The sequence below is a fragment of the Metopolophium dirhodum genome, chromosome 1 (assembly GCF_019925205.1).
Source record: "Metopolophium dirhodum isolate CAU chromosome 1, ASM1992520v1, whole genome shotgun sequence".
NCBI lineage: Eukaryota > Metazoa > Arthropoda > Insecta > Hemiptera > Aphididae > Metopolophium > Metopolophium dirhodum.
In genome coordinates, this window is record NC_083560.1 from 58,070,371 (window position 1) to 58,142,459 (window position 72,089).

At 28.4% G+C, this 72,089-nt stretch overlaps 4 protein-coding genes across 13 annotated transcripts in view; 2 read left to right on the forward strand and 2 right to left on the reverse strand.

Annotated features, from left to right (window-relative positions):
• Positions 1-714: 714 nt before the first annotated feature.
• On the reverse strand, positions 715-25,150 carry LOC132933997 (retinoic acid receptor RXR-alpha-B-like). Its single transcript, XM_061000278.1, has 8 exons — positions 24,646-25,150; positions 9,623-9,749; positions 5,600-5,752; positions 5,357-5,522; positions 3,801-3,953; positions 3,574-3,706; positions 3,277-3,501; positions 715-3,178 (listed from the first exon to the last, which is right to left on the reverse strand). The coding sequence occupies exons 1-8, from the start codon at positions 24,722-24,724 to the stop codon at positions 2,913-2,915; spliced, it is 1,302 nt and encodes a 433-aa protein (XP_060856261.1). The 5' UTR covers positions 24,725-25,150; the 3' UTR covers positions 715-2,912.
• Positions 25,151-32,661: 7,511 nt separating this feature from the next.
• Positions 32,662-42,787, forward strand: LOC132933996 (SET and MYND domain-containing protein 4-like). Its single transcript, XM_061000277.1, has 6 exons — positions 32,662-33,036; positions 36,325-37,262; positions 38,793-38,911; positions 39,210-39,866; positions 40,807-40,964; positions 41,042-42,787. The coding sequence occupies exons 2-6, from the start codon at positions 36,491-36,493 to the stop codon at positions 41,268-41,270; spliced, it is 1,935 nt and encodes a 644-aa protein (XP_060856260.1). The 5' UTR covers positions 32,662-33,036; positions 36,325-36,490; the 3' UTR covers positions 41,271-42,787.
• Positions 42,788-43,281: 494 nt separating this feature from the next.
• LOC132935042 (EH domain-binding protein 1) lies at positions 43,282-59,544 on the reverse strand. Of its 3 annotated transcripts, XM_061001482.1 has the most exons (23): positions 59,082-59,544; positions 54,671-54,807; positions 53,573-53,780; positions 51,647-51,828; positions 51,135-51,226; positions 50,931-51,035; positions 50,747-50,864; positions 50,501-50,570; positions 49,562-49,740; positions 48,782-48,957; positions 48,552-48,723; positions 48,330-48,477; positions 48,182-48,252; positions 48,057-48,117; positions 47,910-47,996; positions 47,180-47,287; positions 46,811-46,993; positions 46,638-46,745; positions 46,451-46,571; positions 46,263-46,362; positions 44,460-44,533; positions 44,281-44,395; positions 43,283-44,201 (listed from the first exon to the last, which is right to left on the reverse strand). In XM_061001482.1, the coding sequence occupies exons 2-23, from the start codon at positions 54,772-54,774 to the stop codon at positions 44,120-44,122; spliced, it is 2,664 nt and encodes an 887-aa protein (XP_060857465.1). In that variant the 5' UTR covers positions 54,775-54,807; positions 59,082-59,544; the 3' UTR covers positions 43,283-44,119. The 3 variants fall into 3 exon arrangements, with proteins under 3 accessions (XP_060857466.1, XP_060857465.1, XP_060857464.1); XM_061001481.1 differs by lacking the exon at positions 59,082-59,544 and having other exon boundaries at positions 54,671-55,130; XM_061001483.1 differs by lacking the exons at positions 47,180-47,287; positions 59,082-59,544 and having other exon boundaries at positions 43,282-44,201; positions 54,671-55,132.
• A 5,882-nt stretch (positions 59,545-65,426) lies between these two features.
• Positions 65,427-72,089, forward strand: part of LOC132935043 (uncharacterized) — a 17,475-nt gene continuing 10,812 nt past the window's right edge. The window contains exons 1-2 of one of the 8 annotated variants that reach the window (XM_061001487.1): positions 65,427-65,569; positions 69,700-69,767. In XM_061001487.1, coding sequence (XP_060857470.1) covers positions 65,465-65,569; positions 69,700-69,767 — 173 coding nt within the window. In that variant the 5' untranslated portion in view covers positions 65,427-65,464. The remainder of the gene's footprint in view (positions 65,570-69,699; positions 69,768-72,089) is intronic. The other 7 variants (XM_061001485.1, XM_061001484.1, XR_009663141.1 and 4 more) reach the window with 7 other exon arrangements.

Below are 72,089 nucleotides of genomic sequence, written 5' to 3' on the forward strand. Positions count from 1 at the left end.
ATAATATAATAATGTGATTATGACATTTCACTTGTAATGAGTAATATTATTAGTATAACCCACTTATGAGAAATCTGGTTTTACATTTCCAATGCTTACCTATAAAAATTGCACATTTTATACATTTTTAACCAAAAAAAGATTTGCAAATGTTCGAGATATTGACCAATTTTGTAAAAATCTGTACTTAAAATGCTTACAAAAAAAAAAAATAATCATACATAATGTATCTTTATTATTTCAAAATTGCTATTATAAAAACTTATGACTTATGAGAAACCTTGTATTAATAAATTGTTCAAGATTTTAGACCCGGCAAAAATTGTTTGCTCAATAATAAAACATTTTTTTTTCTTCAAAATTTCAAATGTCTATAGGTACTTACAGACAATTGTAATATTTTATTATCGTTATATTTATTGTACAGAATTACTATGTTACATTAAGCCCATTAAGGCACATAATATATAGTGTTCTATTAGTAACTTTATGTAATAATATTACACAAGGTATTCTGATCTTTTATTTTTTAACCCTTGTAATTGCAATGGATAAAAATATTCATCTGACATACTTAAACTTTCATAATACTAAATGTGTAATATAGTGTAAAGATAAGTTGATTTCTATAACCTTCAATGATATACCAACCGCAACTACTCATCTTATTTACAAATATCCAATAGCAATCTAAAAACCAATAACAAATTGATATTATGATATTTAATATGGTATATACTCTTGTTGCCAATCCCAAAGCCCACATTACATGTGAAAAGTATTTTCTTTTTCTTTTTTATATAAAACTAATATACATTTATTTAACTTATAGTGTAACTCTTTATTTTCAAAATGTAACATTTTTATATGAATAAAATGTCAGTAACTTGAGATAAAATTAAAAATACTTACATTAAAAAAATATATTCTTAAAAAAAAAATATCCTTAAAATAAAATAAACAATAAGAAGACAATTCACATAAAAAATACTAGGAACCTAAAACTCTATTATCTAACGTAATTTTCATACATATTTTAATACCGTAACCATCTTAATAATTAATAACTTACAGTGCCGTATTATAATGATTAGTTATTTATTAAAAATAATAGTAAATACAATAATAAGTTAAAAAAAAATAAAATTGTTTACATTTAAAATTGAATAATAATAATAATAATAATAAAAAACCACAGTTCATTTTTCATCGAATTTTAAATTAAATTCCTAATCATAATGAGGTATAAAATTAAGATAGGTAGTATAATTTTGAAAATAATCACATGGAACAATCACTCAACATTTTTTGTTTTTTTTTTATAACTAATAGGTCGATCTTTTGGGTTAATAATGTAACAAAACTTATTATTGGCATTTAATATGAATAGTAATTGATACATAAAACTAACACAGTGTATGCAATTTTTAAATTTAGAAGTACCATTATTGAATTTATCAAAACTAAATTAGATATGCATTAGGTTTATACAGGAAAAATTGTTCATCACATATATTTTTCGTTTTCAAATCAGTGGTAATTTGTAACATGTTTAGGTTGTCAGCAGTTTAAAAAATTAATCTTTCCATTCTTTAATATTATTACAAAATAAATCATAGAAATAAATAATAATAATTTAGTTTAAAAATTAAACATTTGTCGGTAAGTAGTTGGTTAAAACATTAATAATTTATATATTTATATTTCATTAGGATTGAAGTTTATTTAAGTAGTATTTTTTTTTAGCTAAGACAATATAAATTTAATAGCTATTTAAAATAATTATCATAGTTTATTTATAATAGTTTGATTAAAAAATGTTTGTAGTTGGTACTTGGTATGTATATAATAACAAAGTACACAAATCATTGAAATTAATACAATACATATTATAACTATGTACTTAAATTTCAAGTAAAACAATAAGCTAATCAAGTTTAAATTCTAATAGTAATTTGAAATTAAACCTGATTACAAATAATACTGAAAATTGAGTTAGAAAACAAACAACTGCTTTAAAAACTATTTTTATGTTTTCCTACAAACCTAATTGAATATGTTATTATTCAAAACAATGTATCTTAAAAATAATGAAAACATCAAAAATAAATACATTTATGAATACATAACATAATTGTGACAAAGCTCCGTGTTTGGACAATTTTTTTTAAAGACAATCGTGATATTCATATTAGAAATTAATTACTGTTATAGTTAAGAAATAGTATAATAAAACAAATTATTAGGTTTTTGACCAGATATAAGTAATAAATGTTACAACACTATTTTATTTTCAGTGAATAGTGCATAGGTAGTACATATACTACAGGTAATAACAGGTTTAATTGGAATAATTTATATGTGATAATGAAATTACATGGCCTCGTGAAAATGAAAAAACAATTTTTGTTCGTTTTTGGAAACAATAGTTTTATGTGAATTTTATCAATTGTGAAGTTACCAAAATCAGACATCTAATTATAATTTTTAACAAATTATAAGAAAAATGTAATTCTTTGGAACAACAAATTTTATTTATTAAGCTACTTAAAATTGATTAAGAAATAACAGTATTTTAAGATAAAAATAAACTTGTTTAAAATAAAATAATAAATCAATTATCAAAATAAAAAGTTTATAATAATATAATTATTATCTTTTAATAAATCATTGTTTTTCAAACACGCGCTTAAATCATTAATTTATAACATTAATAGTTATAAACTTCTAAATTGGTTAAGTGATCAATCTATAACCATGTAAAATATAAATTCATAAATGTGAAGAAAATTATCTACAAACAATTTTGTATAATATGTTGAATAATATGTTTTTAATCTAATCATTAATATATAAATGTATAACCATTAGATTTAAGCAATGGTATTATTAACTAGCAAAATTTCTAGAAATCATGTAGCTACTTGAACGTCATGTGAAGATGATTCAAGAACTTCCATTAAAAATGTATCAATTGGTGAATCTCCAATAAGTTTATAAAAGAATAAATGTTCCAGACATTTTAAACCAATTGAACGTAATGAAGGAAGCCGAAGAAGTAGTTTGGCAAATCGTCCAGGTTCTTCTGGATGTGTTGTACGACAATATTCTTCTAACGCAACATAAACCTTATCACGTAGTACTTCTACTTCATTCACAGACTGCAAACCTTTTGAACCTAATACAAAAATAAAGTATTAGTTGTATGAATAAAGAAGCATAATATATTCTTTATATCAAGTACTTGATATTTATAATTAACTATAAGAACATTACCTGGATTAAAAAGAATAATAGTACGTAAACAGCCAAGCTCTGTTCTATCCATACCCATATCTCTCATTTTAGCAACGAGTTCAGTGAGTACACGATCAAATATAGCTTCAACACCAGCTTGGTGAGCTGAATCTCTGTCAACAGTAAGTCCAGTAGCTAAGACTATACCATCTTTTACACTGATTGATCTATGGGAAAATGCTGCAATCATCAACTCATTCCAACCTATAAATAAAAAATAAATTAAATAAAAATGTTGTATGCTATAGACAATTTGGGATTTATATATTCACTTACCAGCTCTCAATAACAAAACTTGATCGCCTAGAGGTAAATTTTTAAAATGCGGTATATGCTTGGCCCACTCTACAAGTTGTATTAGCTGCTTGTCAGTTGCTTGACAAATAGCACCAACAGTATGTTGAGGATGCTGAAAAAAATTAATTTTTTTAGTTAAGTACACTTTGTTGTTTACATTATCAAATATAATTAATTCAGTCATTTTTGTGCAAAAAAAACCTCACTTGTTGCTCTATATACTGTTGTTCAGTCTTTATAGCATCAGCTTTATTCTCAGCCCTTAATATAAGTTCCACTGGCATATCAGTATTAGAACTGCTTGTGGGTTCAACTTCTATGTTATTATGATCTCGTTCTTTTGTACGTTGCCTTTCCTCCTATAATTTATTGAAACTCATATTATTATCTATAATATTATTCAAAATATGCGCTTTTTTGAGCTTTTTATTATTAATGGTACTTTAACCAATATTCTTACATATTATGAGTAGAACAAATTATATTTAAATCAAATTAGTATTCAACAAACAATTAATTTTTACCTACACCTGTCTTGTACCTTAATAATAAAGCTACACATATTTCAAAGGGAAATTTATTTTATATAACTAAAAAGTTAAACAATTGTAAATTAATTTTATATATATTTTTGTATTATTAATATTATTTTTTAAAAATCAAACAGTCCTTTTTGTATGATGCCATTACAAAAGTTATTTCACAAACAAGATTATGGGAAATAATTTAAAATATGCAGTACAATCACTAAACATTTCGTAAAATTGCATAACCGATTGTAATTTATATTGATGACTTTGTGTCGAATCAGATTCTGAATACACAGTTTTTTTTAAGTACCAAATATACAAATATATCAAGTTCCGAAAATGAATTTAGTTAATATACATTTTGTTTGTAATGAAAAATCTGGAGTCACCTTAATAACTCAGATAATGAGTAACCTACTGGAAGTCAGGTTTAGAAAATATCATACAATAATATATTATAACATGAAAAAACCAATCTTTAAAAATTAATTGATATTTATAATTATTATTTCTTTACTAGGCCATAATATGGTGGCGCACAAATCCTAACGAATGTCAAATTATTTTACGAACCAAACCATTTCCAGCAGACATTTTTAAACCTACGAATTTCTTATGTATTGGTATGACTATGTTATTAACTTATTACGTATTTATGGTTTTATAAAAATATCACGAACATCTCGAACACCCTTCTGGAACGCCCGTGTTTTAAATAGGCGTCATAATCGCGACCGGAAGCGCCAATGTCATTTGAAGCGCCCGTGACATAATTATTTTTAAAGCTCAGGTAAGCACACACCCACCCATAAGCAAGACCGGATTAAGGGGGGAAGGACATGGCCCCGGGTCCACAACGGTTATCGAAGAATAGTGGACCCCTGGCGGGTAGTACATTTCCTATACCTAATATATGAATAATGGATACAATATTATTACTATTTGGCCCCGGGCCCAAAATTATCTTAATCCGGGCTTGGCCGTAAGTACTGAAAAAAATTCTTTAACTATTAATCGTATTTGTCATACGCAAGACCAACCTACATCGACGCCTCCGATCGCGACACATCTATGGAAGCTAGAAATATGGAATGTACCTATATATTTGGCTACATGAGTACCCCACTAATGTTATTAATATTATTAGTTTCTTATTATGCCATAAACGGTAAAAGTACAAAAACGTCTAAAGCTGCCTGTAAATAAAGGCAGACGACGACAATATAACGCACCTGCACGGCTTCTCTTTTCATGCCCATGGTCAAACATTTTTGATACCTGCAGTACTGGCACCGATTTCGTTGGCGCTTGTCGATGATGCATTTGTTTTCTTCGCGACACGCATAAGACAAATTCTTCCTCACGGTGCGTTTGAAAAACCCTTTGCACCCCTCGCAGCTATATGGATGTACACATACGTAATTACGATAAATTGACTATTTACGAATGGAAAATAAGAAAAACGCGGACGTTACCTGTACACTCCGTAATGTTTTCCACTGGCGCGATCGCCGCATATGGAGCACAGATGCTTCGAACCGCTGAGCGGATGGTTGGGCGGGTAATTCGGAGAGTCTTGTACGTTGCAAGAATTATTCATCATACTGTTCCGGTCGACGCTGTATAATCTATAAAAACCAGAAAAACGTAATTTAAATTTACTACGACTCTAGTCATTAACATTTTTGTGTTTAATATTATTATATATTTCTTAAATTATTGATTAGGAAGCATTTGAGTTCACAAAACAACATGATATTATTTTTAAAACTTCTAATAAATTTTATAAATTATTACTTTTTGGTACTTTCTGAAATAATAGTTATGTTATTAAATAATTATATTTTATGCAATGTAAATTGATGCTTTGATACTTATGTGTTAACGCGTCAATAGGTCAACATTTATACAAATCAATGATTGAATAATAATAAATAAATGTATGCACATAAAATATATATAATTCATTATGAATTCATGATTCAACGGGAAATATTTCATACAGCATATGTTCTACTAAAATTAATTTGCACATTTAGTAACAATTTTCATCTATTCTGGAAAATTGATTGGAACTCACCTATTTTATGTATACACTCTTTTATTATCAATAGGCTTTACCAAAATTGTATTACGGGTAACAATATTTTCTATTGTATATTACCAATAGAAAATGTAATGAAACTATATACCTAAGTATAAGACTTTTAATCCAAAAACTAAACTTATATTTCAGACATCTAGGCCATCTAGCTTGCTAATATCATTGATTATAATAAATATAATAGATACTACAATTTAATTCTATTCAATTAGTACAGCCAACATTTAAATTAGATAACGTTACAATTGATTTACAACAAACTTTAAAATGAAAATATTAATAATAGGTACATAAATAGTGGGCTATTTAACTTTTTATACTTTTAACATTATAATTACAAAAAAAAGGATAACTGACTGAACTATACTAGGTATAATAGGTACTCTATATGATATGGCTGTATGAGTATTAAATGTCTGTCATTGCCAACTTATATAGCCTTTTTAAAAATGTATATAAAAACATGTTCTATATTAGAAAAATGTGGACTTACCAAAAATTAAGTTTACCACAATATGTCTGCCAAAAGCTAAAGTTTATACATTAAAAATGTTATAATTTTACATAAAAGCAATTGTATTATATAATCGAATTGCAAAAAAACAAATGTATACTTATGAATTATGTAAAATCATATAATTACAGTACTACACTTTTTAAATATAATACATCAACCATATTTTAAACTCCTATACTAAGGAAAAAAAATTCTCAGCATCAGGAAATTTTATTTAAAATTTAAAAAGTCACAATTGTACATGTATAGAAATACTAAATTATAGTTGACTCTGCAATAGCAATGATATTTGAAATCTAAACATACAGACATTTTTACTTATAAAAATCAATCACATCATACTGACAAGTATGTACATTCTATTATGTATTTATAGTAAATTTATAACCTAACCTATAGTTCTATTTAATAATTATTTTACTATAGTCTATACTATATGTTAAACATTCTTATACACTTGAATGGTATAAGTAACTACTAATGAATCACAATGGAATTGTTTAAGAAGAGGAACAGTAACTATTTATTAAGTACTGATAAAAGCTTTTTACTTTTTACATTTTTTCTATAATATAATTTTATTTCACAAATAAAATACACATACCACAATTTATCACTTGTTTATGGTTTAAAATTATAATAGTCAAGTGATAAAATTGAAATGAAATAGGTAGTTGACAGGCTATAACGCTAATACAATAGAATAAATACTATACAATAAAGAATAAGTGTACTAAAAAAAAATTACCTAGTTTCTAATAGTCATTACACATATTTAAAAAAAAAATTATGGTTGAAGTTAAAACGCATTAGGTATTTCTTTCAAAAAGTTATTATCAGAGTACATAAATCTTGCAATAAACGTCATAATTGGAACCTCACGAGGTATTTCATACTTCACACATGATTTCACAACACTACAAACAATTAAGAAGATTTTTTACAAATTTACAGTTTTTCTTCAACCACACTGTATACGCCTCTACATATAATATTATATTTATCGATTTTGATATTGCAGTGCTAGCATAACCTCTGTAACTTCTAAATCTCAGTCACGCCGATAGAAATACCTATAGAGCGCTTAGTAATAACGTATTTTTATTAAAAACGATAAACAAATATAAAAGAATACTTTCATATACGTTCCGTCCAATGTTCAAGTTTCAAACAAAGTGTTAACCCAAACCATCATTAAAATTTACCTGTCACTTGAATACATGGTGTACGAGTTGGAATACATTTTAAACGTCTTCGAAAACTCTTCAGTTTAACGTAAAAATAATAATAATCGTTGAAAGACACTATTTGGACCGAACATCGAGTAGGTATAACAACACCGAAGACTAAACACACTATTAAAATAATATGTACATAGTACAATACAAATACTATTATGATAAACGAGCACAAAATATATTTTGTTAGCCAAAATAAATGTTTGTCTTTGATTTACTGTGATATACACTACGTACACTGAAATATGTACCTACTATGCAAAAAATAATTTACAACTGAGACGTGCACACTGCGAGAGCATTGCGAAATATAACGGAATGAAATAATTGATGAATACGGCTTGTTAGTGAAAAAAAAAATCGTATAAACACAACAATGACGATTATATTGGTTGTAATATTAGGTCACTTATGTTTGTTACACGTCGGCGGCGCATTATTGATAATGTTAATAATATGTACATCGACTTCAGTGGAATATTAGATAATGTTATGGTATTCAATATTTACACTATAATAATATAGTAGGACGGATTTTCACGGAAAAATAAGACTATATTATTTAATTAAATGTAAATGTATACGTGTGTACCTATATTGTTGTATACACATTATACATTTTAAAATACCAACGCATACGCATCGAATCAAACGAATTTAATTAAAAAGTTTGATAATGAGAATATTATATCGGAATGAACAATTATCAGTTTTTTATCGACCGGTTTTATGATTAGATAGGTATACTGTATACACATATTATACCTAAATTTATGTTAATATTATTCATGTTTGAGGTACCTATATATATCAGTAGATAAATAACGCAAGAATCCGGATTTTTATGGAAAAAAAAACGTTTCATATAAAAGCCTATTACTCTTATACTCCACGTGAAAAAAAAAATAATTTGAGTTTCAGAACCAGTAGAATCTGTATGCACACGATTTTATTTTGTATATAGATGCATAATAATATAGTATAATATGGTAATAATATTTCCAAAAAAACCGGACATTACGAAATAAGAAATGTTTGGTTTATTACAAGATTTTTTTTTTTTGAATAAATTTTGTCAGGTTAAATAAGGATTTTTATGGAGAAAAAAAACGTTTTATAAGCCTATTATGTTTTTTATACTCTCCACGTGGATAAAAAATATTTGAATTCCAGAACCAGTAGAATCTACACCACTATACGCACATGATTTTATATCGTACATATAGATGCATACTATAGGTAGTATACTATTGTAGGATTCCTATTATGGCCAATCGGAATACCTATAGGTGGTAGGTGCAATGAAATAAGAGATGTTTGGTTTATTACAAGTTTATTCCTTTTGAAATAAATGCTTTCAGATTACATCAGGTTGAGAGTTCATGTTGGGACAAGTAAAAATAATTGCACAATTATTACTAATGTAATGAGTAATAACTATCGTAATTAATACAAATAATAAAGCAATAACCATAAATAATTTAGTTTAATCTGTTTTTAATATTTGTAATCAAAATATAATATAACCACCACGGTACCACATTTCCACTATTAATCCACAGGTAAACCGAAATAAATGTTGAATAATGAATACGATAACCTACAGTCGAATTATTTACTGAAAATGAACTATGCTTACCCTGCAGGACTTAGAGGAGCTCCCGGAGGGCTGAAATTAACCATTAGAGTTGCTGTGTCGGGTTTGAGGTCTAGAGGTGACTGAGGACCCATTGAACCCAGTGACATATTATTGTCCAATCTTAAACCTGTAATCAAACGAATATAATATTAGACGTTAAGTATAAATACATTTAAGAAATATACAGCTTAAATGTAGGAAAATATGATTCTTATATCTAAATCGTTATATCGATATTATGTTAATTCAGGAGTTTAGCTGAATAATATATACACACATATTATACATAGTTATGTAATATTACATAATTATTAATTACGGTTTGTCCAGTTTATGAAAAGGAAGGGCGCAGCGAGGGAAGACCTCAACTACCCGCCATGGCATAAATTATAAAAATTACAATCTCATTACATTATGTATACATATTACATGTACACAATGTATGATGTACATATATGGTTCATAATGCGCGTATGCTATTGTACCTATATAATATACATTTTACACCTTGTGACAATTCGATCGAGCAATGGAAAAAATACGATCGAATTTCTACTTACAGGTTGTTGTGCACGAATGTGGTATGTGTTATTGAGTTATTGTATATATTTGTAATATTATATGTTTTTATTTATCTAGGTATTTCATATGTATGTACCAACTTACTATATGTTGTCATTCGTAAGGGAAAAACCTCTTTTTTTCCCCAAAATATGTGGTATCGTTACGACTTCAAATTATATTAAAAAATAAATATTTTCAAATTTGAAGAAGTTAAATATTTATTTCGACGTAATGAATCGAATAAATCGTATTCATAAGCAAAATATATATGCAATAAAATCAAGGAAAAGTACTATGTGGAAATATGTATCAGTGTATATAGTGAAGTCCGACAGACGAATTTTTTCCTATGTTAATACATAGGAAATGTATACGCTTATAAATTGGGACCAGCCTGTTTGAGTCCAATAGGCGAAAAAGTCAATTATTAATTGTGAGTCTGATAAGCGGCGACTACTGTTGTATGTACTTTTGATTTTTCACCGGAGATACAAATACGGCGGCAACGCGGACTGCATATGGATTGCTGCGACTATACTCGACTGTAGTATAACATTATGTGATGAAAAAATAAACTAGAATCGAGACATATTCGATGTATGTTAAAATCAAACTCTATATTATTGTTATATTTATCTCCTTTAAATCTTTTCTTGACAAATTACCGTATAAAATATAGGAGGTACGAGTGACAAAGATAATCGGCGTGCGATTTTTTTTTTATGCATTAATGCACGACGACCATTTCACGTACATATACGACACACGTTACAGCAAATACCACAGCTATGAGCGATATTTTTCGAAAATAGCAACGATATAATGCTATATACATGTGTACTCGTATAATATGCATAATATTATATTATACATTATACACACACACACACTCACATATATTATATTATACATTGCGTTACTGTGAAATCGTGGAACGGTGGAACTATAGAGTAACATTGTACATATATGATATATCGATATAATGTATGTATACATATTATACTGAACTATGTACATGATGCATATTATATACCTACCTATAGTATTGACGCATAAATTGAAATATCCACATGATAAAGTATATACACTAATATATAGTAACCTCGAGAGGAACTATACAAAACGTAGGTAATAATAATATAATATAATTATAGATTAAAAATGTACACCTATGTAATATTATTTATGTCGTGGATGTGCACGTTAATAACTGCAGGTAATAAAAAATATTCTATTAACACATTAACACACTATTCGTGCAGTCGAAACTATGCGTAATATATCAACTGAATTTTTTTGGTCATGGTGTTGTGAATGTAGATTAACTACAATAATACACATTCATTTGTGGTGTATAAACACACACGGCACAAGCTAATGCAAGCTGAGAACGCATGCGTGTGGTATCAAGTTTGTAGACCTGAAAATAGTAGAAGCAAATAGCAATAATGACTAGTTACCTATGTACTACTTTTAAAGGGTATACATATACTGAAATTTTAAATGACTTAAACTTTGCAGTCCATTTTTAGCCTTGCCAAACGCGCTTATCGATATTGGTTAGTACCTATTATTATTATGTCACATATTTTGTGTCACTCTGTTTTACCGAGTAAGTACATAATATTGAGAGCGAAAACTCTCCTCGACCTTCACCTCTACAAATTTAATGTAAAAAAATACACAGGTAAGTAGCATAATGATACGACCTTGAATACTTTTATTCACTGCATAATAGGTATCCTCTTTTCAACCGTTGACTTGTATGCCCTTGATTTGGTATACATATAGTTAACAATAAAAAATACGTTGAAAGAAAAATGAATAAAAACAAATTTTAATCTATATTATCGCATATTATACTCATTATTGTATTTTCTGTGTTGTATATTCACAAACAATAATTCAACAGCCTATATATATATACTAAAAAGCATATTTTGTTTCAGGCAATGAAGCGTACGTACACACTGAAAATATAGTGTTCATTAATACGATGTCCAAAATTAAGGTTTCAATAAGTTCAAAATGATTACCTAATATCATCATTAATAACAGGACGTCTGCAATAATGTTTTTATACGCATAGGATTACACTAATTGTTAAGTGTTTCTGGGAGGCGAGAATATTAGGTGGGTATAGGTACTACTGGTACTTATATTATATGAGTATATGTGAATAAAGTTAAATACACGGTATTCGATAATAAGGTTGTTATATTCATTGTTCACATATTAAAATCGGATAAGCCGGGTAAGCTGTATTATAAAATTGCACAATTTTACATAAATTTATGTTTTGTCGAAATAAGTAAAGTTAAAACTATTCTAAAAACCTATATACAAACCGACTAATTTTTAAGTAAATTTCAGAGTTTGTTTATAGAGAATTTAGAAAGGTTTAGAGAGTAATATTTGAACCATGTGGATTGCCCATCTCGGTCGGATGAGCTATATGTACACCGACACCGATTTGCCCGAGAACTGTGGTACACTCAATTTGAGATATACACCTATACATAGCACAGTACTTTATATTTATTCATTTTTTTCCGGGGTGAAGTCGTTTTATACAGCTAGTATTATATAAAATTGTATTATAAATATTATGCATTATTGTTATTGTTAACTTATAGGTAGTAGGTATAGAGTATGTCCACACGCAAAACTAGAAAATTGTATTATAGGACCAGCCAAATGATAAATATGAAAAAAATTATAATTACATATTAAGTTTTTAATTTTAAATTAATTAATTATTAATTAAGTCAGTAGGTATTCAGGCAAGCCATGATCTGACATGTGGTTTCACCTATGGGTATGTTAATTGTCAATACCGACGCTGTACCGTAGAATAGTGTAAAATGTGAATATAGGTTCATGGTTTAAAATTTAATTAGCTTAAAATTAGGGTAAACATTTGAAAATGCCTAAGTCTTTTTAACATTATAATTTAAGTAATAGTGGAATGTTATAAGTTTCTACGATTTGTATTTTTTTTTTAATTATATCGGACTTTAAACGATTATATAAACACCAAAGCAGCCCTAAAAATATTAGCAATTTAAATTGATAAAAAACCAAATAGTAGAATATTTCAACTGTTAATATAAATAGCATAAACATAGGCAAAATATTCTTAAACTATATCCCACCTAGGAAATGCTAACATAAATATTTGCCGACAATTTGAAGTATTTACGGAATATTGCAGCAGGTGTGATAAGTAATTTCCATTTTTTCGGCATTTAAATATTATATTTTTGAAAAAGATTGGAAATTGTTCACCTCAAAAAAGTACCAACCAGAACTTATTTAAAACCCTTCGAACCTTTGAAGATTGAAACTTTTTACTGATCCAAGAGATGACGCGAACAAAAAAAAACCACACGCCATTGACTACTGAACAACCAATACAATACCGCTAGCTCCGCTCAGAAATAAAAGGAAGGTTGTACAATAAATTAGAGGACACTGGTAAGGCTAGGTACGTTTACATTAAGGATACGTAACAGTGTGGTAGAATCATTCATTATCGCCGTCTTTACGCAAACACATAATATAGGTAGACTAAATAATATATATTCCACATTTCCAATCTACCTAATATCCTACAAAAATATTATCTATAATCTCTCATAGGTTTTTTTTCGATATTATAGTTTTAAAGTGATGAGTAAATAGAATAAACAAATAAAAAGTAGGTATACCTACTTATAGTTCACTTTAAAATGTTATAGTTTTTAAATTTTTCATATGGTAAACTTATATACGTTAATTCGAAAAAAATAAAAAAAAAAAATTGTAAACACTAAACGTTGGTATATTGTAACATATTACGTTAGTATAATATTTGACTTATGTGAGGGAATAAGACATATAGATAAGGGATGCGTCATGTGTGCGTGTATAAAACGTAAAATGTATAATTATATATTATAGTTTGTGTTCGATCCACGTAAAATGTTCACATATAAAATAATATTATATTCAATTGGAATATAATATCTTATAGGTACATTATAACTGCATATATAATCGAACTGTTAGGTTGCGATAGTTATGTGCAATTTAAGAGATGTTAATAATTATAATATACAGCAACATTTTGACCTGTGGTTTAGTTGGGAGATGGTGAACTGGTCTCTGCTCGGGTGTCATTTGATCCCCCCCCCCCCTAAAGATATTTTGAGAGAATATAGTGTTACAGTCAACTAAATAGGTAAAGTGTTCTATTTGCATTCGGGCATACTATTAATATTAGAATATTACCCGCACACTTCTTCAAATTATATAAAATATACTGCAAGTGTAATATAAATTTGATTTGGCCGATTGAAATACACATCATACACCGTTTACCCGCGTATACCTACGTAATAAACGTATTATATACCTAAATGCATAGTGTATAATAATGAATACATCCACGGTTTGTGAACCATTGGCGGTAGAACACCACACATACACGTATGATAAAAAAAACACACGTAGGCACATCCAAATGAAATTTTCACGTATGGGGGTAACCCAATCAAATCAATTGCGAGGATCGGCCTTGACATTTTGACAACGTCTAATAATGGAACGAGCGGACGAGAGCTTTATATATATGTATAATAAACGCTATAGGTACACGGCTATACACGCTCTCGTACGTACACGTGTTACGTGTAAGTATAAGTTAATTATTTACGAAATGCAGCAAACTAACTGCAGCACCCGGGCGGAATCGGGTGGGAGATTTCAATGCAGTTATAAGCATGCACATGCGCACGAGCGCACTACAAAAATGCACATCGAGCGTTCATTTTATCGAATTTGTACAAGGTTGGTGTTCGCGCGACGATATTGGACGGCATGCCGCATTTCAAATTCGAATACAATACTAATTAGGTGATCTGTATCTGCAGAATTGAAACGATACGTACTAATATATTATTATTGTATGTCGTCGTATAATATTATTGTACATATCATACTATATAGCCATATAGGTATTTAATAAATAAATAATAAATTAAAGAAAACAATATGGATATCTCATCTACGCCCCGCGCCGTCCACGACAGACGTTGACGCACGTACATATTGGGTCATCGGGTAGTCATCGGGTAGTCGCGGTATATGGTATACACTATACACACAGATTGCTAAATAGACGTAATATTATTATACGACGTAGGTATTACGATTGGGTTACACAGAGCATTCAGGGTCAAAACCACATTTCCGCTTCAGGTATATATCTGCCTTAAAGCATTCCGTTTCTGATTTACTAATTCTAGGCATGCGGCATAGGTACGATCCTTTTTTTTTAAGTACATAAACATAATATATTATGGGCATGATGATGTATTCGACGTCAAATCGGGCGTTTTTAATTAAAAATAAAAAATTATTGAAACAAAAACGAGAGTATTAGAGTATTTAAGTTGATACCAAACTAATATATTAATATAATACATAAGGTAAGAGATAAAAATAGAAAATAAACGTTTGCAAGTTCAAACTCAATACTAATATATACTATAGAGTATAGGTACTATAATGTACTATGCGTATTGTATACACCAGAGATGGGAAACGAATTTGATGGTGAAATAGAAATACCATTTTGTTCAAAGAAAGTGATAAACATAAATGTAATTCGAATACAATTCATAGTCCAGGCGGCTGGACTTGAGCTTAGAAAGTTTTTAAAATTGATCTCTTTGGTAATAGTTTGTGTTGTTCAAAAGTGGTACCAAATACAAATAACTAACGTTTTTATAATTTTTTATTTTTTAATAATTCAACACAATACAATATTATGCATTTATGCAGTTACATAGTGCATATAATGTCAAACGCAAAGGTAATAATATTATACATATAAACAATTTATATTGTATTTTAACTGAATGACGCAATTGATTTTAGCATCAGATTATAATTTTTTGTTGTGTATTGTAACGTTGTACGTCTTAACATCAAATTTCCATTGTTGTCCTCAGTTTTTTTTAAACTAAAAATGAATACCTAGGATTTCGTAATATAACACCACTTATAAATAATAATGTACAGATGTTTCAGATTTCAAAGGCCCCAAAAAATGTCCTCCAAAAATCAAAATTTAAATATTCTGATTTTAACGAACGATAATAAGCACAAAACAAGTGCTGCAGCCTGGACTCTCCGGACTTGACAACCCATAGTTATATTATATTTCATTACAATGACCAAGATTCACGCCTTATTTCAAAATAAGAATGTTTAAATATCTCAACTGTAGATTACAATACACAAATAGTATTAATTCATATAATACTATGAATTCATTTTGAAAGTCTTAGAATTTATTTAAACAAGATAAAATATAATCGGTATAACCAGGACGGCGCGGCAGTATGAGGAATGAAAACAGACACTCCAAAATATGTAAATTGTATGTACAAATTAAATACCATAAATGTAACAGGTATAATATTAGTATATAGTAATCGAATGGGATTTCAGAGTTGTTAGACGTAAAATATTTGACCCACTACACCTGCATAGGCATTAATATGCATAGAAACCACAGTGTATTATCTAGACACCTACTATATATTTATAATTTATTACTTGGTATTTACTACCGATAGCTGCATATTTAATCATTATATTATTATAATACTTTATACAATAGATCTGAAAATATTTATGCTGATATTCAATTGAAGTCTGGAAATGTACCTATAGTCAAATAACAAATTTTGTATACATAAAACTAGGGGGACTGGATGATTTTAGAATGTATATAGCCCAGTCCTCGAAAAATCAGGAATATATTATATCTATTATTTTGTAACGGGATTAAATGTTGCTTTGGAAAGTGATGTAATATTTCAAAAATGTCTATTTAATATTTGTATATAAAGATTTATATAGTTATTCAACTTGTAACTGATGTTGTTAAGGGCATTACAAATCTTTAATTTTTAAGAAGACGTTATACTTATGCTGTCTACTCCGTCTTATTAACGCCTGACATATCAAATTATACGCTAAGAATAATTAATTTTGCTCAGTAATTTTTAATATTAGAGTGATTTGACCTATAATACAATATTTAAATGTAATAATATTATCTTTAAGGAGACCTCTCAGTTTTTTTTATTGATATTTGAATTTTGAAGCAATTTAAAATGTTATGATGTTTATCACTTGCGTTAAAATTAGTACTAAAAAAGCCTACACGTGGCCTTAGATAATATTTTTACATTTCCTTTAAATTTGAAAATAGGGCGATTCACTCTAATATTAAAAATGACAACAATAACAATAACAATATTTATCATGTTATGCGTTAGTAAGACGGAGATACCACAGGCGGGTACGATGTCCTCTTTATAAGGAGTTTAATATAGGCAATATGAAGAATATTCGTGCCGTCCGGTTAAGTGTGTAGTAAATAATCATTAGTGTGCGTCCGTTTATAGTGTACACCTATCATAACGTTTAACTTCCACACGAACATGCACATTCCAATACCATATTGTAGATGGTGAGGATGTTACTTTTCTGCTAGTACTTTTTGCCCATCATAGATGATAGATTTATCGGATAAGACTTCTAAAAGCAGGTATGAATTTGTCAATAACTTACATTACCTATATGGAATTTTTTATTTTTCAAATTGTTACTCTTATTTATCGGAAAAATATATTTATTAAATCGTTATTTTGTATTTTAAAAAATTTCAATTTTAAATACATTAATATAAAATATAAATTGTATAAAATCTTGTGTTCCTATGGTTATTTCTATTTTCAATTAATACCCCTCCACCAGTCAGGCTTATTTTTTTCTCTGATTATTCAATACTCTGGATCTTGATACATTACAATTAAATCTTGATTATGGCTGTAATACAATATACTCTAAGGGTTTTTTCCCCATATTTTGGAGTATTACAGAATACAGGTTGAAATGAATGTTGTTGAAAAATATTCAAAAGTATTTAACTAATAAGAGACAACTATATTTTGCATTTGAGTAACTAGTAATTAATAATATATTGTAATTAACTGACATTTTATAAACAAATATGTAGTAATATTTTTACGATAATTTCAATGATATATTATAGAAACAGGGCGATCAACCGGTATATTATATATTTTTACTGACGGAAGAATAATAATATTATTATGTCTCAAACCCTTCTTAAATGTTCTCGCATAACTATAATAGAGTGGCAATGTAGCATTGAACATATGATTCATTTATAGTAATTAGTAACTAACCATGCGATCATCAAGATGTCTATCACGATTTAATGCGTACAAAGTCTACAAGTGACAAAACTAGAATGCACAGCAGCAGTTGAATATACTGCTAGACGGCACCAGAGGAGACCAATTATATTAGCAGCATTAAGCCGGTTTTTGTGTCGTGTCGGTTACAAAATGTCGGTAACGCATTATCGGCATGTTGAATATAATAAATAATAATATAATATACAATTCTACATGACACAGCGTGCGCACTGGGTAATTACTAATCAAAGTACGTTGTTGACTACTCTGCAGCAGTGAACTTTATTTGGTTAAATGTACACAATAAATTATCTATTTTATAGGTAATATAATATTGTATTAGGTGTAAATACTTACGTATAATAATAATAATAATAATAATAAAGGTGCTATAGGCATATTCTAAATAGTACCTATAATATTCTAAATAAACTGTTAACGTGGATTTGGAAATAATATAGGTCATCAATTATAAATTATAATTTATCTTAGATATAGCCGTAAAAGTGTGTGACTAGTGAGTATTTCTACTACTAATTACTTGCTGTAGCGTAGTGTTTGTTTATAATTGTAAATAATACTTAAGATTATATTTTTTTTAATGTGATATATTGTAGTAACCATATGATTAGGTATCCTACGCGGTTAATATTATGTGCGTTTAGTAATAAGATTCAATTCAAATTTCCACTAGGTACCACAGTGGTTAAAAAATGTTACCGAACCCTCATATATTAACAATTGCTTGAACAGAAACAAGAAAATCATACGCATAAAATTAGATAAAAAAATGTAATTTCAATTGCCACAAATGTAAAACTAACGTCAATATATAATTGACCAAATTCTAATAAGTCGACTTTCAGAGTCAATGTTTTTAAATGTATGCATAATATATAACCTATACTCAATAATCAGCATCTGGTATGGTAATGGAATTAAGAATCGTGTACAAATTTGCATATTTACAATGTTTCTAAAATTATCTTTTATGATATAAAACTACCAAAACGTTTATGATTCAATCTGTACGAGTAAAAATAAAATGTAAAAAATAAATAAGGCATTACTTTAGGCAATTAAATTGTCATGTCAACGGTGATATTTTGGAAGCTAGCTGAGACAGAAATATTGAAACAGAAAAAAGGAATGTAAACCATTACATTTGAAGTGTTTGCCAAGGATGGAATTACTGCTACGGTGCCCGTAAAATGAAAAAAAAACAAACATTATAACAGTGAACGAAAAACCACTCGCAGTTCGTGAGTATTAAATATTTACATATGTCAACGTCACATCACTGTATGATACGAAATTACTGGAAAAATTACAAAAAACAAGGGGGGGGAGAAGAAGATGACGATATAAAATATATATCAATACGGTAAAATGTAAAATATAACACAGTCTCGCGTCGACAGCGACTAAAAATAAGTTCACGTTTATAAAGTGCATAGAAAAACAGTCGGACGAAATACGATCAGGTATATCGTACACGTGCGCGTGTACCTATGTAACTTTGACACGACAAATCTGTTGGCGGAAAACTCGACACAGAAAATAACTGCTAAACTCCATAACCGTCCGTTTCTCGATCACCACGACGTATTTTCTACGATATTGCAGTAAAAGTATAATATTTTATCACGCCCACGGAGAAAGTTTAATTTTCGACGCCGGTTGTGAAAATTTACTATTTTTCGTCCGGTAGACAGTAATCGTAGCCCGGTAGGCGGAAATATCACTGTCCAAATCAGTTTAATATTAGTATCGATACGTTATGTCTAATATAATGTATCAAATACATGGATGGTTTTTGGTGTAGGGTGGGTTACTCCCGCACTGTTCTAAAAATGGAACAGTTAGGCGACTCTAAATACAGAAAACGGTAAGAACAGTTCTTTCATATGAATTGTTGTAATATTGATAGAGGGCAAGAGGAGTTTTATTTTAGGTTTACACCAAGCCAACAAAACAGTAACAAACTGTGAAAGTAAATTTGTAAATTTTGTGACAGACAAGAAATAGCGACTAAGCAGCAATTTAAAATGGAAACTTTTCAAGACAAATTGTTTATGTTTTGTTTTTCATTTGTTGTTCACATCGCATTGCAGACAAAACTGCAGAAACAAAAAACCGTGATTTTAATACAATTTTTGGGATGATGTGTCAACACATGTTTGCACCAAAGAAACAATTAATGTTGCCAAAAACAGAACAGAACCCTTTTGAAGTTTAACTGCTTTTGAGCGGACACAAAAATGTCTCCAGAAACACGAACATTGTGTTGTCATCAGAATGGAATATGTCGTAGAATGTAACCTATATATACTTTGTCTCCGAATTGTTCAGAAACAAAAAGCACTGCTGCTTAATCGGCTTAATGTAAACCGAGCATTAATTGCATTTTGTATTACAATAGTCAATATCGTGATGTTGTGTGAAAATAGCGGGAAGTGACCTATTTCAGTTGCGAGCAACGCGTGCGAGGGCTGCATTTCACCTAACACTGAAATACTTTTTTGAAATACTTATTCGTCCCCGATCAAAATTGTGTGTGCGGCCACATACTCCTCGGCATTCTCAGTGTTCTCTTCAAACCATTTCATATGGAACAGCATGGGAGTAACCCACCTATGACCTATACCTGCAGCAGTTATAAGTATTTGATATTTTAGACAAAACGTATCGTTACGTTCACGTGTAATAATAATCCGAATTAGACAGTAACTTCTCCACCTATACTGAGCTATAAAAAGCATATTTTACTGTTCACTCGATGGAAAAACGCTAATTTTTTCAACGTTTCAACCGAAATCAAAAACTAAACTTTCTATATGTAGGCAGTAGGCGTGACAAAAAAATAAATATAATTTAACCGTTTCTACTGCGACCCCCCCGGCCGACCGCATTGGTTATCGACATCGTCTATACGACTACTTCCGCCGGTCTAAGGGTCGCGACTCGCGGGGGACATGACTTTTCCCACGGCGTTCGATCGATTAAAAGTAATATTTCACAGGTCCTTCGTCCGGAAGCTCAAAGGCCGCAACCGTCGTCGGAACAACGGCGCGTGTAAGCGGAAAGCGCATCACGCGCTCTTAGGTCGGTCGTGTTACGAAACGTTGTAATTTATAAACATACATATTAACAATAACATACAATTGTATAATGATAGTTATAGGTATCTTCGGACGGGTGGGGCGCGCGCGCATATTACGACACAGCGGTGTACTCGAGTACGGAGCGTCTGTGCCGTCGTGTCGTCATCGCGCGCGCCGTACCTATACCGGAGGAGTCGGGTGCCGCGAGTTTTCCCGGCTGCACGCGCAAACACGTATGTGTACAACTACAAATGCAGCAGGCCTGGTGCGTCCCGCGCGAGATATGACGACCTTGAGGTGCGAAATAGGAAGCTCCCGGTAGGTCAGCGGGGCGGTGAGGACGGGGGAGGGGGGCACGGCGACGACGACCTTGAAGGTGGCAACGCGCGCGCGCCGCCGCTAACGACCGTATCGTTGTCGTCGTCGTCAATCATTTTTCACTTCGTTCCCGCGCCACTCTTTTCCACCACAGCGAAGACACGTCGTCGTCGGATATTATTATTATTATCGTCACGATACATATTATTATTATTATTAATATTATTATAGGTACGTCAGGTACGATATACGTCACATGCACGGGAATTGCAACGATAATGTGACAACTGCGGACGACGATATTATATTATTATAAATTATTATGATCGTCGTCGATCATATTATTATTATTACTATTGTGTGGACGACTGTATGAATAATAATATTCTATAAAGATCAGATGTACCTATATATGTAGAACACACGTGAGCGGCGAGCAAGCCTGTTTATTGTTATTTACGATATAGTATTATAATGTAGGTAGGTATATAAATTGTAAATAAATAAGAACGAACCAAACAGAATAGCAGTGAAATATTATAATCTTGACGACGACATGGACGGTGATCGATTTTACTATTAATTTTTTTCTGACAACCTCGAGAAATACAAGGTGCCTACGACGGTTGTGGTTACGTACATATTATTATACATAATATTATTATTTATTATATTATTACTACGATTTTGAAACGGACGCGTTCAACTCGAATGTGAATAAAAAATAAATACGTCCAAACCCCGACATCTGCATTTGACACGCGCGAGTATCGACTCGAGTTTTCCCGGTTATAAATTAACATATTATTTTGTGGTTATAGAGTTTTAGACTATACAACAGCACTTCAGCAGCAATGGTTAATAACAACTAGGTATATACGATTATGATAAACGATTTCAAATAGCTTATATTATAAAACATTAGGTATCGGAGTTTAATTTTTTATGACATTAATTCTAATACCGCAGATTTCACTGGTATTTATCCCGCATCAAATGAATATCAAATCAAATTCATATTACAAACAATATAGTTTTATCTAAACATATGCAGTCGCATGCAGCAGTGATTGAAACGAATGAAACGGTTTCATAACATTGATTATTCCGTTTCTTTTTATCACGACTGATTTATTCAGCGATATGTATATACAGTTTATGATGAATAAAATATACATTGAATTAAATTAACTATAATGTTCAGCAATCTAAAATTCTTATAGGTACGCGAGTTTTACAATATAGATGACCCAAGTGAACAAAAATACGTATTGTGTATACATGAAAAGAACTCTCACAAATACATTATAATTATTATTATTGTGTTATACTACTGTTGCAAGTATCGATTTCAGCCATTTAAACTGTGTAAACTATTGTACTCAGCTACAAAATGAGAATTATTAAAGTTCCAATATAACTGAAGGTTCAGCGTTTGAGATATTTTTTAAGACTCAACAGGCAATGCAATTATGTATATTAATTTGTTATTACTTATTTTTTTTACAAAATAATATGCTTCAGCAAAAAACAGTTATTATTAGACGGTTGTATACCTACATTTGAAATCTAAAAACCAAAAACTTTCGATAGGTTGCTTTCTATTTTATTGATAGATACCTTATGTATATATATATTTGGTTTGCCAATTAAGTTATTTTTTATAAAAATAATCATTCAACTTACAATGAGCTGAACGATATGTAACCCGGGTCGCCTGGACGACCAACGACATTACGGCAATAATCCTGGTCATTATACATCATTGACGAAATACTCCTGTCTATTTAGTATGTAATATTATGTTCGAACGTTAATTATTCTATTTAAAACCCCATCATTGCTGAGTTTCCGTTTAACAAATCACTCCCGGACAAACAATATATGTAATTTGCGTAGTCCCCAAAAAAATTACGATTTAAAGACAATCAAGGACTACAAACAGCGAGTGGAACGCCGGAAAACCCGCCTCAAACGGTTAGATAGATAAAATCGGGTCTCACATATTATTATATAATATTATTGTACAAAACAGTAACTTTCGTGGGCATAAAGGAAATCGACGTGGGAGAGAAACGGAAAAATGCGTCATCCTATTCGGAAGAATTTTTGTCATATTGGTGTGAAATTATATCGAACCACATCGAACGATTTCGTTGCACGTCAGAATATTATTCTCGTCTTGCCTCACACACATGTGGCGATAAATAAATACGTAGGTTTTTTTACCCACTTAAAACCGACAAGGGGGGCTCCCCGTTCGACCGTTAATCGTTATACAACTATACTGCGCGAAATATATTCTATAAATTCGTTCGTTTAATCCGGAACACACCAATAATAATACCCGCGAAATCTCCTATAGTTGATATCGGTAGGTATATATATAATGTACATCCAGACATTTTTTAACTTTGCGGTACAAAATGTCAAATTTTTTTTGTAAATAACGTAAACGTTACTATAGTCAGGTATAAATTATATTTTATAGAATTAATAATTATATAAGTTGTGGTAATATGAAATAGGGGAAGAATATATTAATATATTATAATATTACGAGGGTTAAACATTTACAAGCATTTTGAACCGGTATCACAAACAAAATATGTCTTTTATTTTATATAGTACGGTGTTCGTTTTAAGGGGAAATCTATACACCGGATTAAACAAACGCATTTCTAGATTATTATGCCTAATAATAATATTATAATACATAATAGTGTAATGCGACGCCGCGTTTCCTATGTTTTACCTCTGCCCCAGTGGTGATGCGCCGCCCTGCTCTGTATGATGGCCGACACGGACATCATGGGTTTTTCTTTCTTGAACATGTTCAAGTACTCGACCCGGCCGGTGTCCCGGTCCCGGTGGTGGCCGGAGCACGGCTAACGACGGAGACTCACGCGCGAACGACGCGACAATAATATTTGGAATCGACGGAAAATATAATATAATAACGACTGCGATACACGCGCGGGCGACAAAATCTCCTATAGGCCGGTGCTGTGCTGCGCCTGTTCCCCGGACCACCGCGGACGACCCACTGATCCCGCGAGCCGGCCGACGCACGCCGATATAACTATACAGTGATGTGGTACCTCTGCCCACCCAGTGACACAGTTTTGGCGCGAGAGGCACAACGCCGGAGCGATAGGCGGCAATAGCAGCGACGGCAACAGCAACAGCACCGAGCACGGTCCCGCAACGAATATAATATTGTAGGTACGCGCCGCGACGGACGGCAACCAAATAAACACGCTGCTGCTCGGTCGGCGCGCGCGACGAAACCTCGCCGCCGCGCCCCACCATTCGTCCGACCTCACCGACGAGGAACGTTATTACTACTTGTTGTACCGTCCGCGGGCAGAGCTGCACAATGTTGTCTAAATAATAGTCCTAACGATTATACCTATACATTATAATAATATATTGTACATACGATACACCAGCTACATCCTAGCCAGATCTTTCGATGCGTGTATCACATTTATCCCCACCGACGATCCCGTAACCCTTCGACGACGGTTACACCTCCGGTCGCTTACCTATAGGTGCCGACTACCTATATATTATTATTACTATTATAGTAGTAATCGGTATACATCGCGCGCGCCTACTAAAATAATGTTAATAGTATATTATAGTTCTCGTCGGATCGAACAGCCGATCGAAAATATTGCGTTATTCTTATTATAATAATATTATACACGCAGAATTGGGCGCGTTTTAAATAAGTGTTTAAAATAAAAAAATAGTATAAATAGTACCCTTTAGTATAGTTGTCGTGTACCTATCTTGTCCTATCTTATAATTACAGTATAATATTAATTACTGTCTACTTTAAACAAACCGTTTGAAATAAGTTATTTTACTATCAACGTAATGAGCATAAACTGAATAGTTTTTCAAAATATAAAACAAATTTACATAAAAAAGGTACATCTACCAAAGTAATATTGATATTTGTTAAGGTGATAATATATTCGTTTTTAATGCTAAATAATTCAACAGTTTGATACTGGTATACTATAATGGTAGTTTATATTACAAATGAATCAAAGAGTAGTTCATCCGGTAGTAGTAATAATATTCAATTGAACTCGACAACAAAATAATTTTTAAATACTACATTTACCTTAAAAAATTGGAATCTGATGGTATGCTATTAGGCTGCTAATCAGACAAAAAAATATTTTCAAGAAATTTATTATTTGTTATATTCTGTCATCAGCACCGGTAAGCGATTTAGCGATGAGTTAAAACGTAGAGAAAAATGAGTGGTACTAAAAGATAATTAAAGATTATCGTTTATGGAACTAGGTAGTACTAATTTGACTCCAAAATATGTGATTTATTTTAACTAAATGTTTGTAACATGTAAAATATAATTTCCTAACTACCTACTTTATATTTTATAAGTAACTATATATCATATAATATTGAAAACATTTAGATATCATTTAGTACTTACTATTTCAAATAGTTTATCGAACTCATCTATTTTACATGTAAATACAAACTTTATGTTTTCTATTTTTCCCACCTCCGATTAATATTATATGCCTGCACGAATTGTAAACGTTTTATCGTTCGTACCATGGCTATAATAATCACGTCATTGTTATTGGGAGGTGTTTACTGTATATATTGTAAACACATTATAATATAATTTACGTGTCAATGATTAGAATATCCAAACGCTATTAATAAGACGCAAATTTTGTCGTCGGAATAGATTTTTTTATATTGTTTTCCTTAGAAATTAGTAATTACACATTATAAAATACAAATATTACCATATAATATATAATGTATATATATATATATATTATATATAATGTATATATATATATATTATATATAATATATAAACGTTAGTGTTGTGAATTTTACGTAAACAATTTAAAAATCTTTAAATTGAAGGGCAAAACATAGTATTACGTTCATTAACCGCACGAAAGCTTAATGCATGAATCAAAATATATAAACAACAACTGCAGCAGTGCAGCATAGGTATAATATGCAAACGTCTTGCACTCCCGCCATTGACTGGATGCAAGAATTATAGTGACGGCAAGAGACTGCTCAAGGGGCGATGTTGAAATGGGTATTCGCAGTCCCCTTATAAGTTATGATCTTTTTTTATTCCAAAATGTAAACAATTATATCCATATTATAATGCATATAATATTATGTTCACTTATACTACCCCCTAGATATCAGTCTAGGGGTACTACTAGAATACAATATTATAATTGTTGTATTACATCTGACTTTAAGTACCTACCTATGCTTTTATTCTAGTAATTATTTTTGTAGCGTATTGTGTATTCCAACATAGAATGTACATTTTCTTTTTGTAGTAAAAAAACATGAATTTTGATTTGTTTTTACTTCCATATTATATTTTTCTACACTTTCCTATTTAAGGAAATATAATTAATCATATATTTAATTAATTACATTTTGAATTTATATAATGAGTTATGACAGTATAATAATTAATAATAATTTGATGACCATTATTCAGTAGGTATTTCAATTGTAATTGTTTTATTAAAAATTATAGCACAAATTTTTTTATAAAATGAGGTCCAAAATATCATACAAATGCACGTGCCTCGGGCAGGGGCTTCGCTGGCCTTGCCTAAGGCCAACTCTGCTAATTGTACATTAATGATTACTATTAAGCCTTAAATTCAATACGTTCAAACTAAATACCGATGTTTAATTATTTGTTTTACTGCTTAAGAGGACGTTGTACCCGCATATGTTGTCTCCGTCTTACACACGGACGACATGGCAAATTTTCGTTCGCTTGTTTCAATAGCGTTCTGTTAGTTTTGATATTAGAGTGAATTTACACATTATAAAACATTTAGGTAACAACATTATCGGTGTTCTCTCGTTGGATTTTTACAATGTTTTAATTTTTAAGTAAATTATGAATACCTATGTAAAACATTAATATTTGAAAATGTTAATAATTCACTTAAAAATTAAAGTATCGTAAAAAACCAACGAGAGAACATCGATAATGTTGTTACTTAAGAGGACGTCACACCCGCATGTGTTGTCTCCGTCTTACACACGTACGATATGGACAAAACGCGTTGACGCAGTCTGAGTATAAATCACTAAATTATGGTTCTAGAGTAAAAATAGCTATTATACAATTGAATTGTGACAATATTTCTGAGGACAAGTCGTTGCGTTTTTTTCATTATACCCAATATAACGTTCATTATATCGTTTAGAAATAGAAAAAATTTCAACATTTTTAAAATATCATTAACTTTAAAAAAAAAACTCAACGCCTTGCCCTCCAAGACTCCAAAATATTGTCATCTTATAATTTTGTAATATGTGTTTTTATTCGAACACCAAAATTGAGCGAGTTTTACTCAGACTTTGTAAACACGTTTTGTCTATGCCTAACGTGTGTAAGACGAATACAACACATGCGGGCATGAAGTCCTCTTAAAAGTTTGATAATAATTCAATTCACTGTAATATCAAAACTGACAGCATCCTATTGAAACTAGTGAACGAAAATTTGCTAATATTATGCGGATAAAATGTGTAGTCTAAATCCGGTATAAGTATCCATTATAAATAGGATCCATGTATATAAATACAAAACTATGATAATGTACAATAATATTAATATTATATTTCACTAAAAATCTAGTACAGTGATATATTGACTAATTAATAATAATTATAATATAATTTAAGATGCCTATTCTCATGTCTCCACACTACTCATTTTAATAGTTAATTAAGTGATAAAATGTTATTATCAGCAGAGATCTAAGAGATTAGCGTAGCTGTCAATGGACAACAAACATAATTCTTATTCAGTGATAATATATTTTGTATTGTTACAATACACACATAACATTATGTAAATAACTGTCTATTATTATAAGAAACCTGTATAATAATATAATAGTTTATATAATAAATAGGTGACTGATGTGCATGAGTGGTCTTATCTTAACACCCTGAGTAAGCCGGTGACTTATTTTGTCAAACCAGAAAGTTATATTGAGACTCCCTAGTCTAGTAGTATATATATTAAAGAATTAGCATTAGGTATTAATTGTATTTGAGTTGAGTTTTCTTATTAAATTAATTAATTTTTATGTAAGTAATATTATTATTATTATTGTTAGTAAAGAGTTTAATTATAATTTAAAATATTATCTGTGTAGCATGTACCTACCTATAAATTCTTAACTTTGAGTTAATTTAACATTGACATTGTTTAAATACATTTTATGATGAATAGTGCAGTTTGAACAATGTGTACAGTGTACTCTAAATGCTAATAAGTAATAAATAATTATGATTAATAACACAAACCATATTTGATAAAATAAATATTACTTACAAATGTGAAATGGATTTCTATTGATATGAAATGTGTTAGGTACCATAAATAATATAAATAGTACACATTTTAGGAATTTCAAATGATTTAGTTCAAATTAGTTTAAAATTTAAAAAGTACTTAATTACTAAGACACTAAGTAGTAAATACCACATATTACTATTATGTAGAAATCAAAACAAACTCTTTTTGTCTAGGTATTTGCATAAGTGAAACTAGGCAATTTTATTAAAACCAATGATAAATATAAAAATAAAATTATAATTACAAAATAAGTTTTAAATTTAAATTTTAAATTCTATTAATTCAGTATATTATCTAGTCAGTATTAGGTAAGGCCATGGCCTGACTGGCCTGACCTGTAGTTGTGCCTATGCGATTAATAGATTTTTAAATATTGTACTATACAAGTTTATTTTATTAAGTAGTTATATTGAAGTAACACTATAATTCAAATACTTAAATATCATTGTTGAATATATAATGAGGTCGTTTAATCATTTCTCAAATATCTACAATCTACTTTATTATTATGAACTACAATATTTATGTATCAAATCAATCAATAATAAAATTATAGTTTTAAACCAAACAATAGTACATGCAACATCAGATAATTCAAATAATTCTGCTGTATAAAAATAAAAATGAATCTGTTGATGATTCTCTCAACGTATTTCGAAAATTGACAAATTGTTTATGAATCAAAATTATACTATGACATATTTATTTAGTGTTCTAAAAATTGGAGTGATATATCCAATTTCTAGTGTATTGCCAAAATGTACCTTTTTAAAGCTCTAATTAATAAAAATAATAGGTACACCATGGTCCAAAATCACTTCAAAGATTTAATAATAATTTGATGTAAATCTCATATAAAAACTGATACTGACAAGTTTATTATCGATTGACATAAGATTTTCAATTTTAAAAATAGCTGTTACTCATTAAAGTATAAAGTTACTTTTAAATACCTTCTATAATATATTGTTAATTATCAAGTATACATTATTATAACCTATCCAGTATCCACTTTATCTAGGCACCTGTTACAATTTGAAAAAAAAATAGTGGTCTGAAATCCATTTTATATTGAAAACAATATAGATTTTAGACCACTGTTTTTAAAAACAGAAGAATATTCTACTCTCTAAAAGTAACAAGACTTGCACTTTTTGTTACATACCTAAGTATAATTATAAAACAAATTGTTAATTATTTTTATAAATTTAGATAAGTACTTATACTTATATCTTTATTGTTTGTTTTATAATTAAATAGGTATATTTGTTTTAACTGTTTATAATGTTTAGGTACCTATGTAACATAATATACAAACTTTAACTACAGGTTTTAATATTATCTGTGTAAAAATCTAAAAAGTGATCCAATGACAATTACCATTTTCTTTTATAAAATATGAAATGAGTTCCAACCACCTACCTAATCTTGCCGTTTCAGTCTGGTTCATGATTGAGCCACTGGCCCAGTAATTTTAAATGGGCCCCAACGCCCCAAAAATTAACCTGCCTTAATACATTCCAATAAAACTATTTTATTTAAAGTTAAAAAATAATTTATTAGCTACTTTAAAATACTTTATTGTAATAAAACATTAAAATCAACAATGTCTTACATACTTTATTTTTTTTTAGTTGTACCTACACATAAAATAAAACTAATGTGAATACAAAATGTAATAAATATAAATAACATTAATTAAATAAATTATAAATTATAGTTCTTATAATTCATTGCTAAAAGATCCTAACATATCAATAGTTTAATTATTGTTTATTAATTAAATAGTGTCTTCTAAATTCTTCAACTAACATATAATAAATTAACGGATCCAGTTTATTGTTGGCTTATCAAAATTTTTTAAAATTTTAAGTTTTGACAGTACTCGTTCATACCTACTTGTGTATAAGAGCGTATTTGAATGCTATGCACAATGTGTTAATAAATCAGACTTTTTCATTAGTTCAAAAAATCAAAAAAATTTGTTAATGTCTAAGTCACAACTCATAAATTATTTTAATATATATATTCCCATTTGGCTATGTGTCCCCAATATTGAAAATATCCAATGATCCCATCATTCACCTGGTAACAGAGTCCGCCAGACCGACACTGCACATATTTGTATTAAGGTAGGTACCGCTATTATAGGTGCCCAAATATTTACTATCATCAAACTACTAGAGATATTATTATTATTTGGCCTGGTAAGAATAACAATTATGATACCTATCAGTTATCAGTTGTTTAGTATTTACTATTTACATAATATTATGTTTGTTTATGTGTACTGGGACATACTAGGCCATTGACTTATTGTAGAAATATTAAATTTTATTTGTCACATACTTAAATACATCATAATACTAATTAAATGTTATCATTATCATAAGAGTTGTTATTAGGTACTTATTTCTTATATAGTCATATTATTATATGCTACTAAAATAGGTACCTAGTTATACAAAAATATAATAAATTGACAAGACATTGTATTTAAGTTTGGTAACAAATTAATTTTAAAATACCTATGGTCTTTAATATAGTTATTATGCACCTAGGTACCAACTTATTCATAGCCTGATAGCAACAATTAAAAATTACTGGCACCTATTATAAGTAGATACAATTTGAACATTTATAAAAACATAATAATACCTAAGAAAATACCTCAAGTCTTTGAATAATAGTTAGAATTACGTAATGGTAACATATTAAACTGAATGAATTTACCATAATAGTTTGAATTAATGGGTTAAGGAAGCATAAAAAACTGGATGAATTTACAATAATATAGTAAACATTAGGTGCCTACATAGATAATGGCACGTAAAATGAAAATGAAAATAATAATATTTAAATGAGATTGAGCAGATGAATTTCTACAATTAAAATATGGTCATCACAGTAACAGGGAACGCTCATGGAAATGTGTGACAAACAGTACCCAACTCCCATTCCTTATGAAACGCATAACTAAGGTCTGAACGTTATAAAATATTGCTGATGTAGTGTGCAAATACACAAGCACTAAGACTCCTGACACGGATCATCGATATCATGTCATAGCGTACACACTTTCCGAAGAGTTTGACTTAGAATTCTTAAGATAGTACGTACCTACTTTGTGATGAGTACAAAACTTCTTACCTCGTTCGGTGCCGTCCATGGTCGTTCAATGGAGATTGCGGTAGCCGGATGACAGGGGCGACAGTGGCGGCCCGCTGAGTGGTACTTTGACGAGGTCCCCGGAGACAGGGGTAGTGATGTCCCGGAGTTCTTATCGGCCGTATACGGATGTAATTCAATATTGAATATTATGTGGGTATTATTATGAAGTGGAAACAATATTACTATTATTATTATTATCACTATTATTATTATTATTATTATTATTATTACTATTATTATTATTTTTATTATTATTATTGTTTTGAAGTGGACGGGGGTGGGAGAGCGGATGGCCGGACGAGCGCGCGCGCGCGCTTAGGAAAACACACACAAGAAAACAGATAACGCGTCGATGTGCCAAGGTTGATGAACTAGGTCATTGAGCGTTTTGGTCTTACGCACCCGAACACGTCTCGCGCGTCGAAAACGAAAAACGATCGATGGAAATCACAGATTTTTTTTCCCTTCTGTGTTGCGGTAAACCGAAGCGGCGGCGGCGGCGACGTCGGTGGCTGCGTCTTCGGCGGGCCCGACGACAAACGGTCCGAAAACGTAAGTCGTACGCACTCACTGGGCTGTGGGGTGAAGTGGGGAATTGGCTACGGGTGATCGTGGAGAGCGCAAGCAGTACGAGATTGTGGTGCGGTGCGGGCGGGGTGGGGGTGGCGGTTATCAATTGGTGTCGCGGCCGGAGAGACCGACCTGTCGGACGGTCGCCGCCGCCGCCGCCACCGCCGAGTGGTATGGGCGAGGTATCTTGCCGTCGGTGTTGGGGCGGGGATGGTCTGGGAGCGCGGCGGTTGCGCAATACGCGGTGTCGACGGGAAGTGTTTTACAGCAGTAGTAGTGGCTGTCGACCCGCGGCCTGACCCCGTTCCCTCCATAGTCCATACTTGAAGTAAAGCCACAACCGACAGAGTCCTATACGCCTTTAAGACTAATATAAGGATTGTCTGTATTCGTTGATGCGTCTCGGTAACCAGTCTATCCGTACAATCGTACTCGACGTTTATACTCTGTAATAATGAAACATTATAAATTATAATTTATATTGTACTATGCTATTATAGTATACCGTATATATATATATATATTATAAAGTAGTTACAGACTATATAGACTTGAGTATTTTACATGTAGATAACTATGTAAGTTGTGCTAGTGCTAGGATAACAGTTGCGCTACTCAGTGGCATATTTAGGAATTTTTCATGGAGGGGTTCAGCTAATTTTCCAAACATATCTAAGTAGGAGGTTCCGCTACTGATTGGATTTTTAGATAGGTATTTATGGGGCCAATGGGGGGGTCTGGCCCCCGTGGACCCCCCCCCCCCCCCATAAATACGCCACCACTGGCCACTGGTGCTACTCACTTACTCACTAATGTTCAACCCATACCGATATACGTATCGACGAGACTGTTTGACCGTGTGATCACGTTATATTAAGTAGGTAGTGTATTGGGAGATAGATCATCATAGACGGCATATACTCACTATTATATAGTGACCTATAATAGATAGTTACTAGAGAAGTCTAGTTTTTTTTTACGTATACTCATTTCTCTAGATTTTTGGGCGTATACTCACTTCTCTGTGTTATCAACTCTAGGAAAAAAAATCCCCAAAGCTATACCTAACCGTACTGTTGAGTACAGGCGTACAGCTGTCAAAAATAACAATTAATAACAATAAAAATATATACTATTTGAAGGATAATAATTATTACATTATTATAATATTGATAAATAGGTACATATTATATTATATGATATTGCTATATAAATATTTATTTATTTATTAACGGATAGATATAGTGATATAGTAGATATACCCTTTGGTAATAAAAATTTAAAGTACAGTAAGTTGAATCTCAATTTTACAAATATTATATACTGAAATTAAATAATATTATATTATAAATTAGGTTATTAAATTCAATTTGCTCCTAGAAATCAAAGTTGATAATAGTTGTTTTATGAATCATTTTACTGCTCCGAAAGGTGACGAGATGGATAAAAAAACATTATCATCGTAAACATGGGTTAGTAGGTACTTTTTTACTAGGATATATGTATTTGGGCCGAATGTAACTTTATACATATATTAAATATACGCTATATAGCCATATGGGGCTTGTATAGTTGTATATACAAAAAAATACCGATCGCTTCGCTCGAAATACATTTTAACTTAAACTCATAAGTCATAACTAGAGCTAGGATTTTAATGACCTAAAAACTCAAAAAATTATCAAAAAATATACTTAGATGAGCGAAAAAAATTTATTTTTAAAATAAATATTATTATTAATTATTAATTATGAACAAGATAGGTATAAATTTGACTTGTGAATGTAACCGGTTCCTGGTGTAATTATTCTAAAAATCAATAAAATCATAAATTAAAATAATTTGATGAAAAATATATCATATTTTTTTCACCTGCACACATATTATTGCATTGCACAATTAGATGATTCTTAAGATTTTCGTAGTTCATTTTGTAGATTTTGGTGTAGAACCACATAGGTACGTGTAGTATTCACTACTAATTATTAAAGCTTCTATTGTATACCTACTTATATAGTTTTGAGTTCTTTCGATGTTTAATCTTATCGGATAAATCGACAATTAATTATAATAATTTTTCAATATCAATGGACTGGAGTAGGTAATTGACTATAAGTACTAATTGGGATCATCTATATACAACCCATATTAAAAAAGCTTGAAATAAACAAAAATTAGTTTAAATACACAAATGGACGTAATATTACAAATATTACTAAAAATGACCTTAAAAATGTAATAAAATGCATTTAACACAAAAAATGTAAAAAATGCAAGTTAAAAATTACACATTCTAAATTGTTAAATCACGAAACAAATTAAGTTTTTACTTAGAACTGTATAGCACTTAAAGAAAAAAAAATGCAAAAGTCACCAAAATCCTAGCTCTAGTCATAACTATAGGGATTTATTAACTACTGGGATTTCGATGCACTTAACATTGTATTCCACAGCGCCAACTCGATTTATAATATGTACCTAACCCACCTACGTTTCATGTGTTTTTAAATCAGAATAAGAAGTTTAATTTTGCATTTTTTACAATTTTCGATTTTAATTTTTAAAGTCATTGTTTTCATATTATATCTAGCATTTTAGGGCATTTATGCCTTTACTACGCTAATCTAATAGATCTAACCTATCTAACCGAATTATGAAATTTGATATATACCCGATAACCCATGTTGGTATTTAATATTATTATTCTTTAATCTTTTTATTGATTGGTTACCTACAACGTAACAATGTTATCGGCATAACAGCTATATAGTAGGTATTATAAGTATAACCTAGAGTCTAGACACAGCGTATAATATTACACGACTAAAACTGGCAAGTCAATAGTCGTCTACTATAGTCTGTAAGTATAAATTACAACAAGTACTACGATTGTAAAGAATTTTATTGTTCTTTATAATCGTGGTATTAGCACATATAATAGATTAAAGATTTCATCTGTTCTGTGGTATACGTGTACAACTACCGAACGGCAAATACGGAATGTGCATGCATTCTTCTCTTGAGTGTCGTCTCGTTCGCACGGACTTAACGCAGTTAATTCTCAAATCAGTCGGGCAATCAATTTTGTTTTCGAAATCGATTTTATCGTTCAATCGTCCAGTCGCGCGTGATTTATACGTTGTCAACGCGGTAACCGTCAACACAGGCCAGCCAAATATATTAAAATGCACAATATCGTATTGTCCGTTGTACGTGGTTAATGGTTATAATCCTTTGTCTTTGACTGAATCCCTTCATTGTTTTGTCCAGCGCGGTTCGGTCTTCGTTCATTGGTTGTTGTCCGTGTTCACTGTTTGGCCGTTCGACCCTCAACGATCGCTTCGCATATTTTTATTTCGGTCATTATTAGCCACGTGGTTAGCGGTCGGCCAAACGAAATCTCGACGGTCAATAACGTATTAATAACGTGTCCGACATGGCAGTCGGCGACGGAGACCAGGTAAACTATGCTCACTACACCGATCGGCTGAAGAAGCCTGACGTGCTGTCCGAGCTGAAGTCTGCCGACAACAAGTTCTTGTTCGCGCGCGCACTGCTCATAGAACACGGCATGTTGCCCACGACATTGGATCGTCCTGCCGACAGCGGCGGTGTGCGTCCAGTCACCGAACAATGGAAGACGGATTTTGAGCATGGGCTCGTGCTTTCCGGGACTGGGCAGTATAAGGAAGCCGCTAAGCAGTTTTCTCGGTCCATGGTCGACGGCGAGCCGGGAACCGATAACCACGCGCTAGCCATGACTAACCGGGCAGTGGCGCTTTACCACTTGGGCCAGTTCACCCGAAGCTTGATGGACGTGCGCCAGGCCTTAAAGTCCAAGTACCCGCCCGAGATGGGGCCCGAATTGTATAAGTTTGCCGGAAAGTTATACAAAACATTGGGCCGCCGCAAGGAGGCTGAGCAGAGCTACGCTGAGTGCTTGCGAAGGTTGGACGAGTCGGGCATGACCGCTGAAGCGAAACGAAAGTTCAGGCTAGAGGTCGCCGTCGCCGTGGACAAGTGCAAGGACTGCAATCATGCCGAATCGGACTTGGACATTTCGGACGATTCGGACTTGGAAAACCCGTTTCTCAACAAGCTGGTGGGTGGCAAAAACAAGAACATTCCGGCGCTCTCGGCCTTTTTGGAACTCAAATCGTCCAAAAATATGGGACGAGGTGTTTATGCCACTCGCGACATAAACCCTGGTAATATTTATAAATTTATAAATAATTACAGGTAGGTACCCAGGCTGTGTTGGGTAGTAACGTAACGCAAATTAATAATTAAAAATATAAAAATAATGTCTGGTAACCCGAATGTAATTTAAATAACAATATTAAATGTAATGACTAGCGTAATTTTTTTACTGTTCAAAAGTAACTTACCCAACACTCATAAGCGCAACAAGGGGAGGAGGGCACGCCCCCCCCAAAAAACTTGTAATAGCCCCCGCAAAATTAATTATTAATTTGTTTCCTAAAATATTAATAAATCTTTAAAAATTAAACTGTATTTATAACTTTTTTTTTGGGGAGGAAAGTTTAAATTATCTTATTTTATTTAAACTTTTACAATTATTTTATATTACCTATGATAAATATGGTAAATATCATTAGCTGCAGTGGCGTAATTGCGGGGGGCAAGGGGGGCACTTGCACTCCCCAGAAATGTTTGTGGAGGCAAAAGTATCATTTTGCCCTTCCAAATAATCCACATTTAAAAAGTATTCTTAACAAGACTGTTGACATAATATTAAAATATTTTTTTCCTTTATAAAAGTTTATATTTATTTTAGGTTTCTCTTGTTGAATGACATTATGTTGACGTATTGTCAGTGTTATTGTTATCGCAATAATCGCATTATTCGTGACTATTATTATCCGTTATTGGTGAACATGTTATTATCTTGAAATCGCGATTATAAATACAGGAACGGCCAAACGGGAGGTTAATTTTTTGCCTCCCCCCCAGATTTTTATCCAGTTACGCCACTGATTAGCTGTATGCCTGTATTTGTTTTAAGGAAACGATTTATGTCGGTATTTTGTAAGATTATTATACATAATTTCAATAAATATGCACTGAACTAAAGTGTAGACTATAAAGACAGTGAATAGCAGAATAAAAATCCCCGGAAAAAAATCGCCGACCCTAGGAAAAATAACCCCCAGACTATGTTACTGACAACTAGGTACATAAAATTGATTGATAAATTATTTTTAAAAGCTAATTAGGGTAATTATCACATTATTAATATTTATATCAAATTATGTTATATTATACTAACTAGTAGTATGCCTACTTTTCATAAAAAAAATTAAAATATAATAAATAATTTTCAAAAATTAACAATAATATTATTTTGTTTTATATTACGATTTTAAACAACATATTATGATAATAATATTTTTAAAAGACTAGGTACCTACTACCTACATTCATTGATTATATTTATTTAATAATTATTTGGATTGTTTGACATATCGATCATTCGAAATATTTTTATTTTATTTTATAATCTTTTAAATATTGTATCTATAAGTGAAACTTGTAAAACCCAAGAAAATATTGTCCTGGGTAATTTTTACAATCGAGATGAGGTATGCCCAAGATACATTACCTTTCAGCATGGGTTAGGGAACACTGACCTTGTCAAGAACCATTGTTGACGCGGGACTCTTTTTTAATAAGCAATATTTGTTAGTCATAGAATTATGATATTAATTTATTTTTAGGAGATGTTGTGGCCATAGATGAACCTTACATTTACGGGGGATTGCTATTACATAAATCTTGTTGTCATAATTGCCAGAAATCGCCAATAGCTCCTATACCGTGTAGAAGATGTTCATTGGTAAGTTTTTTTTTAACAATCGTACTTCATAAATATACATACATTTCTATTTGGTGGTTAATTAATTTCATAATAATATGTACATGTACATATTGTTATGCATTGTAAATATTAGAAGGTACCTTAATTATCCGCTTAATTCTTAATAAAAACCATTTTAAGAAACCTCACTATTTATGATATCTTCTTTCAATTAAAAACTTCTTTATATTATTTTAATGTGCTTTAAATTAAGTCCACACATTTCTTCTGTTTTCATATCTTAAACAATATATATTAATTTACATATTTTGTACAGGTTTATTACTGCAGTGAAAATTGTTTACATAAATCAATGAAAGATGGACACAATTTGGAATGTCCAATTATTTTTTTCGTCAGATCATTGCCAGGAATAACTGATTTATATCAACTTGCTTTGAAGTGGTTGTTAAAAGACGTATCAAAAATGGGTTTGAAAAAATTTTGTTTGTTGGTAGATACATTTTCTAAATCTAAAATAGATCCTAAGACAAGGGGTTTTAATGAGAATGGGCAATATAAGTCGGATAATTTTTTAACGGCCTATTCTTTGGATAGCAGTGAAGAAGAAATGCCAATAGATGTATTGTTTTTTTTTAACTGTATTGCTGCTGAAATGTTACAGTATTTGATGTTAAGTGGATTCAAAATTGAAGAATGCTATTTAGGTATTGTAGGTACTTCTTTGGTACGCATCCTAAGTGTTTTAGATTTAAACGCTAGAAAAATAAATACCAATGCCCCAAACATGGCGTCTCTAAAAGGTCAATTATTACAAAATTATTACTATTTGACTTTTCCAATGGCAATAGCTTTGTATCCAAGTCTTGCTTTATTCAACCATTCTTGTGATCCAAATATAGAACGAAGTGGAAAATTATCTACAAAAACAAGAGTGATTAAAGCAATTCAACCGATTCTCAAAGGAAATCAGGTGACTATAGATCTTTTTTATTATTATTATAGTTGTTTTTTTTTTTTTTAGAAGATAGATTATTTCATGTCGTTGTCATAGGTGCTATTACTCTATTCAGAATAACCTTGTCCACTTTAGCACATGCAACTGAGCAGCCGTTTGACCCCTAAGTTATAATGTGTAGTTTTTTTATTTTACTATGTTTCATGTACATTTACCTTATTGTTCTGCACCAAACCCAATGCCTACGTGTATACAATTATTCGTGACAATGGTGCGATATTATTGTTTATAACGGGTACACCAGTGGCAGCACAGCAAACAGTGCTTAGTGCTCATCGTGGAACGAGAAGAGTTTTCGTCGACCGAGTGGACAAGGCTATTCTGACTAAAGTATATGCTACTATTAAGTAAAAATGTATTCCAATGCTAAATATGTACATATTTTTGGTTCTAAGGAATTTAATTATTTCATCTTTTTCTGTATAAATTGGTTGTATGGAGTACCTATTCTAAAAGTTTAAAGTACCATTCTTTATCAAATGAAAGTTAAAATACTAGTCTGTGCTTTGAATTATTTAATGGTTTAATTTATGGCCTTTACTCTTATATCACTACAGTACAACATATCTATTACTACATTTTCAGTGGCCTATCATACTCATATTTTTTATTTTAAATAATTAACTTTATATCTGATGTATATGTATTTGATTAAAATTTATACTTATTGTTAGGTACCTACTTTATTTACATTAATTCATAAATTGCTGCTATTTGTCAATTTTGTGTATTAAATTTTATAAAGTGTGTAACACTAACATAATAAATATTTGTAATAAAAATTAAATTTGTCGAAACATTTCTTTTTAAGATCATTTATCACACAATTTTTTACCATAATCTGTATATTAACATTTAATGTGTTTGTTTCATACGTTTTTATTGTTATTTTTAGTTATTCTTTAACTATGGAAGGTCAATATTGTTTGATAAGATGAAAAAAGAAAAACGACAAGAGATTTGCCGGGATAATTTCAAGTTTGAATGCTGCTGCCAGCCTTGCATAGAAAACTGGCCCCAATATGATTCCATACCAAATGGTCTTTCTGCAAAGTATGCTCTATACTTACATATTTTATTTGTAATAAACCTATTTATACTATATAACATGATTATCAATATATTTACAGAAATATCTTAAATCCTAGTATGGCAGATACTGTGATCAAGGAGTGCAAGCTATTTGAGGAATTTATAGAAAAAGTGGGCTATGATGAGTTTCATCTTCATTTAAATTATCTTTATGGCTTTATTAAGCTATTATTTACTAATGTAAAACGACCATTTGGATTGTATCATAAGTGTCTTCGCATAATAATCCATGTACATACAGAACTCAAACATCCAATTATATTTTGATCATAACAATTATTAAAATGTATATGATTTTTAGTTTATATTATCATAAGTTTTTTTTTCATTATTATAACAGTATACATTTTTATTTAATAATTTTAATTTTTTAACTATAACAAGGTAATTTTTTATTTTTTTTAACTATAACAAGGTAATTTTTTATTTTTTTTAACTATAACAAGATAATGTTTTTATTTTTTAATCATAAGATAATTTTTTTATTAAATACTAGAAACCCATATTATTAAAAGTATTATACTCAAAGAAAAAAAATAATTTTTTTTTTTTTTTTTTAAACTTTATTTTAAAACATACAATCTGTAATTTAAATTTATAATAAGCATGTATGCGGATATACATTAATTAATTTGACATGCGACGCGTGAAAAAAGAAGCCACCCAATAGCAACACTTTATAACTGAAGTTTCATAATTATTTACGTGTTTTATATTATATTCATCTTGACTTTTAGTATGTCTAAATTTGTATTACTCTATGATAGCAAATACTGTATTTTAAGTAATTTGGCATAATGTTTGCACATTAAAAATAGTCAGAAAAAACAAAACATTAAACTTATGATTAAAAAGAATTACATTTGTGCCAAATTTAAAATAAATTGGCGAGGTTAGGCAATCCCTAATCTTTAGTGTTCTAATACATTTAGGGAAATATTTTTATCAGAATAATTAAGAAGATACTAGCCTTTTAGTATTAAAAGTAAACCCAACTAGTGGCATACTTATAAGCAGTATAAAATAGTTTTTTGCATCATGCTTACTTGATTCTAGTTACACATTGTACAAGTCTTTCTTTATTATAATTATTTCAAATAACTTAATTTATTATTATGCAGAGGACAAATATCAAGTAATGTGGTAGGTGTTTAATTTTTTTTTTTTTATATAGTATAAAGCATGGTGTTATTGGCACCAAGTAATTTTGTTTTTCGAATATAAAATGTTTGATTATGAATTTTAGGGATATTTTTTTTCGATTATTCGGTCATACTGTTACTGTTTTATTTTCAATCTTGATGTTATCATATTATTTATTTGATAATTTGCTCTTCGATTTCGTAATGGAGCAGGTAATGTGCCAATAACTACCAAAAACGAATTCTTAAGGTGCCAATAACTGCATACTTTACCCTATGTTGATTTATTACATACTAACCATGCGTTTCAAGAACATATATGATTAGGGAATTATGGTATAGTTGAAGTTATTTTTCAGAAGCTATGACTACCAAAGATATTTTTGATTCTTTAGGAGTATATTTATTATTTTTGTATGATGACATTTCTATATCCTACTCAATGCCAATGAAACAATACACACTAGTATATTATCAACTTGAAATTATGATATAGTACAACCATAATAAATCATGTTGACAAATATATACCAATTAACTAAAACTCTAAAATTTAAATGTGTTAGAGAAGAGAAAATATTCAAACTAAATGGATTATTAATTGAACATATTTTTTTTCCTAAAAATAATATTAGATTAAAATTATATTGGCCACAGCCCATCAGTACACATTGTTTAGTTGAGGAGATGACTCAACCTCACAAAATGCATTGAGTATTGAGTATAATCAAATATGAAATGTTCTCAATCTCTTAAAAAGTTTGAAGAAAAAATAATACTTCTCAGAATTGAACTAGAATAACTTTAAAACATACTTTGGAATCACTTCTAACAAATATCATAATGTTTTTCTTTAAATAAATATTCAACCAAAATAAAACTAATTCTGATTTTAGGAAAACAGTTCATTCAGTTCAAAAGTACACCGGGCAGCAGACAGAAACTTGTCAAGTCTCCCCACTACTGGTTATTAATGCCGATGTTCGCACATCGATCATCCCCATGGCAATGACAGCAGCATACAACTGTAATTGTATGAGGGGGGGGGGGAAGGCAACATACAGCAGTTAGTAGCAAAATATGCGCGAACCGGTGTACTCATAAACTGAATGAACTATAGGTCTATAGATAAAGATGTTCTACAATACACAATAATTATAACCAACATAATATAATAAGTATAAGTAATTGTAAAAAAAAAAGTTGTATTAAAGTAAATCATGAATTGTTAGTAATTAAGTATAAAACAAAAATACATCATTGAGCAAACCTCATTCATCAAATTTGACTGAATAAATATTAAAACTAACCGACATTAAATGGCTATAATTTAAATAAAATCAAATAGAACTACTGACTAGATAATTTTAATAAACTTAAGCTAAATTAATTATTTTTAAACAATAACAAAAAATATTATTAATATATCATTTGATGCAAGTAGTAGTATAATTCACATTTATGATTAAGATGTCAACATAATATGTAACTATGTAAGAACATAATTAGGAATATATTCAATGTTAAAAAATATTAAAAAATATTCTACTAATGTTCTTTCACAAAAATATACCTAAAACAAATGTTTGCTAAACAAAAACCATTCTAATGGCCGCATGCATTGTCAGTTTATGTGTCACATAAGACATGTTAAAATAGTTATGTGACACATACATTGACTATGCATACGGACATTAACGATACAAAAATATCATAAAAACTATTCTAAAACATGAAACAAAAATTGGTGCAGTTAAAATAAATCAATTTACAGTATAAATGTATGTAAGTTATTTCAAAGATAATAGTATACAATATACTTAATGAAAACAATAAATACTTAAACATAAGTAAAATCAAAGATAAAAAAAACTAAAGATTTTAAAGAATAAAATTGTAAAATAAAATAATTTTTACAAGATACAAGATGGTATTGCTTAAAATATTTAAATAATTTTTCGTATATAATATGTATTACTGTACAACACAATTCTTATTTTGATGAATTAGACCAGATCTATTGAGATCCCTCACAATTTTATCATCTTCTTCAATTCTGAAAATGTATTAATAATAATTTTTTATTCATATATTTTAATTTCTAAATCTTTCAAAATATCATAAAAAATACTTACGCCCTCTCTTGAGAATCTAAATGATGGACTAACTCATCTCGTTTATTAACAATAGTTACTAATTCTGCCAATAATAAATTCTCCCGACGTCTTTGCTCTTCTGTCTTTTGCCAATCTAAAAATTAATTCAACTTAATACTTGAACTATTTCTTCTAACTGTTAAATTGTTAAATCATACCTTCAATTGCAATTATACTTCTAAGTTCTCCAATGAGTAATTGGTATCTTCTCTCTAAATCGTCTTCTTTTTCTCTATAAAACATATAATTATTATATAGTACACTGTTCGAAAAATTATTCAAAATTAATTTAACAATATTGTTTTATTTGATTTAAAATATATTCTTTATAATTATAACAAGAAACCAAGATTAGAGTATAATAATGCAAAAAATTGTCTTATATTGAAATCAATTAAATCACCATCATTATCATTTAAATTAAAAAATATACTATCAGTTATTATAATATATATTAATTTTTCTAGTTTTGCCAGGGCTTTGCGCTTGAAATCCTTATTACTTTTATTATAAAAATATCATGTGATAGGGTCTTTTTTTACATGTAAGTGTTTTAAGTATTAATTGAGTCATTTTAAATACCTCAATGACTAAGTACTAAACCAATTAAATTTATAAGACATGTAATATAATCATTGCTTGATTATTTTATCCAGGAGGTATGGGGTTTTAATTTTGAACCATATAAGGGGCAGACGCTTATAAGTTTCTCTTGTAATATTGAAAGTGACAAGTGTTGAATGATGAATGTAACCATTTTAAATACATGCACTTAACTGGATATGCTATTGTTTCATTATATAAAATGTTATCAAAAATAATTTTTGTGAAATGCCTTGATTTTGAACTAGCACTCTTATAAATTATAATACTAGTACAATAATATTTTGATTGATTTATAATGGTTAAGTTACTATACTATTTCTGTTTACTCATTTTCTATTAGCTATTGAACTATGAACAAAAAGTATGATATTAAGTATTAATTACAATGACATTCTTCTTGATGTTCTAAATATTATGTGTTACAATTTAAATCTATTAAAAACTTCTTTTACCTAATGTTCAACAACTGTTTAACAACTTCAGTTTCTAAAAAATTAAGAAATATTCAAAACATTTGGAAAGAAAATGGAAAAAAAATGAAGATATTAGACCTGTACAGTATAGTAAGTGTGGTCGGCACAGCTATTGAATACTATTATATTGCTTTATAATTATAAAAAAGTATTGGTCATCAGTTTTAACTAAAATTCTAATGCAGATGGGGTAGAAAATATTTTGTGTTCAGACAGAGAAGATGTAATAGAAATAATACAGTAACAATCTTACAAATACAAATGTATTTAATGTACCAGTGTTAGGCAAGATATTCTACGATTAATCAATGAATAAAGTTTATAAAAATTATATATAAAATTTAAAATCCATACATTTAAATAAATATCTAATACATTAATTTGTCAATATATGTATAATTCAATATTCTATAATAATTTAAAATAGGTACATTTTAAAAATAATTAAGCTAATCAAAACTAATCATGTTTAATTATATAGAATATTATTAACTTCATTAACTAGTTATTTTCATAGTCAAATTGTATTTATTTTAACATAAATTATGCATAATAATTTAGTATTAACATTTATTAAAATTAATCAATATAAACTAAATCATTGGATAGTTATAGTTTTTATGCCCAACATAGAATGAAACCATATTATAATGATAATAGAATTATTGATGAAAAGAGTAGTTTCTTCCATATTATGTTTGTTTGTTTTATTAGTAGTATTTTTAGACATTCTAACTGGTATTCAAAACACCTTAAGCATAAGAGTGAAAATAAAATATATTTAAATAATGGCAATTCTATTTAATTAAGAACCTTTTAAAATATTAAACTGCGAAGTTATAATATTAAACTAAATATATTATGTATATTGTCAATGCTTACAAAATGTTTAACTGCATTTGACGACGCAATAATGCATTTTTCTTATTAACAAGTGTAAACCATTCTGTCATAAGAAATTCTTCCCGTTCTCGATCATTTCCTATGATAAATAAAAAAATATGCTAATCCAACATACATATAAACATCCAACAAAAGTTTTAATTCATAAATACTTTTTGTTTCTTTACCTGTATTCATAACTCTTCTTAGTTCTACTTCTAGTTCATCAGCTTGACAATCAATTTGTTTCTGTTCACGTTCTAAAGATTCCATTTCATTTTGAATGTAATTGATTTCATTCTTAAAAGTCTATCAGCATATAACAAGAACAATTATTTAAAATAAAATCCTTAATCATGTTTCCTTATATCTTACATCTTTTGATAATGAACTGGCATCCAATAAAGATGTGAAAGATTGCAGTTTCTGAGGGCTACTTGAATCTAAAGCTAAATTACTGCTATTTTTACTGGACTCAAATGACTATTCAAAATGTATATAATTATAAATCATAATTTTAACATTTTTAATAGTTATAAATATTATACCTTGTCAAGGTTGAACAAACTAGTTTGAGATCTGTCTGAAACTGGAGATACTGAACTTCGGGCACTTCCATTATTTAGACTTGTAATTGGAGATGATGTGGTTGAAACATTAATATTTTTACGTGCCTCTGCTATTAATTTTTTAGCACGATCTCTTAGCTGCTGCTGTCTTTCTTCTTCATTCTGAGATAAATAAGTTACAGTATGTGTTAAATAGTTAAAAACTTACTTCATTGATATATTTTTATTTTTATTTATTTAATTTTATAAATCAATATACTAGTATATATTTATTTAAAACTAATAATTTTTATAGCATTCAAATATTATATGCAAAAGATACAAAAGAACAATGTTATTTACACCAACCTGACTAGGTAATTGAGGCACAGATCGTCTAGCAGCTTCTCGGCGGGCTTGTTCTACAAGCTGACGAGCTCTTTCTCTAAGCTCAACATGACGATTAGTTGTTACATTCTACACACATACAAATAAAAATCATGCATCTCTCAATCATATTAATAATAACAAAAATTAATTAGTAATTAACAGAATATTAATTATCATTTTAAATGTTAAGTATTCTATAAAATATATATATTATTTTTGAAAAATAAGATATCTTGAACATCAAGTTAAGGATTTTATTCATTAAAGATCCTGAAAGGGAGTGCTGAAACTTTATTCTAAACAAAATGTTAATATTTATACTTCTAAGAGTAATCATAGAAGGATTTCAAAATATCAACCATGAATAACCAAATATAACCAATATAACCACGTGGAATAGAGAAACCTTAGGATTGTATTTGAATTAATTATTTTAACTTCCACAGTTACAGTAAAGAAAAACTAGGTAGTATGGTATACGCAAACAAATTACATTTAATTATACATCCATAAATCCATATTTTTAATAAAATGTGTTAGGTATTAATTTGATGTCTATTCTAATTTCAGTTTTTTTTTATGGGAAATTACCTAAAGTTTTAATCAAAACATCATAAAATAAATGTTATTTAAAGTGACACTAAACAAGCTAAACATACACTATTGTTGTTTAATATAATATTTATTTTTATAATAGATATAAATATACCTGTTTAGAAGAAACGTGGTTTTTATAGTTTTCCTGTAATGACTTTGGTTCACTAGTCCTGTCTCCTGAGCTTGAACTTTTTAAGCTCTAAACAAAATGCAATCACATTTAAATTTAATTACTTTTGTTACAAATACAACTTCATACCTCACTAGTTGATAGAGATCTTGTTAACTTTTTACTTCTTTCACTAGAAACTAGAGATAAGCTGAAATTTTTAATAAAAATATTAATATATATATATTTAAAAAAATAATTCAATATTATCATACGTATCATCATTAGAAATTAAAGGATCGGTAAGTTGCCTCTTAGTTATCTGCGATGATTTTGATGATTTCACCTAGTTAAAACATTTAAAGTTTTTAAATACAGTTATTAATTGTAGGATGTAACAAAAGAAATATTTATGAAACATACCTTTGGAAAAGATAATTTTTCTTTAGATGGAGATAATACTTTGTCAAAAATAATTTTTGAACCATTTAAAATTTTATCTGTAATATTATCTTTTGTAGATGCTATTGAGGAATAACCATTATTCAGATCATCAGTATTATCTTTTTTACTAAAAATGTAATACATTGGTTAGATACCGAATCCGTGAAAAAAAAATAAATACTATTTGATTAAAAATATTACTTTTTAATGTTACCAAATGAATTTTGGTCTTTATCATTAGAATCATTAGTTCTAAAAATCTCTTTTTCAAATAATTGAAAAGATATATCCCTATCAGGATTATTAAATCGGCCAATCATATATGATGATTCATCTGCTGTTTTACCAATTTGCTGAACTTCTAATTCATGACCTAAGACAAATATAAATTTGTAGTAATGCATAATAATCATTAAAAATGAACTATTTACCAGTAAAATGGGCTCTTAATTGATATAGATATGTCATAACAGCTAATTTATCAGGAATTGTAAGAACGCCCATATCAGAAGGTTCAATTACACGGGATATACCCAATAGTTCTCCGGCATCAAAAGCAGCTTTACAGTTTCCTCTAATATCGTGAGGTTTTAGTGCATCAAATTCACTGAAATTTTAGCACACACTTAGTCATTTATACATTTTTATAATGGATAAAAATTCAAATATATATTTAATAATAATAATCTTATCTTTTAAACAGTTTTGTTGAAAAAAATTGTATTTATCAAGATAAAAACCAAAAATCATTAATTATTAATTTTATTAGAGTACCTTAGAGGTTTCATGTATAGTTCCTACATTTTTACTCAAAATAAATAAGTAAAAAGCTCAGGTCATTTTAATATTGTAAAAAGTTATTTATTTTTTAAAACTAGTATTATTTTTTTATTGTAAAATAGATGTACCTAATAATAAATGCATTTACATTAATTAAAAAATTATAGTTCTATTGTTCAGATAATGATAAAATTGTTCAACTATCTAGAAGCGAATACTTTAATCATAAATATAAATTGAGCTTAAGTTCTTCTTACACTTAATGATGTATAGAAAGGCTCATGTTTGTTTGTAGAAATTAAAAGTGATATTTGTATATATACTTTGTGGAACCCATTATTTTAAAAACCTTAAAATACTTTAAAATTTTAATGTTAATTAATTATGATTACATAAAAACAGAAAAAATAAATAATTTTAAATTATCTTACATAATATCTGGACGGAAGTAATGAATAATAGCACAAAAGGCAAGGCCATTTCTCCAAGATGTTGTAAGATTGGTAACTTTTACACCAGGGTATCCTTTGGTAATGTCTTTACACCATTCAAGTAGATCTTGACCAGGTGTAGTAGTTTCAGTGCCTTTAGAACCACTATCCGTATGAATCTGAAAACAATAATTATTATAAGTGTTTATGTATAATATATATTATCTAATATATTCAAAAACAACTCAATGGTTAACACGTTGAAGGCCGGTGACGACTGACGAAACGTAGTCGTCATTTCACAATTATTTTTGTGTTATATAAAATGGTCGGCTGCTGGTAAACAATTATTATATTTAGTACGGCCATTCAGTATAAGTATGAGAACAACAACAAACAGCTGGTTTCGGTTTCCCGGCATTTTTATGCTTGTAAAACGTGTTATTAATATGATATGGTATAACTGATAGACAATTGTTATTTTTCTATGAAATAAATCATTTTTGCTTATTGTTTTTATTTATTCAATTGTTTTATATAAATCATTATTATTAGTAAAATATTAGTTAACACTCGAAAAAGTATGAAAACAAATATTTTGTCTGATAGCGAGTTACTCGATCTTTTAGAAAATGGTATGTTGCAATCCGACGAAGATTTTGGTGATTCTGATGATGATTTGTATTATTATAATATTGTATCATTTTTTATGAAATTTATGAAACATGAAGACACGTAATCGTCATCGGCCATTAGGTAGTATAGAATATCACACATGGTCGATGACGACGCATGGTCGTCACGAGTGTAATGTTATTAATATTCAAGCGGCTGAGTACGCTCGACTTCTGAATTTGACGCGGATGTCAACGTGTTAAAATACTTATAAAACAATTTAATTGATAAATTTACATGTTTTTTAAAAAACATTTTACTTACATCTTTCAAGTTTAATGGTTTTAATGATGCTCGAGTGTTCTTCATACCTTCTCCAGAACCAGAATTATTTCTTTAAAATACATAAATATAAAACTAGTTAATAAAATGGATTATTTATGCACTTTTTTCAATTTAAAAACTATGTAGTTTTTTCTTAACTATAGTTATTATAACAGTACTGGCAGTACAATTAATTATATAGAGCTATAAAGTAAAATATTAGTATACATTTGTGTAGCATCTTACATGTAAGAAAGATTATTATAAGTAGAACTATTTTCAGAATTTGAATTATCATTGATTGATAAATTGAAATGTTTTGTATTCTCTGACATATCTTCTTCTTGTTGAAAAGAATCATTTCCTAGTAAGACAAACAAATAAAATATGTTACTTATATATTAAATTACCATCAAAATAAGCAACTTACCAACAGAACTACCAATAATTTCAGGGTCACTTAAACTATTTGTTAAAAGTTCAATTTTGTTAGTCATAAACGATACATTGTTCATATCTTGTTTGAACGAAGAGTCTAGAAATACAATAAAATAAAATGTATAAATATATATATTTTTACGTACACATACGTATGTATACATGAAGATCAAAAAATAATAAAATAATAAATTACCTTCAATATCTTCTTCATCAAAATCTTCGAGGGGAGCAATATCACTATTATTTGTGCTAAGAAGACTAGCCATACTCATCATATCCTCATCACTTAAAATAATAAATATAAACAAGATTAGCTGTATCTATCTACATTATTGGAGTTCTAAAAGTCATAACATTTATGACTAATAAATAATAAAACGTAGATGAACACAGACAAACAAAAAAATAATCATGGAATCTGTAGGTGGCAAGACCAACCCTTATGGGAATAATTTAGGAGAAAAAAGAATAAAAATAAAAGTAGTGTAAATGCAGCACATTACAAAAGTGTCCTAAACACTGAACTGTTAATGTCATGGTGGAGAAATATCTAAGTACCTACATTGTAAATGATAGCTCAAGGCAAGAAGATAAGGAGATATTCAAGAGGCAATAAAAATTCTTTAGTTAAAATAGAAAAAGAATAAAAATAACTTGGAATCGTTAATTAAGTATAATATATTTTAGCTACTGTAAATAACTTACGTAGCTTTTCCTTCTCTCAAAAATACACTTGTAATAGTCATTTCAAGAGATGCAGAAGTTATTTTTTTTGAAGTAGGTTTAAATACCAATGTAATTTGGCTTTGTGTAGAATCTACACTGGCGTGTTTTTTCATATTTAACACAGCAACTGCTATTTGTCGATGTTTTCCTAAATTACTCACCTAGAAAAAAATTAATTATACATAATGAATATTATTGTATGAACTTTTTCAAACAAGATAAAATTAATACAAATATAAGTTAATAGTAATATTGTCAGTAGAAATGTAAAATTTGATAATTTTGGTATGTTACCATAGGGATATCCCCAGGAACTCCTCTCTCCCGTATTTTTATGAACTTATAGTTATTGTAACATTTAATTTTTTAATTTTTCTTTATTTTTAAATTTATTTTGACCGATCCCCTACTTAGATTCCAATATGTATAAAAATAATGTATACAAAATTTGAACATAATCAGATAAGTTTAACTTGTGTCCCAGAGACCTCAAAAGTTTAACATTACTAATATTTAAAGAAAAAAACAAATTTTATTTTAATAAACAATTTATAATTATTTCTACATTTTTCATTAATTTCAATAAATATTTTATTTTGCATGCATATTGTATTATAGTTATTCCGTAAGTGCTTTTGTTAGAATTTAAATAGTTTGGACATTTTACATTTTATAATATCAGCTATCTTTCATTCTATTAATGTTATGACTGATGAATATTGGCCTCATTATAACGTTTAATTTGAGGTGTCACATACAAATTATTTTTGGTAAAAAAATAATTGATTAATTTATGGAGTAAAAATTTACCAAGCTTACACGTCTAATTATCAGTACATAAATATATAATGAAAATCAGTGTTTTGAAATGATACATTTGTAAATGAGTGTTTATATATTGCAAACATTATATGAACGTTAATGAAATTCGTATTACACTAATAGTAATGTATTAATGTATTATAAAATACTTATTTATAACTAAGGTCCAGATTTGTATGCGTTAAAAAAGCTTGAAATATGGAACGCGGATCACAAAATGATCTATGTGTACTGATGCACTATTGACTGGCGAAACTATCCAAAAATATAACATACAGAGAATAACATTTATATCCTAATAATAAACCATGAGCTTATAAACCATAATCTGGTTTCTACAGTAAAATAGAAATAAAATAATTGGTTTAATAAACTTTTAAACAAATGATTGAATATGGAAACATTTTAAAATATGCAGTCATCCCTAAAATATGTATTTATTTATATTTATTAAACTTTTTTGTATGCATTATCTACTACACAAATCGTCCAGGTTTTTTACTCCCATTGAACTGCATACACTCATTATAAATATGTAAATGCATACAATTCCGGACTTTATTTATAAAATTTTAAAACTACATTGACAGATTAAAGCAATTACTTATTTATATAAATATTTTATTTATTTATTAAGATTAAACCGGCTGAGCTCTTTTAACACACAAGTAAATTTCTCAAAACTAAAATAATTATTTGTATTTTCTCATTTATTTAAATATTTTTAAAATAAAAGAAAAATCAGATGAAAAACGATCATTTTTTTAAGGACTTGAATGTGTTTTTTATAATAAAATTGAACACGAACGAGAACTGTTTTAGTTTTACGCATGGAACTAAAACAAATTTGATTTTTAATTGAAAAGTACTTATTGATCAAGTAGACTTGTAATGAATTCAATATGCACCATTGTCAGTATAAACCAGTCAAATTAATAAAATACCTAAGTACTTAATTAAACATTCTTTATTTTGCAATACATTATAAATACATATCATTATATCAAAAATGTTTTGAAAGAATATAAATCTTGCTTTAAATATAATAGTATAGCTAAAAGTACAATGCTCTTTACTACTTACATCTTCAATAGCAAATGTCCATTCTTTGTCTTCATGCTCATTACTCCGAGGGTCTTTGAATAATGTTATGGACAGTTGTTTATTTTCTGGAACTGGCCAAATTACTACTCCTCTTAGTGGGTCTCTCATTGTAGGTTCCCACGGTAATGCTTCACTGACAAAACGACGGCTTCTGCGACTTAACACAACAACCAATTTATTTGGAGTCCTAAAAGTACAATACAAAATAAATTATTAATTTATATTATGAGTAACAAAAAAAAACTAATAACTGAAATCATAGCATTTTTCAAAACATTGTTTATTTTAAAAATATTAATTTATATATTTAAATACAGAAAAAAATATAATATTGTAGTAGAATTGTTAAATAAATTAGAAGAATTTAAAAAGTTCTTTAATTGTGTTTTAAAACTTTTGATTATAAATGTATCAATATATTAATGTAATAATATTTATTAAACTTACCTGTAAAATATAATACAGATAAATTAACTTTGATTTAAATGTATTACACCATTTTAATACTATTAAAGTCATATTTTATGTTGTAATAAATGTATTTGTAATTATACATTTTTGCAATATAAATATATAAATATAGGGTGTAACAGGAAGACCTAACAGATAAAAATTTAAATTGATCCTAGTTAAATGTGTAAAAATAATTATGAAAATTACATGGGTAATAAATAATTTGTTTTGTACTTATGTCTGAAATGTCCAATATGAATATTTTGAAAAAAATTATTAGGTATCTAAACTTCAAAAAAATACTGATCCTTTGAAAAATTGCAAAAAAAATTATCTTGATTTATATAAATGTATTTACCATCAACATCTATCTAAAAATTAGATTTACAAATTTACTATTTTGAATTTTTCAAAAAAATAAATAAATAAATTTTATGTTATAGGTACTTGTAGCGCAAGTGTCTATAAAATTATTATCATAAACATTTTTTAAATATCAAAGATAACAAAAGGTATTTAATTTGCCGGATTAGTCTGTTACACCTTGTATACATATAACTTAAATCAATTTAGGTATGTAATATAATAATAAAATCATTTGAAGTCTATAAAAAAAACCCTTACCATTTAGAAGTAGTTTCACATATTATTTGATGATATGATAATGTAAATTGAAATTTTGTTGCTCTTTTATTCACTCTTTGAAGCCGTTTCCACACTGAAGCCATATTTATTGACACATTGGATATCTTTCTTTTTAACTTGAATTTCATCATTATTGAAAAATAAAATAATGTTTATAAAAATATTTTTTTTAAATACAAAATTAAAAGGCACAAGTTATTCTAATAGAATTTGATAAGCGACCATTGCTGTTGCCTAGGTGTTAGTGACATGAATGTACTATCAAAACTAAAAATGTATAATAAATAATAAAATAATTATGAACTAAACTAATATTATCTCAAATGACCTTTGACCACTAATAAATTATACATTCCTTATCTGAATTTCTGTTTTCCTCTTTATTATAAATGGATAAACATTTATTTAGAATTATTATTTAAGTTTATATATATAATCAATCATAAAATGTATGTAAATACTTTTATTTGTGTATATTTTTTTATTTCCACTAAATTATTCTTAGCCTTAAGAACATTTTAGTAAGTTACTTATTTAATTTTTTATAATGATTTTTAAATATTAAAATTAAACAATTAACAAAATACTTTGATAGATATTTCGTACCTTACTATTAGATAAAATATTATTAATATTAAATTATTAAATAATGCCAAAATTAGTCAGTGTAAAATACCAATCAATTTTATATTGCTATATTATAATTACTATACTTAAAAACTAAATAGATTAATTAGAAACACTAATCTTGATAATTAAATTGTTAAAATAATATATAAACACTATAATAAAATGTATTTTAGTTTCAATAGAAAGTAGTTAACATCCTAATTAAAGTTAAAAGCTTCTTACAGTTTATTTTTACTATTATTAGATAAATAAATAATATACATTTTTAAAGAATAATATTATATAAAACAGATTTTAAATATAAACATATTTAAATTAATTATATTATGTGAACGAAAGTTGTTGACATTTATGATACATTACTAGAATTTTAGTATGACTATTAGAATAACTTTATAATTCATCAAAAGAAAATTTCTAATCATTTTAAATGTTTAGTTTGATAAATATTCATTAGAACATGTAAGTACTAGTACTTCTATATAATTAATATTCAAAACGATGTAAAAATAAAAATATTCATACAAGACATCAAAAGGTTAATCAGTTTGAAATATTCATATAAATTGAAATAGGTAAATAATAGTACAAGATATGATTAGTACACAAAAGTATAAAAATAAGGTTAGTTAAACTCACAATATTGTTGTAAAACAACAGTAACTTACTATACAAATACTATTGTAATTGTAATTAAATTTATTAATCTATTATCTTACCTAAAATAAAGTTAAAATTAGATTAAATCTAAAAATGTAAAAATATTAAGAACTTAATATACTCTATTAAATTATTAATGAATTATAATCTTCATCATTCATATTTTTAAAATAACCTAACCAAAGGTATTCAAACTTTTTTATTCCACTCCTTTGGCTCCTTTGTCTTTCATAACATTTTGATGATTTTCAAAGACACAGAAAGAAAATGTTTTAATATTTTAATATTTATAATAATATATATTATAAATAAATGAATTATATTAAGACAACAAATGTAATAATAATTATGCATAGAAAACCGAAATTAAAAGTTTTACATATAGAATAAAACAATACATTAATCGTCATCAATGTTTTTTTCCCTTTTTTGTACCACGTCTCCCCTGACAAATACTCTAGATAGCCTTTGGAGCCGTGACACACAGTATGAATACCTCTGGTATATAGAAAATTTAAAACAATTTCTGCAAATAATTAAAAAAGAAAATGTACCCAGTTATATTTTAAAAATAAATAGTATTTTAAATTGTATTTAACATTCTAAGATTTGTATAGTACAACAATATATTCTGACATGTTGGCAATCTACCAATTTAATAATCATAAATGAAATACGCATGCATGTGAACAAAAAAACAATAATAATTTGGCAATAACTAGATAAATTAATTTATAAATAGCTGTTCTGGATGCGCATTTAAATCTTAAAGTTATAGGTAGATCATTAATTATTAATAGATTTTATTCCAAATTAATTATTTTTCATAAAATTATTGAAATACATAAAAAATAAAATTATAACTTCACCATTCAATGTTACTTACATAGTCACATACTAAGTAATTAGATAGTTAAGGGACAACTTTAATAGTATATAATAATCATAGTTAATTTACAAATTATTATATCAATAATTCAAATATTTATAAATATATACAACATAAACAGGAATTAAAAGCCATATTTAAAAAACCTAACTTTGTCTGCTAAGGTCATAACCTTAATATGAAACACTAATAAGTAAAATATGAAGAACATTCTATATGTTTAAAGTTCTGAGGGTTGCCTATGACTTTTAAATCAATTACTTTGACTACAATTTACAATATTGATAAATATACTTCCATCCACATAAAATACCAGATAATTTACATTTTAAGTTAAATATATTTGCTTTGGGCTATCGTATTGACCTATTAAGAAATAAAAAAATTTAGTTGGGTTAAATTTGTTTATAGAATACTTACCAGAAACAAAAAAATAATGATATCAATAATTTTATAAAAAGTAAGAACACACATATTTATCAATTGCTTAATCAATAGTCAGCACTTTCAAACACATACGCATTGGTACTCACAAATTTTATCAGAGGAGAACAAATTTTAATTTAGTATAAAAGTAAAATTTATATTTATTTATAACTTTATTACATGTTTAATATTTACAAATATTTAACTAAAAAATTGATGATAATAATAATAGGTATAATAGAAGGTATTGGTAATTGGAGTAATCAGAAGGTTTTGGTATTGGTATGTAACTAACATTGCTAAATTAAATTTGTAATTATATATATTTTAAGTTCTTACTACCATTTTTAATTTTTACTAAAAAAGTGTTTTATAGTACCAATAACATATTTTTTTTTAATTCAAAATTTCTGTCATTATTGTATCCTGGAAATCAGTTTAAAACAATGTGCATTTTGAAATTTTTGATTTTAATAATTTGCTATAATTGTTAGATTTACTCACTTGTTTGTTAGGATGTGATCAAAAAAAATACATGAAATACATTTATGAAGGAAATATGACTATCCAGTTTATTGCTGGAATATGTAAAAAAATATTTATTTATTCTAAAATATTTAAAATATAATTTATGTTAATTTATTCACAATTTCATTTAACATACTCAACTACTCAACTTTTGAAATATTCAAACTACAAAAAAATATCTATTAAATGAAAATCCATTCTTTATTTATCAGTATTGAGGTAGGTATTGAGGTATTCAATTATTCATTTTGGGTTTAAGTAAAATTAAACATTAACATATTATTTCTATACACCAAATCAAAATTATATTTGCTTTAAGGCAAAATTTCTAAAAATGTTGTTTAGTTAAATTAATAATATTGCAAGTACAGAGAATAATATAGGAGGTACCTCCAGTACATGGTATTTAATAAAATATTTATTCATTTTATCAAAGAAAATACTAAATAACATATTATCAAAACTATATTTTATACTGGTAAAATTGTAGCAGTTCTTAACTTTAATTTAATATCTAATGATAAAAAAAACATAACAATGCATTTAATAATTTAATAATTTTAAAGACATTAACCTAAGTATCTATTATTACAATATTCTGTTCAACTAATTTTGTCGAAAAATACCAGAAAATAGATAAATTTCAATTTGGCAATTCCATAATATTGACTAATGACTATTATATAAAATGTAGAAAGTTAACTTAAAGGTAAGTACTTAAGTGAATTGTATTAAATCCAATTTAATTTTAATACTGTTTGTGAAGAAGTAGATGTACAAAGAAATATTGATATTTACATTTTTATTAATATTCAAAAAAGAAAAATAATTTAGGTAGGTATACAATTAAACAAATTAAATTATGACATGCATGTTATAAAAATATGTTTTTTTTTATTCATTTCAAACTACCAAGGTAGTTGTTTTCCAATTCATTACTAGTTTGAGCATAACAGTGATAGGTATTAATTAATTATTTTCAATTTAAAATTGCAAGTATGATGGTATACGCAGACTTTTAATTTCAGTACTTATATTTTGTAATTAAAGACCACATGGGTACTAAAAGTAGTAAAAATTATATTATATAAAACCAAAAATTATACAACAACAGTAACAGTAGGTACCTCAAACTACTTACACTATTTAATGGTCAAAAATTGTAATTGCAATGTAAATGTAATCGTAATGAAATTATGAGTAATAATTTACTTATTAAAAAAAAGCCAACAATTTAACAAAAAGTATGTGACTTACTCAGCAGATATGATTTGATTGGATTGTTTCTTGAGTTCTTTAGATCGTTTACCATTCAGTTAAAAACCAGATGATAAATTCAGCATCGAATCGATCTCTAAAGTACACACCCATTGCCGTCATCGTATTTTGATTGCGATACAGTTTTTTTTTTCACGGCAGAACAACGGAACAAACGCTGAACACCATTATTATTATTTATTCATCCTTCTTCGAGACGACCTATTGAGTATTGACAACAAGCAATTGGTTATTTCGATTTTCGAAGGAAAATCACGGCATTGATAACAACATGAATTGATTAGCAAAACGAAAGGGGACTAGAGCCAACTGATCTACCGAGGGCCAATAGAGTCGCAACCGTTGTCTCTACCGTCAATTACTGCTCCCCTTAAGGCCTGATTAACCATTAGCCGATTAGCGTGATATAATCGTTTCAAGGGTACCTACAACAACTTACGGACTACGGTCTACTGTCTACGATAAATCATAAACCTCATAGTAGTACGTACATTGTATAAGGTCTATGTGGGTAAATAGTTGTTGAACCACGCCACCTGCCACAACTATATCTTATGATTATTTAAATAATTTTTTCGCTCAATTACTATTGGGTATAGCGAGAAATCCACTTACTCGATTTGCAACGATATATGACTCAAGACAAGGCCAGTGCGCCCCACCAATATTTTATTAAAATTCACACATTTAAGTGCTTATTGTAAATTATTAAAACATAGATAAGTCGTAGGTACCTACCTACAAGTAGGGGGTCTCGTTGTGGCTCGTATCCGAGGCCCTAGGATATAAGGGGTTAATTTGCTCATTCATCATTGTCGCTATTTGTTAGCCTAAAATGTTATCAATCGATAGTTATTGTACCTATAGCTTTTATGTAGGTACCTACCTGCTTATTTTTGTATTAAAATCACTAATACATTTATTATTATTATATAATTTTTAAACCATTAAATGCCTACAGCCCATTGAAACCAAAATAATATAAAATTACTTTCGTATAATGTTGATTTCAGTTAGTTATTATTTTTAATTTAAATAATATTAAGTCTCATATTTTTAGTACTTAAATATGTACATGTATGGCTGTACCCAACCTGGTTATACCTATAACTATATAATATACACTAAAATGTAAGTACAAATGTACAATATAAATTATACCGCTACCTACTACATTAGGTACCTATACTAAATATAGTACTTACAAAGTTACATAATAACTTGTAGTTTGTACTTACATAATATATAATATAACGCTGTATAATTTATGATGACTATTATTTGTATACCTACCTAGTTATTATATTTTGATTATGCGCTACATTTACCTTTAAGTATTTTATCTACTTTACCTACATACCTACAGAGAGACCGAAATATAAAGTCATAATGTGAACTCTTTTAACGACGGCATACATTTTTAATTCCTTATTTCCAAAACAGAATATTTGATATATAAAAATCGAATTTTGCAATCAGTAATTTATGGGTTGAAACGTATAAGTTATAGTCTCTTATAGAATAGATAAGTAGGTATTTAAAGTTATGATGACTGATGAGTGGAGTACTGGAATGGTTCAGGGCCCAGGTGTACCCCGCAAAATGTTGGTCTACTATATTCGTCTAAACTTTAAATACCTAGGTGGCTAGGTACTTTAAGCTTATAGTTATAAGTAAAAGTAATAACTAATAACTAATAAACTGCTTAACTGAAATTTTATTTTTATAGATCAAAATACTTCGAATAATATAGTTAAAAGTAAAAACTTAAAATATGATAGCGATAAAAATTTGGAAATTATACTTTTTTAAATAATCAGTGTCTTAAGTAGGTACCTACGTAGTTACGTTAAAACATTAAATGGATCACCCCATACCAACGTACGCTCGTACCCAGGGCCGTCCTAGGATTTTCGAGGCCCATGTCGAAAACCAATTTTACCACTTTTTTCAAACGCGAGTACTCCAAATTTAAGCAAAAAGAGCGAGGCCCGGGGCCTGGGCCCTGCTCCCCCCCCCCCAAGGTCGGCCCTGCCCGTACTTACCTATACGTTTATAGTTTATTTATATTATAATATCTATCATGATATTAATAAATTATATTTATTATGAATTATTATAGATATCTATATATCATTGTGGTATGGTATTTGTTTATTGTCCACTTACCTATATCATAATATATAATATATACGCTATATTATACATATATTTGCATTGTTTAAATATTAAAACAATATAAGTCTAGATTTGTAGGTAATATTGTGTAGGTAGACTCGTAGACTGGTATAGTAAGTTGTAAGTACCAGTTTAGGTTAAATATTTACCATATTATAAGATTACCTATAATAATCAATAGTAGCCGGTAGGTAGATATATAATTATAATAATAATAATAATATAATACTCTATAGTGTAAACATCCGTAAACTAAATGTATATTTAATGGTTTTTAACATATAATCTGAATTTATTGTGGCTCAAATAGTTAAGAGCATATTTTTTTTTATCTGTTATATCATACCTAATATAGATCATTAAACATTTTACCGACAAATGTATTTCAGCTCCCGCTTTCAGTGAAATAATTCTCAATCTAAATGATCTACCATGCTTATGATAAGGGTTACAGAACATTAAAGTATTAAACATAATTATGTATCAAATTATAAATTATATAACTAACCTAGTTTGGTAGAGTAAAAAAAATAGTTTTTTTAAAACTAGAATCATTATTCAATAGTTATCACTCATCACTGTTCACGTGTACCAATTTGTTTCATTAGGATTTAGGGGTTGTTGTAAGTAAGCATCTAGGTTTAAATTCAAATAAACGTTTATTGTAGACACTTAAAAATCATTCAGACTACTAATTGAAAAACTTCACTGACGTTTATTCTATGTAAAAAAATAATAGTAATCAAATTTAATATCATTCCGTGGTGGTACAGTAAACTGTAAAATATATCGTCTATTGCAGAAATGCGTGATTACAGTTTATCAGTTTATGGACTTTCAAGTTCAGAGTATTTTAGTGTATAGTTAAAACAATCAATGATGATTGACAAACAATAATTACAGTTTTAACTATTATTTATATAGTTATATGGTAGGAGAGCTGATATATATATATAGGGTTATTTTATGTAATATTTCGGTTTGAAAGTTTTTATATTATATTTATCGTTGGGTCTTGTACTCTGCGTTGGTCTGCACCACGTAAATAGGTACATACCTATAGTCACTTATCGCATGAATATAGTAATATACCTTCAATTTTATAACTAATAATACTTTGTTCGATGGTTGAATATTTTAAATAATGCATAGGTACTGTAGGTAGCCTATATTCGTCAATTGTATACATAATACACAAAAAAAAAAATAACTGCAATGTAAAATATATATTACATCGAATTGATAAATAGTTTTAAAAAAAATCGATAAGCAAGGCAGTAAAAAACGACGTTTATTTACATAATGCTATATTAAATTATGAGACGATAGAATATATAATATTATAATTTATAAGTAAATAGTATTAATTGAATAGATACATAGATAGTTTTTTGCCTACTGCGCAATAATATTATGCCTTATTAATAATGAATATTGTGTTATATACATTTTATTAACTATCATTTATCATTATTACTATTTACTAAAGTCTAAAGTTATTAGGTAAACGTATAATAATTATAACCGTATACATTTACATAACCACACATAATTGTGATTATATACGAAATACGAATAGGTAGGCAGTATGCACCTACCATCAATTTACTCTAGTAAGTAGTAACTCTAAGTACAAACATAGGTAATGAGAAAACGTCTTAAAATCACATGTACAATTTCAAAAATTATACTCTGTATAAGGTCTAACAATTAGGTACACTATCAAGTTATATGTAATGTCGTAATGACATAATTTAAAAAAAGTCGTTAGGTAGGTATCTACTTAGGTACAATGTACCATATTATAATGGTAGGTACCTACATACGCAAGCTTCTATTTCATGATTACGGATCGATAATTTAGATATAGGTAAGTACTAAGTACCTCTATATATGCTGATATGCAGGAATTTTAAGACAATGAAAAAACTAAAAAGGCGTATCTTTATTTTTGACTGGTAATTTTTTTAGGATAATTTTAAAAGACGTAGTTGTATCAACAGCAAAAACAACTTTTTTTAAATGCTAACAACTATGTGTAGTGTAACTCCTGGTAGTGCTCTTTTTTTCTGAAAATGTTTATGGTTGAATCATTAATTTTGATTAGGTAGGTACTTTATTAACTATACGCACTCATAAAATATAGTAAATTCATAAATACACATATAATTTTTAATTTAAATAATTGGAATACATTTCATTTACAAGAGCAAAATATATGCTACTTTATTGTGGTGACTTCTGTAGAAAATGCAAAAATGTTCTTATAAAAAAAATTATTTTTGTGGGACCGAAAATCGAATCTTATTAAGAGGATTTCACATTCTCATGTGTTGTCTCCGTCTTACAAATGTACAACATAGCAAAAACTGTTTTGCGCTGGACAACTTTTATCTTTCTGTGTTTGTAGTAGTGGCTCCAAAATTTCTGAACATAATATAGTGTGGAAAATTATCAATGCAACAGCGTGCCCATATTTTAGATAACATAAATACAATAAAATTGATTTGCTTCTAAACATTTGGTTTTTTTTCATTTGCTTATAAAAATTAATTGGATAGTGCTATAAAAAAAAAGCACAGATAAAGTTCTTCTTTACGTGTTGTGAATATTTGGTAGTTCTATAACAAATATGGTGCGAGAAAAGTTGTCCCGCGCTAAACAGTTTTTGCTATGTTGTACATATTTTGTAAGACGGAGACAACACATGCGGGTGTGACATCCTCTTAATGTTGGTGATGTTTCTTAATGTTCATATTGACATATTAAATATTTACTAATCACTGTTTCCCACACTAATATAGCACACATAATATACTAATCCACACTTATATAGGTAGGTACTCAGAAGTCTAAGTACGAAACAGATAAATAATGCCGTGATTATTATTGAGACTTATTATCTCTTGATAAGTGTTTGTATGTTTATATAATATTTGTCATATATTGTCATGGTATGATAAAAAAAAAAACTTTAAACTTTAATATGTATTTTAAAATGTAATTCATTCAATATTTAACTATTTAAGTGATAAATGTACCTAATTGTTGTAAGTTAAATCTTATAGTAATAACATTAACATATTGTAATTTGTTAGCTATAAATACTTTTGGCTGTTTTAGATTGTAGATAATACATAATATCATACCTACCTAGTAGGTACCTACATAGAAAATATGAAATATTTTACTATAATTATGTTTCAATTATTTTTTCATTGACTTACTCAATGACGAGATAGATTACGAGATACCTATAGCTACTATGTAATAAATAGTAATGTGTATGCATATTGTATACCAAACCCACACAGCATAAAAATATTTTAATTATTTTCTTTGGCAAAGAAGTTCATATTTTTTGACAAAACATTTAAATCATATTTTTTCAAAAAACAATTTTACGGAAACTTGATAAAAATATTAAGTCAACATTTTTATGCAATCATATAGTACAATATTTTGTTATCATGAGAAGAAAATATTTATAAAATATTATTAGTTAAATATTCAATATTCAAGCACTTTAAAATATTCACAAAATATTATCATTTCCCAAATGCTGTATGGGAAGCGGTTCCCTATAATTTCCCCCCTTTTTAATTATTCATAAGATTTTATTTTGATAGTTTTTTATTGTTTGGTTGAGAAGATATCTCATACTATACGATATTTTATCCACAGATAGGATATTAGGATAATATGATTGCATACATTGTCCTAGATTTCGTTTAAGTGAGGGCTAAGTGTGTTGAATCCTCTGGTGACTTCAGGCTATTAGGTAATAATATACATTTATATAAATATATAAATTATGATTTTATTATTTATGGCTAATTATAGGTATTAATAATTTTATACTTTATTGTAGAAACAATATACCTATAAAATCTACATATTGTACCTATACCTAATATTTTACTGCAGTATTATGTTTTTTTTTTATTATTAAAAAATATACAGAAAAGAGAATATTTATAATCAGTATATGTGCACAAACAATACAATGAGTAAATTAGTAAACAGTTTTTTGTGTTATAATATATTAACTTAATCGTGTATATAAAATACAGCCATACAGGTACTTATCGTTTTTGTCATTTGTCAATACGCTATTGGCTTACAAAAGTATCGTTTTATGCTTTTACCAACAATAAATACTTTTTCGTGGTCGATAATGAGTCATGCGTTTGCGTGCATATTATATAATATTCACAACTATTATAGTCGGTCCGATCAATAGCTGGCAAGGTATATACTCAAACAAAAACGTTCACCAGGTAGGACAGGTAGGTATTATAGTATTATACGCAGTATAGTTGAATACACATATGACATATTATTACATATATTTCTGTACCTAATACTTGTATACAATTAATAATTTAATATATAAGTTATAACTACGATATACTTATTGGCTATTAGTTATTATAGGTACAAACTATAAAGTATAAGCTACCTATATATGCAGATATATTGCAACCAGATATAGGTATTACTAATATGGTTAAAATGTTGAAACAGAAAAATAGAGTTGGTTCATCTAACTATTTTTATTCTGTAACAATGGTAGGTATTGTAATAATATCACAATCCCCTTACTTAATTTTCTTTAAAAATTCTACCAGGGTTATTAATAATATTTAGAAGTTTAGAACTACTTTAGTTGAAATGCATTTTATTCTATGCTTAGAGAAGTTATATGCCATTTCACTTATGATACATATTTTTGTCTTGCTGTATCGGATCAGTTTTACCAACGATTTTTTAAGAAGGCCGAGTCCCACTAGCGACTAGGGGCTAGTGACTATAGTCCCTTATACTTGCACAAGCGTATGGCGGCATTAACTAACATCTCTTTTTACAGAGGTGGCATTTTTTGAAGAATGATAAAATTATAGGAGTGTCAAAATGTACCTAATCTTGCTTATATTTATAAAAAGATCACTAGCCTCCGGTCCTTTACGTTTCATCAGTATCTGACTATACTTTATACTGACACATAACGGCAGTGCTCGACTTGTGGGGACGGAGTACACCAACTAATTTTTCAGAAATTTTAGCGTACCCCTACTATTATTTTTAAGGGGAAAGAATTATCAAAATGCACAAGATACCATATCATAATTTGTCTTATGGATTATTTCATTACCGCGTATCTATAAATTAGTTAATATTAACTAATTATTACTAAACTATTAATTAATTTACTTTTATTATTCTTTTGAGTTTGTTATTGTTTATAACTATAATATATATAATAGGTACCTACAGTAATTACCCATGTCTTATATTAACTTGTATTATTTTTTTATATTGTTTATTTATAAATATTTTTTATATGATTTAAAAAGGAGTATAATATTAGGGGTGTGGGGGCATAGCCTCCGTGGCTCAATTACGTTTAACAAGTGATGGAGACACTCTTTTTTAAAAAAGTAAACACAGTCCACTTAGTACACTAGTAATAATTATTACTTTAATTTTGCCAAGTCAGACGGAATGTCTTTGTCAAATTGTAAAATAAGTAGGTATTGGATTAAACGAGATGGTAATGTGTACAGAAGTCGTCTGGTATTTACTGTTCATTGGCCAAGGTACGATTATTTATACGCATACATACATTTTTTTTCATATAATATACATATATTGTACACGGTTAGTACAAGTGTAGTGATTAAAAAAACTATGTTATTATAATTAGTCATGGCTGTAAAATATTTACTAATTATTAGAAATATATTTAAATAAAACTTCGAAGCAAGAATACAATCATTATCAAATATTGGAGTTGGTAACTACTAACTAATAATAACTTTTGTAACCTTTCCGTGGACTGTGACAGCTCCGTGGACTATATACATTCCAACCTTAGATCATTTAGGTACTATCATGTACATATTTACGTAAGATAAAGTAACTATATATCTATCTAATATTGCAGTTTATTTTTTAAGAGCTAATAAAAAAAATGGGTGTTATGTTAAAAGGTCATAACCTTGGAACTAAGTCTGACCGACAAATTCTGATTGCACTATTCTACTTGACTCGTTAAAATAATACATAGATCTCCAAAAAAAAATTTTTAAAAATCGCTTTGGAGCTAAACTGCATTTTTTACATAGATTTGTGGAATAATCTGGTAATCATAATATACGCAAAATCCCGAACTTCAAAATGTTATAACCTTGGAACTAAGTCCGGCCGACCAATTTTGATTTCACCATTGTGCTTAACTCGTTGAAATATACATAAGGGTTCCTGAAAAAAATTCCCAAAAAATCGAGATAAACTTCATTATTTTAATATATTTTAGCAATATTGTAATAGTGATTAGTGTTTATTACCAAGTAATATTATCTTGGTTATCGTAGGTGATTTGGGTTTTTATTTGTTGATTCTATAAAATATACTATATCAGTACAGCGAGTATAGGTACAATAGTACCTATAAATAATAATATTTATATCATTAAATAAGTACCTAAGTACATAAATATGGTTCACCAATTTAAAAAAAAAGTCATGGGAAGGATACGACACCCAAATCCCCTCCGTAATTATGCCACTCATAGAACATATCATATTAACATAATAAAGGAAGATTATATAATACCTACATATAGTACACATACACTGCGACGCAATATAATATATACGATATACTTAGTACCTACCTACCTGTATATACTATATATAGATATTATGTCTGTATAGAATGGCAAAATCGAAGTGTATAATAAAAATTTACATATTTATTGATAGGTTACACTAATGTTTAACAAATTAACTTGTTAAATATATTACAATGCAAAATATTATGGAAGTATAGGTACAGTAGGTACACATATTTAATTAGGAATAGTACAGACTATATGGAAACCTAAACTAACCTATCAAACACACAGTCTGTGAGTATTGTTTGTATTCAGGAATACTATGTTTATACTAAAGTGACTATACTGTCCATACTGTCTACTGACTAGTATATACTGCAATAAACATATATAGGCAAAATGTGTAATTTTCGTAACCTTCATAGTACAATATTCTATGTATGTAGGTATTATCATTTGGTAATATGTAAAACTTTTTTATTTAACAATCAAGGCAAAGCAGTTGTTGCATGAAAAAATGTTTTTAGTTTATTACGTTAGAATAATTTATATAAATTATAAGCTATAAGAAAAAAATAAATGCACTAAAAATATTGAAAGATTAGTCTTAGATACTTTGGTAGTTTTATGAACTATTTAAATTGTAATAATTTTAATCATAAACAAATAGGTATAGTGAATATTATCCGTACAAATATTTATATAATAAATTGTAGTAGGTATACAGAGTGAAAATATTTTTTTACATAATTTAAAATTCGTACAATACCAACATTTTGAAAACATTATATTCATTGCTATTTTTATCGTTAACTATCATTTGTTAAGTTTGTTATTTTTTTAAATGACAGCAAATACATGAAATTTTTTATATTCTGATGGATTATTTTTTACCGAGGATTTAAAACAATACATTAACTGTATAATGTATACAAAAATCCAATTTTGAACGATTAGTTACAATTGGGTAGATGCTTTCATAAGTATTTGAACTTTGGAGTATAGATTATAGATATATCATGAGTGGTGTAGTGGACCAACAATTTGCGGGGTATTAGAAGTATACCTATGCTCTACTTCACTCATCAAAACTATAAATAGTTAAGTTTAAATACCTACTTATAACAAGGGCTGCGGGATTTCAATGTACATTGCATTGTTTTACTAGTAGTAACTAGGTACTATAGTTATTCGATTAGCAATTTAATACAAATTTGTTAATGTCTTGTTAAATGGATAAACCAAATTGTACTTTATATTTTTTTGGAATTTTTCGTTTTTGGCAGTTGGTGTATTTTTTCATTTTTGAAAAAAAAACAAAATAAATTGTTTAAACAGTTTAAAATAGTATTCTAAACAGTATATTTAAAATGTAATTTACTTATATAAGACAATATGCCGTGTACCTACTAGTATATGTATATTTCACTGTTTATTTATTACTCTTAAAAGTATTTGAAATGTATTTTAAATATTTGCTGAATGGATGTTTTATGTGGACATCATATATTATGTATATATTAACTATTAAGTAAAAACTTTTTAAATTTGGTAATTTATTCAATAAAATTAAAAAAAAAATTAAAATGAAGGATAGTAATAGATATAAATTTATAATTATTTAATTGGTACTTTAACTTTTTTTCTGAAGGATATCTATTATTATTTATTACTAGCTGATCCCGTGCACATCGTTGCCCGTTAAATGTACCAACTCTATACGACTCAAACTTTGTTCAATTCATTATTTAATATTTGGTGTACTGTGTTAAAAATTTATCTTAACTTTTCTGTTGCCAGGAAAAAAAATTCTGGTTTGCAGCAGTACCTATAAAGATAGATCGCGGACCCCGTGCAGCTGTTTGTACGTAAGTGTATGATTGAACTCTAAAGTATAAAGTTATACCAAGTTTGTCGTATTCCACCTATGGTGGATAAATATAATCAATTAATACAAAATCCTAACCTAACCTAACCGTACTAATATCAGATGAATAAAAAAAAACAAATTTAACCATTATTAAATTAGCCTGTCTTCTTCCCAGAGGTCTAATCTACACACAAACATTAATTTATATATTGACAAAAAATAATAATACAAATCAACAAACATACCCGATTAACCAATAGCAATCAATATATAATAGACTGTTGCGCCACTGTTGTATTGTTTACTTCCAGATTTCCTACTTTTCCGGTGTATTTTCCTAAAATTTCGTAAAAACCTTCCCCTGGCAATTACGAACATTTAAAAAAAAATTATGAGTCAAATCGGACCAGTAGTTCTCGATTGATGAGGTAACGTACATTTTTCACGCTCCATTTTTATATATATAGATTAATAATAAACGAAAAAAAACACAATATTCATTTGGATTTTACACGGTTTTTAACATTGTACAAACGTTTAAAACAAATGTTTTAAATTCATGTTTTAAATATGTTAAAAATAAGTTGTTTAAAACATGGTGTTTTAAACATAAAAACCCTGGTTTTTAGTGGCATTTTTTAATAAATTTTCCATTGTTATTTTAATTTTATAGATTTAACATACAACCGTTGCCAACATCCAAATTTTTTTTATTGATATTATTATTTTATATTCCTAAAATTGTTATCATAATTGTAGTTTTTGAGTACATTTTATAAGTGCATTAATGCGTTTTATTATGGAGCATTGAATTCCTTGTCCCCACATATAACTAAAAAACATAAATCCGAAATACGATTTTAGATTCTGAGGGGAGCAAGAATGAAAATTGAATACAAGATTCCTTGCAATAATTGAAAATTTCATGTTATGTATATGTTATATATACTATGGCATCATTTTGACATTTTGGCTTTATAAATTATTATTAATTGTAAATTTTAATTAGAAATAGGTTTACACTCTATACAGTCTACAGTATAAATATAATTACATAATATGTCCAAGATTATTGTTTTGGGAAGTCACTTATATGAAATCCACCCCTTCCCTCATAAAAAAAACTATAAATTAGTTTTGAGTTAATTTAAAGTTCTGCCGATTGTCGTATAAGATATTATATAATATATTCTTTCCCTAATATGGCTTTATGGTCTTCCATAAAATGTGCAAATAAAATCAATACATAGGAATTACATAATAATGTATATGGGATATTACTATAGATGACTAGCAGTATATTACATTAACGCTAGGTATACCTAAACTTATTATTCATTAGTTATTACTTATTGTGGTAATAGTGGTTTACTGGTAATTATCGAAAAAAAAAGATTTTTTTAACACTAAATTACGTATTTTATGCTTTTAATAATAGGTATGTATATGTATGCAATAAAATGTTCCTAATCAGTGGCGTATTTTCAATTTTTTTTAGGGGGGAGGGTCTAAAAAATAAGTAATTGTATAACATTATAAAAATACATATGAGTTATGAATTAATAATTATATTATTCCATTTTGGGGAGAGGGACCACGCCCGGGAACCCCCCTGAATATACGCCACCTTCTTATAAGTAATTAGTGCTCAGAATACTTATGTTGTTATTTGAGTTTGGCACATATTGCGTGGAGAGGAGATGGGGGTCGTATATATGTGCAACAGTCTCCAGACTCTAGTGAAACTATTTAGAGAGTGTCAAAATTATTATTAATATGCGGTAAAAACATGTAAAAATGCAAAACATTTTTAAAAAAGGTGGGAAAGTGGATGTCACTCTGCTGTATAGTAGGTTACAAGTGAGTCACTGTAATGGATGGTGTTAAATTTGAATTCAATGATGTAATATCATTGTATAAGAAAAATGATTCTGAGCAAAAACGGTCAGTTACCAAGTATATTTGATGATATTATTGTGAATAAAGTAATTTATACTTAACCTATTTACGTTGAGCCGAAGAGCCTTGTTTTCAATTTTTAATCCTTAGCTATAAAAGTTGAACATTTTATAAATGTTTAACTACAAAATAATTATTAAATTATAAATTTAATAAATGTTGTCAAAATTTGAACTTAAAATGCTTATAAAAAAAAATTGTGACTATGTATTTTTAATATTTTTCAACTGCTATTAGAACGATATATCAGGAGCTTTATATTAAATTTTCACGCTTTTTTTTCCCAACAAATACAATTTTATTGATATTTATAGAAAAAAACTAAAAAAAATGAAAATTGAAAATGTCCGTAAACAGCTCA

Coding starts and splice junctions, on each gene's coding strand:
- LOC132933997 (XM_061000278.1), bottom strand. CDS start 24,724: ATGTTCAAGAAAGAAAAACCCATGATGTCCGTGTCGGCCATCATACAG. Junction 3,954..5,356: donor TGAAAAGAGAAGCCGTGCAG/GTGCGTTATATT, acceptor AATAAATTATAG/GAGGAAAGGCAACGTACAAA. Junction 3,502..3,573: donor AGTTTTGTTATTGAGAGCTG/GTAAGTGAATAT, acceptor TTTTATTTATAG/GTTGGAATGAGTTGATGATT.
- LOC132933996 (XM_061000277.1), top strand. CDS start 36,491: ATGGCAGTCGGCGACGGAGACCAGGTAAACTATGCTCACTACACCGAT. Junction 38,912..39,209: donor CGTGTAGAAGATGTTCATTG/GTAAGTTTTTTT, acceptor TATTTTGTACAG/GTTTATTACTGCAGTGAAAA. Junction 40,965..41,041: donor CCAAATGGTCTTTCTGCAAA/GTATGCTCTATA, acceptor ATATATTTACAG/AAATATCTTAAATCCTAGTA.
- LOC132935042 (XM_061001481.1), bottom strand. CDS start 54,822: ATGATGAAATTCAAGTTAAAAAGAAAGATATCCAATGTGTCAATAAAT. Junction 51,227..51,646: donor TTGAGAGAAGGAAAAGCTAC/GTAAGTTATTTA, acceptor TATTATTTTAAG/TGATGAGGATATGATGAGTA. Junction 46,572..46,637: donor CCAGTTCATTATCAAAAGAT/GTAAGATATAAG, acceptor ATATGCTGATAG/ACTTTTAAGAATGAAATCAA.